Source organism: Lactuca virosa, chromosome 8 (assembly GCF_052849685.1).
Source record: "Lactuca virosa cultivar CGN04683 chromosome 8, Lactuca_virosa_CGN04683_v6, whole genome shotgun sequence".
Taxonomy (NCBI): Eukaryota; Viridiplantae; Streptophyta; class Magnoliopsida; order Asterales; family Asteraceae; genus Lactuca; species Lactuca virosa.
The window spans coordinates 196,049,126-196,121,214 of NC_136433.1; the positions used below are offsets into that span (position 1 = coordinate 196,049,126).

Genomic DNA, 72,089 nt, shown 5'->3' on the forward strand with positions numbered 1-72,089 from the left:
ATTATCGCGAGCTGAATAAGGTAACGGTGAAGAACCGTTACCCACTCCCGAGGATTGATGACCTCTTTGACCAGCTACAGGGAGCGTCTTGGTTCTCCAAGATTGATCTGCGTTCAGGGTATCACCAGATGAGGGTCAGAGAGGAGGATGTGCAGAAGACTGCGTTTCGGACGCGCTATGGCTACTATGAGTTTGTGGTGATGCCTTTCGGGCTCACCAATGCTCCTGCCGCGTTCATGGACCTCATGAACCGTGTGTGTAGACCGATGTTAGACCGGTCTGTGATAGTGTTTATTGATGATATCTTGGTTTACTCCAAGACGCGAGAGCAGCATGAGGAGCATCTGCGAGAGGTTCTGGAGACTTTGAGAAGGGAGAACTTATATGCTAAGTTCTCCAAGTGTGAGTTTTGGTTGCACGAGGTGCAGTTTCTTGGGCACCTTGTCAACCAGAACGGGATTTCGGTAGATCCGGCCAAAGTGGAGGCCGTGATGATATGGGAGGTTCCGAGGTCTCCATCTGAGATTCGGAGCTTTCTGGGATTGGCAGACTATTATCGTAGATTCATTCAGGACTTCTCCAAGATAGTCGTGCCCCTGACCAGGTTGACGAGGAAGGTCGTGGTCTTTCGTTGGGGGCCTGAGCAGCAGGCTGCATTCAAGACATTGAGGCAGAGATTATGCGAGGCGCCAATCTTAGCCCTGCCAGAGGGCATGGAGGATCTCGTCGTGTACTGTGATGTGCCCATCTCGGGTTTGGGCGCAGTATTGATGCAGAGAGGGGATGTCATTGCTTACGCTTCGAGGCAGCTGAAGCCTCACGAGGCGAACTACCCGACGCATGATTTGGAGCTGGGGGCTGTTGTGTTCGCCCTCAAGATTTGGCGTCATTACCTCTATGGGGTTCGTTGTACGATTTACACGGACCACAAAAGCCTGAGGTATCTCATGGACCAGCCAAATCTGAATATGAGGCAGCGTCGGTGGCTTGATGTGGTAAAGGATTATGACTGTGAGATCCTCTACCACCCGAGGAAGGCCAATGTGGTGGCCGACGCGCTTAGCCGCAAGGCAGTGCCGATCAGGGATATCTGTCTGAGGATGACAGTGGTGACTCCGCCTTTGGAGCAGATTCGGGAGGCCCAGCAGGAGGCCATGAAGGAGGAACATCGGAAGAGCGAGCGGATTGTGGGACAGGTTTCCTCCTTCGACTATGATAGCCGAGGGTTATTGACCTTTCACCATAGGGTGTGGGTCCCTTATCATGGAGGCGTGCGCCAGATCCTGATGGAGGAGGCACACAAATCCAGATTTTCTATCCATCCCGGAGCGACGAAGATGTATAGAGATCTTCGTCCTGACTATTGGTGGCCCTGCATGAAGCGGGATGTAGCATGGTATGTGGAGCGGTGCTTGACCTGCAGGAAGGTCAAGGCCGAGCACCAGAGGCCACACGGCAAGATGCAGCCATTGGATATTCCGCTGTGGAAATGGGAGGACATTACGATGGATTTTATCACAAAGCTTCCCAGGACCGCGCGGGGAGTGGATTCGATTTGGGTCATCGTTGATCGATTGACCAAGAGCGCCCATTTTATCCCGATTCAGGAAAGTATTTCGGCCGAAAGGTTGGCCGATATCTATATCAGGGAGGTAGTGGCGCGACACGGGGTGCCAGTATCGGTGATTTCAGACAGGGATGTGCGGTTCACTTCCAGGTTTTGGAAGAAGTTTCATGACGAGCTGGGTACTCGTCTGCATTTTAGCACCGCCTTTCACCCGCAGACGGATGGCCAGAGCGAGCGGACCATCCAGACATTAGAGGATATGCTGCAGGCATGTGTTTTAGACTTCGGAGGTAGCTGGGATACCTACCTTCCGTTGGCGGAGTTCTTGTATAATAATAGCTATCATGCGAGTATTGACCGTCCTCCCTTCGAGATGTTATACGGGAGGAAGTGCAGAACCCCAATATGTTGGGGTGAGGTTGGCCAGAGGGTCATGGGAAGCACCGAAGTGGTGCTCAAGAAGACAGAGAGGATTCAACAGGTTCGAAGCAGACTTCAGACTGCTCAGAGTCGGCAGTAAAGTTATGCCGACAAGCGCCGATCGGACCTGGAGTTTCAGGTCCGGGATATGGTTCTCCTGAAGGTGTCGCCACGGAAGGGCGTCATCCGATTCAGGAAATGGGGCAAGTTGGGTCCCAGGTATATTGGACCTTTCAGGGTTATAGCCCGGGTGGGCAAGGTGGCATATAGGTTGGATCTGCCAACCGAACTCAGTAAGATTCATAGCACTTTTCATGTCTCCCAGTTACGGAAATGTCTGGTGGACGACTCGGCAGTGGTACCATTAGAGGATATTCAGGTGATGACAGCCTGAATTACATCGAGCGGCCTGTAGTGATTCTCGACCGGAAGTCGAAGGATCTGAGGAACAAGAGGGTTGAGCTGGTAAAGGTGCAATGGCAGCACCGGAAGGGCTCGGAATGGACTTGGGAGTCGGTGGATGAGATGATGGAGCATTACCCAGAGCTGTTCCAGGATCGAGCAGCAGACTTCGAGGACGAAGTCTAAAATAAGTGGGGGAGATTTGTAGCACCTGGTTCTTGGTATGTATTTTTATTTAAATATTTTGCATTTTTGGCCTTGGACTCGGCGAGTTGAAGGACCGACTCGCCGAGTAGAAGCGGGATGAGGCGTGGGATTTAAGTGATGGACTCGTCGAGTCGGGTCCCGGACTCGACGAGTAGGCTCTGACTGGACAAAACCCTAATCTGAGGGTTTGTACCCTATTTAAACAACCTTATGCAGCCTCCATCGCCCCTTTATGCTCCCAGAAACCCTCCATAGCAAACCCTAAGTGTTTTGGTGCAAGATCTAAGGCTTTTGAGTGATTTTTGTGGGTTTTGACCTCAAGGAAGAAGGAAGAGCATAGAAGGATTAAGAGGAGACTGAAGGATTCGAGTTTGGTTCATCATTTGCAGTCTTAGAGAGGTATAAAGTCTGTACCTTGCTCTTTCATTTGATAGATCCCTTTTTGGGGAGATTTAGGGCTTTTATAAGCCATTTTTGGTAACCAACCATGATTGCAAACATGGTTGGGGTTGAGGCTTTGGAATCAGGTCTTTATAGGGGTCACAAGGCAGATTTGGGTTGCTTTTGCACCCAAGGAAGGCCCCATGCAACACTAGAGCTTATTTTATGTCCTTTTGAGCTCAAAGTCCCATGCATGCACGTAAAGTTTGTAACTTTACGTGCTAGAACGATTGAAGGAGCTTAGATCTAAATTTTGGTCAAGTGTTGTACATCAGAAATCGAGGATTTAGGGTGTGGATGTTATCGACTCGGCGAGTCCGTTCTTGGGACTCGACGAGTCCAAGGCTTTGAGTCCCATATCTGTTGAGGCTAAGAAGGACTCAGTTGGGTGTTAGAAGGGTTGTACCAGGACAGAAAGAGTGACCCAACACATTGGACTTAATTTTAGACCTGGAGTTCATGGGACTCGACGAGTGCTAGAACAGACTCGGCGAGTCCAAGGCAATCTCCTTATGTTTGAAGATGAACTCGACGAGTTGTTCATACAACTCGGCGAGTCAAGGTCAGGACTTGTTCATCAGTTGAAGGTGAACTCGGCGAGTGTTCATCCGACTCGGCGAGTCGGATGAAGGTTCATTGATGTTCGTAAGGAAGGGGAACTTGTCGAGTCGTTGCCAAACTCGACGAGTCGAGTCGTGGATAAGGACGAGTAAAGGGAATGGACTCGACGAGTTTACGGCCCAACTCGGCGAGTCGGGTCAACTGAAGGTTGACTTTGGCTTGGACTTGGTTAGGGGTAAAATGATCATTTTACCCTAAGAGTAGATATCAGTTTCTAACTAAGTGGTTGGTGGGGATTATAGCCGGAGGATTTCCAGAGCGGCAGCGGACGGAAGTTTCCCGCACAGCTTATCAGCAGTTTCTCGTACGAGGTGAGTTACCTTCCAGTAGGGGTGGGTCTAAGGTCACAATGCCGACCCACCAAAGAGGAGTATTTAGAAGATGATTGTCTTTGTGATAATTATCTTGGTCTGGTTACATGCTTTGGTCATGAGTTTTATTTGTATGATATGTTACGTGTATGATAGGGATTGGTTTCCCTGATAGCGGTCCTTAGGACCAAAGGGTAGGTCAGTACCCGGATATGTCTGACTGTATGTTTATATCTTGTTGTTGTATGCTAGTGGTAGGGGGTGGAATAGTCCCCAGTTACCGGTTGAAAGATACCGATGACAGTTACCGGTTGAAAGATACCAATGATGATTACCGGTTGAAAGATACCGACGATGATTACCGGTTGAAAGATACCGAGGATATTGTATAGTATGTGGTATGATGGGGGAACTCACTAAGCTTTGTGCTTACGGTTTTGGTTTTGGTTTCAGGTACCTCTTCGTCTAAGGGGAAGGAGCCGGCGGCGTAGCATCGCATCACACACACATACATGATTTTCGCATGGAGCTTTCTGGGATTGTACTCTGATATGTTATTATTTTATGACTTGGGTTTTCAGACATGATACATTGTTTATGAGATGATGTGTTTTCACAGTGATTTCTTATGAATGTTTTTATGAGTCAGTTAATTAAAAAGAAATTTTTCGACCTGAAAATTGGGACGTTACAGCATCACATAGGGAATAGCAAACGGTGAGATGCATCAATGGAATGCATAATAAAAATATAGAAATTAAGAGATGAATTAGGATTCCTGATTTATTGGGATAACAACTAAGTTTTAAATTAAGATCCCTGATTTTTTGGGGATGACATTCGTTAACAAAGGAAGGAAGATGAGCGGGAAAACAAATTTTGGGTAAACATAAACATGACACGTGGCAAAATGAAGTTTAAAAAAATGACAAGTGGCACATAAAAGAGGTTTTTATTAAGTATGGAGATGGAGATTGAGATGGGGATGGAGATATGGTTATTTCAAAAATCGAAGTTCTTTTAGGAATCCTTTTTTGGTATGTCTACAGGTCGGTCTGCCACAAAGTTTTCTACACATATACACATTTCTATAAACATGGGGACTTTTATGGTATTTTTCTTAAAGGTATATTCACATTACAACAAAGTAGTGTAAACAAAGAGAGTGGGCTATATATACATTGGTTAATCTTATTTTCATTGTTGTAGGAACTTAAGAGTATATAATTGTTTATTTTTTAACTTAAGAGTATATAATTGTTCATTTTTCTTTTAATCTTGACATTTATTTATTTTGATGTGTTATGATGTATTTGTAATTGAGAGTTAACTTGGCATTCCTAAAAACTGAATATGTATACGAATATTTAAACACTAAAGCTATCAGTTGCTTCTATTCTTGAGGTGGCTGTTCAAAGGCCAAATGAGAAGTATATAATAATTATTAATAATGATTATAGCATCAAAGTAAAAGGAAATGACTAAACTGCACAAATGGTCCCTGCGGTATGTCGAAAATTGCCACTTTGGTCCAAAAAGGTTTGGACTAGCACCATAGGTCAAAAGTTTTCATTTTGTTGCGAGTTTGGTCTAAAAATTTTAAAACTTTCTATAATGACGGATTTGCCCTTTATTATTTTATTTTTCAATTTTCTTTTATTACAACATTGTATAAAACAATTAAAAATAAAACAAAAAATAAAATCTCTCTCTCTCTCTCTCTCTCTCTTAAGGAAACTTGCAGGTCAAATTATCCCTTCATAAACACCCAACAAACACACAAGCACTTCCCATTAAAATGTTCGTCAAGCTTACATATATTCCTGTAAACCCCAATGTCCCTCTCTGCAACTTGAAATAATATGAATTCTTTTCCTTAGCCCCTAGGTCTATGGATTGAGGGTTGATGGTTTGGTATCTTCAGAAAACAACAACAAAAACTATATGATTTCTTGTTGCGGTTTGGATCTCAAACGCAAATGGTTCAGATCTGGAGGCGGGTTTGGTAAACAAGAAAGCCTTATTTATGCTCTTGCTACTGGAATTCGTGGTCGCCGGCTATCTCACCTCAATTGCCTCCGCAAGGCTCTCCGTCATCACCCCCATCTGGAGCTCCGGATCCGCGTTTACTGGTTTGTTTTTGTTTTTGGGAACATCAACTATGGGGGAAGAATGATCCATGGACGAAGACGATGTTGTTCCAGATCTGAAACGAGGGTTTGCAAGCTCAAAACAAGAAGGATGGCCGGAGAAAGAGGATGACGAATTCGGTGGTTGTTGGACGACAGATCGAGTGCTAAATCGACTTCGCCCTTTCCTCTCACCTGCATATCGACTTCGAACAGCAACAGGTATCTGTGATTTAATCAATGGCGCACAAAAACCCTCATGTGTGTGGGTTTGTTCGAACGGAAAGCAGTGACACACACACACACATCAATGTGTCGATCGCAAACAGAGGGGATGAGCACGAGAGATCCTGAGAGAAATTAGTTGCATTAAGTTTGTAGAGAGAATAAAAAGGAGCGGGCAAGAAAGGGTGTGACCTCAAGATCTAAGATTGAAGAAGATGATGGTGGTATGTGTTCTTGGGATGTGGAGAGAGAGAGAGAGTATTTTTTTATATTATAAAAAATTATAAAAATTTATTTTTTTAATTAGAAAAGTATTTAATGAAATAGAAAAAAGGAAAAATGAAAAAATAAGGGCAAAATCGTCATTATGAAAAAGTTCAAAATAGATTGGACCAAACTCGCAACAAAATGAAAACTTTGGACCTCTGGTGCTAGTCCAAACCTTTTTGGACCAAAGTGGCAATTTTCGACATACCACAGGGACCATTTGTGCAGTTTAGTCAAAGGAAATAAAACCATTTGTTTGTTGATCCAAATCATTACCTCCTAAAAATAAGAAATTAAAAAAATCAAAGGCCAAATAAAAAGTAGGGAAAATAACGGCAATAGTAAAAAAATGGGGGGTATTTTCAAAATTTAGACATGAAAATGAACATTTCCGGGTATAGACATGCATTCCGCGGAGGTAGCTCCGCGGAATCTACTGTAGCTCCGCGGAATGGCAAAATCGTAGATAAATTAGTGTATTAAAAAAAAACCTCAAGATCCATTCCGCGGAGATAAAGTGGATTCCGCGGAGCTCCGCGGAGGTAGCTCCGATGTATGGATATTCAGTTTTTTTTTTTTTTTTTTTTTTTCAAATTGATTCTTCGGGGTTTATATTCATTCCCCCAACTAATTATTTTCATGATAGTATGAATTTTTCTTGACAATATTTGGAATGAATGTGAGGTGGAAAAAAATTGGTCTTTTAATTAGAGATCATTACATTAAAGAATCATTGGAGGAGTTTTTTTTTCGTCATTTATTTACGATTTTGCCATTCCGCGTAGCTACAGTGGATTTCGCGGAGCTCCGCTGAGCTACCTCCGCGGAATCCATGTCTATATCCGGAAATTCAAATTTTTGTGTCTATATTTTGGAATTAAACCCCAAATAATGTCTATACCCGGTATTTTCCCTAAAAAAGTATATAGTAATTAATAATTATTATTTTAGCATCAAAGTTAAAGGAAATAAAACTATTTATTGGTTGATCCAAATTACAAGATACATATTTTCTTTTTATATCAATAGAAATTCAAACCGATGGATAAATTAGCCTCTAGATTAACCATCAAGGACTCATCTTACCGGTATATTAATATTCATGAAGTGTTCGTTTTTCTATTCTCTAAAATTAACAATCACATTTTGTTGATGCGAAAATATAGTAATTATAAGACATTATTCTTAATGGGAAATATAACACAAATAGTCTAAAAAAATCACAAAATTAGTAAAATGAGCAAAACTTTTAACAAAACAATCATTTTTTTTTAACTTTTACACAAACAATCATATTTTTGCAATAGAATAATTTAAAAATAAGTTTTTATTTTGAAATTTCTTTTTCTTTTATAAGCACCAAAAACATTTTTTTTTCTAAATTGAAAAAAAAATATTTAATATGAAATTGTTCTTTATTTGATATAAAAATGTTAATGTTAGTACGACATTCATAATTTTTTCTCAAACATTTTTTGAAGTATTATTGTTGTTGTATATTCAATTTCTAGATGAAGAAGCTTTTAGAATTTTATATACAATTTGTAGATTTTAATTTTTAATATTATTTTTTATATAATTTCAGTAACTCACACTTCATTCATAATTTTAATTTGTAATTTATTATGTTGTGTTTATGTATGTTTATTATATTACCATCATTTTATAATTCCAAGATTGATTGTGTTTTTACTCCATTTAAATTTATATTGCATTGTACAAAAACATTATTTTATCAAATATCTACACATACTAAACATAGACCGGATATTCATAACGATGTATATATTAATTTTAGCTAGTTATTATAAATTTATAGACAAAACTTATATCTTTTTAAATTATTAACTTTTTACAAATATTTGATTATTCATTACGATTTAAAATATCAATAATATTTTTCTTTCTTATCCGTGGTTTCCACGGGTATTAACCTTATATATATATATATATATATATATATATATATATATATATATATATATATATATATATATATATATATATATATATATATATATATATATATATATATATATATATATAGGGAAATCTACAGGAAAAGTCCTAAAATTTTAGTCCAATTTATGAAAAAGTCTCAAACTAAATTTTGTTTACAGAAAAGCACATAATACCGGTTAAAACTTCGAAAAAACCATTTTCGGCCGGTTTCACAGATTTTGCCGGTATTCTGTCATTTTTCGTTAGTTTGCTCACAATTTTGGGACTTTTCCAAAAATAACATAATAACCAAAATATTGGGACTTTTTGAAAATTACCATGAAATTAAAGGATATTATTATTAACAAATCATTTATAAACATAAAAAATATTTTTATTATAAAAAAAAGAAATACATTTGTTGCTAATTTCTAATAATAAATTGGTGGTCTAAGTACTTCTCTATTGCTTCCTGACCACTTAAACTCTCTACGTTCTTCCTATGCATTGTTGTGGGTATGATGGTGAGATGTACTTAGTTAGCATTCCTCTAATGTTGGTGTTCCTCTTATGTTGTTTAACCTAACTACAAACCAACATTCATACCTCACATGTTAACAACCATCGGCTAACACACGTCTATAAAATATGAAAAGTGAACCGTGAATGATAATTTATATGGAAACAAGTGAAGGGTGATTATCTATTTAAATTGTCGTTCAAAGTTTACTTTTCACTATCGATAGATGTTTGTAATTTTATGGTTGTTACCGGGTAATGTTTGGAGGTTAGGTGGTAGTTAGGTTAAATAACATAATGAAAGATCTATATGTTCGTGTAATGATATTTTCTAATAACATGTGATCATATAGCATCATGCCTAATAGCAAATAGACACTTATTGATTGTGAAATATTATCAACTCTTGTATTGGTCACGCCTAACAGAATATTTTTCACTATCACACCCACAACGATACATAGGAAGAACAAATAGACTTTGAAGTGGTCAACAAACAATAGAGAATACATAGTCGACCATTATATTCCTAAAAATTAGCAACAAATGTACTTCCTTTATTTATAATAAAAAAATGTTTTTTATGTTTATATATGATTTGTTAATAATAATATCCATTAATTTCATAATAATTTTCAAAAAAGTCCCAATATTTTGGTTATCGGGTAATTTTCAGAAAAGCCTTAATATTTTGAGCAAACTAACGAAAAAGGACAGAATACCGGCTAAATCTACGAAACCGGCCAAAAAGGGTTTTTTCGAAGTTTTAGCCGGTATTCTGTGCTTTTCTGTAAACAAAAATTAGTTCGGGACTTTTTCATAAATTAGACTAAAATTTTAGGACTTTTCTGGAGATTTTCATATATATATATATATATATATATATATATATATATATATATATATATATATATATATATATATATACTAAAATTTTAGGACTTTTCTGGAGATTTTCATATATATATATATATATATATATATATATATATATATATATATATATATATATATATATATATTATGTGAAACATAATGCATAATCATATAGAAACAATCAAAATATAGACTTATGAAAATTCACAATCAACAATATATAACTAATTATCATCATTAATTTATTACTAATAAAACGCTTAAACTGAAACAATCTAAGTAACAATAAAAGAACATTAATCACAACACTTTAGTTATCAATCACAACATAAAATATTTAATTTTCGTAAGTATTTGAAGAAGTAATTGAATTTCACAATGAGAATAATTTGTAATTAGGTATTTGAATTTCACAATGAGAATGATTTGTAATAAAAAATCAAGGTTTTAAACATAAGTAAGAAAATAACATCAGTCAAATACAAACTTTATGACCATAATATACATGATTAAAATGTAACCACCATATCCATTGTTGGGAATCGAAATTCATAACTAGTAACTGAAAATCATAAACAGTAACATAGATTAAGAGAGTTATATATTGGAAAGTTTTCATGAACCACATACCACAATCCACCATTCCCCTCGCATCGTATCCATGATTGAAATAGACAACCATATTAATTTTCAGACTCACACTAACTAGTAATTAAAAATCATTAATTGACAAATTGATTAATAAAATTATATGCACGTACATCAATATTACTTATTGATCCCTTTGAATATCTTTGGAGCCTTCACATAATAATGAAACTTACTTGAATTAGTGATTGTAAAATTTCAATTAGACTTCAAATTTTCTCTTGCCTCTAGTTTGCAAGTATTGCAGCAATTCGAGGATACATCATTCATGTGCAGATTTGTGAGAATTGAACCAAAAAATAATAAAAAAATGAAGATGATGAAAGATTTTGAGGCATTTCTCGGTTCTTAATTCATCGTCTCATCAGTTTTTTGAAGAATCATATGCATGGGGGCATTGAGGGAAGGGCAAAGTTGGCAGCTACATAGGACCCAATTTTTTTAGGGTCAAATTTTTATTTATTAAGTTATATATGTATATATATTTATTTAAAAATAAAAAATTTATAATAACGATAATGATCATTTTTTCTAACTCGTCCAGAACATTTGAGGATATTTAAACCACTGCTAAAGTGGATGTCGGCATGTCGCTTAGTTTCCTCCAACATTTTTTTTTGGCTCCAGGTATTTTTCTTTTGTTTTGCCGCTTTATTACGATAATACATCAAACAAAAAAAAAAACAAAATCTCTACAATAATTAATTAGGGTATGAAAAAAATAGGGTTCTAAAAATTTGGAGACCATGGGCAGTTTGTGAGAATCTAAACCAAAAAATAGTCACAAGGATGAAGATAATGAAAGATTTTGAGGCGTTCCTCGGTTCAAAAAGATGATGTCGCTAAAGTTTAGAAAACAAGAATGCAAAACAAAATAACCAAAATAACTCTTTGATTAATTGGAAAATCACTCAAAACCAATGTTTTACAATCTGTTCTCATAATCATAAACCCGATTATGGACATGTATATATAGCATAACAAACCAACTTGTATTAGACTAGGAAACTTATGACCAACTTGCCATAAACTAAACTTTCCATAAATTAGATTGTTTGGTCTCAAAGTCCTCATCGACTTAGGATTCCAATAATCACCCCTGAATCTCTAATTCCTTCTAGAGATTTCTTCAACCCCGATCCGTATTTAAAATACATGCTCGTCGTTGTTGTCACATTCTGAAAAATCACATTCTTTTCGAACCATCTCGATTCTCGACTTTTCCGGACACCCAACCTCCACCTCGGTCACGTCTAAAGTCATCCGTACCATTTTGATTGTTCACAACACACGTAACATGTAACATGTCATCCCGTTGGATACGTTCATTACCATCTTAACTTTTCCTGGATTCACAACCTCTCCCCGGCCAGATCTAAAGTCATCTGATTTGAACTTCCACCGTCATAATGTTCATACCGTGTTGTTTGTACATTCCTTTCTTGTCTTGACAGTCATAACTTTGTTGATCCATCAAATTCTGAGAGATTCTTCCACCGAACGCCCTCGATTCATCCTTCTCGCATATGTTGTGTGCATCCATAATCAACTTGACTTTGATTCCCCACACCAGATAATTCGTTGGAGTCAAAACCGGAACTTGAAACGTCATCGAACCTCCTTCTTTAACCAACAACATTTTATTCTCCTTTTGACAACCCCGACCTAATCAAACTTGTTCTGAAACCACTTTTCCACCGAACAACAAGATAAGGTCACGACTACCTTTACCGTCTTCCGTCTCCCGTAAAACGAACTGAATCAAAGCCACCCGCTTTGACATCTTCCCGTCTGTTTATTCCATGTTTCCGGTTAGTCTCTCTCTACCTTAGAACAAGTCCGATCAAGAAAAATCGGGGCTGCTATTGAGATGCTTCAACTCGCGCTAAAAAACAATCCACACCCCCTTAAACTGAACCCGGTTCCTGCTGCGTCTGCCCCGCAACGAAGGGCTACACTTTTCTTGAAACCGACTCTCAAACCGGCCGCCCTACGTTTTCACAAGCCCTAAGCTCTGATACCAATTAAAGTTTAGAAAACAAGAATGCAAAACAAAATAACCAAAATAACTCTTTGATTAATTGGAAAATCACTCAAAACCAATGTTTTACAATCTGTTCTCATAATCATAAACTCGATTATGGACATGTATATATAGCCTAACATACCAACTTGTATTAGACTAGGAAACCTACGACCAACTTGCCATAAACTAAATTTTCCATAAATTAGATTGTTTGGTCTCCAAGTCCTCATCGACTTAGGATTTCAACAGTCGAACGACCCTGTCAGTGAGACACCAAGGTGTTTATCACAAAAAAGTTAATATTATTAAAAAAATTACATTTTTGGATTTCTTCTTTCTTAAACAAACCATTTTTCTATTTTTTTTAAACCTCACTTTTTTTTTCAATTTTTTTAGCTATTGCAGTTTACCATAATTGGCAATGTTGATTAAAATTTTTTTTTTTTAAATCTTTATATTTGACAAAAAATTTTATTTCAACTAACTTTCTAGTTTTAACTCATAATTCATTTGCTCATGTTGATGGTGTTCATGACGATGAAGGAAAAATTAGATTGTCTATGGCACAAGGAAAAAGGCTATTGTGTCCAATTCTTGTTGGAAAAATGCTCCTGTGTCCAACATACGAGGAGGCCACAATACAATGTTTACATGCCACTCAGACCATGATCATGAATGATTTTGCACAAATTAGGAAAGAAATCTATTGGCGATTTGTGTAGATGAAATAGCAACTGACAAGAGGTACGAGCAAGATCGAGGACGACATCACTGCTAATAGATGATTCCTGTAATCATTTCACAGAAACATCGATATGTTGGTCAAAACTTATCCCCCTCAAAGTCAAATGCTTCGTATGGAGGGCTAATCTCGACCGAATACCTGTTTCAGAACTGCTTATACACAGGGGTATTCCTGTAACCCCAAACTGTCAGCTATGTGGGGAAGTCACCGAATCATCTTCTTTTTTAGTGTAGTTTCGCAAAACAGGTTTGGTATTGGATCCTCAATTGGTGTGGTTTATATGATATACAATTTGAAGGCATTAAGGAATGCATCAAGTTTGGAGCTTCTTGGAGGAAATGTGCAAATACAAGACAGGTGCTTAACGTAATCCTATATTCGTCGGTTTGGAACATATGGTTAGCCCGTAACGATAAAATCTTCCACAAAAAACACCCCTCCCCCACTAAAACAGCAAATTTAATTATTCTATAGACGTTTCAATGGTGCAAGTACATGGGTAAATCTGGAAAAACATGGACTGATTGGAGTTGTTTCCCATTTTGAATTTCCTTTTCTTTGTCTGTAAATAAATCTACTTCTTCTTTAATGGCTCTCCTTGTACTGTTTCCATAGCTCCTTGCTATTGGTTTTTTTCTTTTTTAATATATTCGCCGTTTCAAAAAAAAGATCAACTCAGGGGAGATGACAATAAGCAAGGGTAAAAGGAAGCAAAGTTTTCTCATATTGTATGTTTAGTGAATAACTCTTATTACATTTAATAAGTTGTATTATATTATTAGTATGTGGTCAAAAATGTTGAGTCGAATAAGGAAGATGATAAGAAAATGATCACATGAGTCCTCGACTTTTGGACACATCTTTCATGTGATAATGATCATGAGTATTAACGTGGCTCACTAGAAACACCACTAAGTAATCTTATGCATTTTAAATTGAAAAATATCAATAAGATCGATGACTAATCGAGCTTCACCCATTTAGCAACAACATATCACCATTGAAGTCTTATACTATTAGATGCGAGCTCTCCAAGGAAAAATGGACGTTTATGCTCATCTATTATATGACATATTTTAACGAGAAAAATCGGTCCCGTTTGCAAGTGGGTCCAAGCCTCCTTACATAGGTTGGGCTTAATATTAATTTATACTTTATAATTTAATGTTCAAATCATTGTATATTTATTGGTTCCTATTAACTATAGTTGTTGGATAAGTGGCGTTATGAACATGAAGACTTTGGACTTTAACTATCTATGACAATTTGAGTTTAGAAGGTTGTGGTGACATGTTCTTGGAAAAATTAGTTCCTTCCAAGGCTATTTTAATTGACTTCTTAAAGTTGATTGATTATTGGCTAAAGATTGGATGGATTTGAATATTGAATGTTAAATGTTAATAAGCTATCAATTTATTGATGGAACTCGTGGAGAAGTTTGAATTTTCCCATATTGGGATTGAACATCTATTTTCCACAATGTTTTATTTATTTTTTATTTGTTATTTTTAACATCATAAAATATTTTTTTTAATCTCTATTATCAGTGTCTAACTGTCTATACATGCAATTATTTCTATATCTTTTTGAGTACATTTCTTGGATTTCTTCACAATAATGCATAATTTCAAAAATGCAATCATGGATCTTAGGTGGAAATAGTCAACCACAATACAAGGTTTTTTTTTTTTTTTTTTTTTTTTTTTTTTTTTTTTTAACGGCAAACTAACATACTTCTAATTATTACATATGTCTACTAGTGAGACTTGAACTCATGATCTCTTATTTGAAAGGGTCACTTCTTACCGCTAGGCTAAAAACCATTTGGTACCACAATACAAGTTTGGATGATTATGGAGATAAAGAATGGAACACTGACATTATTTGTCTTCCAATGATAATCACCGTTGATGGTATTAAGGGAACTTACAAATACTTTCCCTTTTTCGGACATTCAATATGGTATAGTAGACAATTTTCTAAACAATAACACTCGAAATACATTCTTAAATAGAAAGAGATATAAGAGTGACCAACTGTTTGTGAAACATATACATGAACTTATCAACTTATATAAAACATCCCCAAAATATTGACATAAAATTTCATTTTAATTATAGAAGCAGTATCATCAATTATAGACGTGTCCAAGCGGCATTCAACAGCTCAACCATTAAGCACTTAATCCATAAAGGCATGACCCTAAAACATAGATTTGACCTCCTTGAGCTGGATTATCACGTAAAGTTGCCAATTTATTTCCCTACATGACTAAATGAAGCTCCTAAGCTAACAAGGGACTTAATAGAGGGCTTAAAGCATGCATGACACCATTCTTCACATAAAGCTTGCACCTTTATGCTCAAGGATACCAAAACAAACTCATATCTGAAAGAACAATCCCTTAAACAACCCAACTCATCCATAGACCCGAAAAGGAGACCAAAAGCATAATAACTAGCCATAAAGAGATCTAATCAAACACAAGACAAGATTCAAACTTGATACCTCAAAGAGACTGCAAGAAGTGGAGAGATTTTGGGTCTATGATCTTCCTTCCAAGCTAAGGAACTTCAATCTTCAAAGCTTCCTTTAGAAATGAGCAAAATAACCACAAGAATCCACTCAAGACTCAAGAACACCACCAAGAAAGCTTAAGGAATGAATTAGGGTTTGAGTGGCAATGGAGGCTGGTAAGGAGGCCATCCATGAGGACTTAAGGCCTTTAAATAGGGTGCAACACCCTAAAATTAGGGTTTCCTTATCAGCTGCCAACACGCCGTGTTAGGATACCACAACACGTCGTATTGGTCCATTAATCTTCGCGTTTCTTAGACATGTCGTGTTGGTTCCTCCAACACGTCGTGTCCAACCCTAAAAGGGGCTTTACTCCAAACAATTATTCTCAAGATTCCGGGTGTTACAACTCCCCCCCCACTTAAATTAGGTTTCGTCCTCGAAATCATTCCTTACCATCCCCAGGCACGCCAGACAGCCTGAAGAACGCAACCACAACCCCAAACATACAACAACCTTTCCAAGGCTACCGAACCCATCCTTAGCAGAACTCTCCAAATCCGATGATGAATGAATCTTTAATCCCTTGTTGAAAACCATATTTACCTTACCTGAAACCCGAATTCTAAAGTCTCAATTTGGTCCGACTCCCCGACAGACCGCCCATACCGAATAGCTACCATGCCAAAACCTCATTGAATTCCATACCAACAAAACGCTTCCAACCCTTGATTATCTTGATGCTTCCGTGGGAACAAAATCACTGATCATGAACTGCTGAAGAACACTTATACTTGACAGAAGGCTCAGATAATCCTTCGAGTAGTAGATTCATCCCTACAACGGTTAGATTCAAACGAGAGTTGTGCAACAGGGTCAATTCATCTAATCTGAGATACTGCAAGCGACCTACACATCCTCTGAATGACAATCAACTCCACACATGAGTCTCAAATCACTAACACTACCTTGACTTCTATCGATGCCCCTTAGCTGCTTTCCAAAAGCAGCCGGGACATCCCTGGTCCCAACTTGTTTGCCGTTAACTAAAACACCAGATTCTCACCCGGTTGCTGAGACAAAAGACACACACAGTCGCCCCATGCGACTTCCAAATGAAAGCCACTTTTGGCAATAATCGCCCAAGCTATCACGCCACTTATGGCTCCAACCGATCATAACAGCCCGACAAATATGACGCCACCAAATCAGATGCTAAAAGTGAATGCTACAAGACCAACTGTAGTCTTATATCACAACCGGCCTTCAACGACCTACCACTTCCTGGTTCCATGCATGTTGTGGTCTTCTCACAACCTTACGAACTGATCCACCCTGGTCTAATCCCTCTGAAGAAATCCATGACCAAACATATAATGAAATCCATCTGAAATTCTGAAACCCCATACTTGCCTGAACCCCCATACAAATGGAACTATACCGAGACACAAGAACCCAAACTGCCAACGAAATTGAAACCATTCATTAACCCTGAACCCTTACATTGATGCCCTCAGAATACTGATACCTTATTTCATATCCTTCTGAACAGAAGAACTTACAAATAAACACTTGTGATTCCCAACACGAGTTCCCACTAAGAACCAACTCGGTACCCAACTCATAATCCGAGACCCAAAAATCTACACTGACATTTCACCCAAAACCCTATGATTCACAACAACTCCTCCCTAGACAGGAAGGTAAAGGTTCCCAACCCAACACTGAGCTACCAGTCTCGCACCTGGTCCAACCACCAGTTTCCCAAGAATCCAAATAACAAGGCTACCCAGCCTATAAATCCCTTTGCGTCACATACTGACTATACACTCAATCGCGAAACCTAAGATCCAACCCCTGGACCCAACGGTCTCTACCAGGTCCCACATGTATTACCATAATCATGCGGGCCTCGCCCATGGGTCCCACCCAATTATACCACAGAACGACCTCTCCCACGGGTCCCACCCATCAGGAGCTACACAGGCCCGACTCCGCCTCGGACCCCAATGGTCCTCAACCTAAGACAGAGCAATGTACTTCAACAATCTTGTTCGTCGTGCCCAAGGCATGAACTGATCCTTCTCTAAACTCGCGACCACCTCATCGATAGGCTACCTCAACTGGTGAATGCTACGATCCCATCGCAGTCTTACATCACTTCTAACCAACCAATATTACCACCCTTGGTTTCACCACAACCAAACCATCTCACCCCCAGTTATCCTGAATCGAACCCGCGTTCAACTGAAACCAATCAAGTGTTCGGGTCATGCTTCGAACCCCAAAGCCTTCATCAGATAAGAACAGGCAACAAGGCTCTAACACAACCCTAGACCTGGATCCATCCTCAAACCTGTTATGCATAACAAGGAGACGCCGACCAGCTGTTGGAAGTTTCCTGAACTCCCAACTTACACATCTTAAATCCAGACAACCATTTGTGTCGCTTCTCTCTTGACTGGGATGTGGAACTTACCCTAGCTCCACACTTGATTCTGCTCCCAAAGATTCTGATCGATTCTCCCCCACTTGGATTTGACGGAGCTCTCTTATCCTATAAATCTGAAGGATTTCCCAACCCATCAAACCTCATATAACAAGAACTGCTTATGACCTACGCTTACCAACACTAGCGTTCCATTACTAGCCAATCTCAATGATCGCCTAACTCCTGAAATCCAGAAGAATACTCCCCTGACACAACCAATGAACAAAAAACTCATGCAACTGATACCACTGTCTTCCTGTTACCGCTCATCTCCTAGCAACGGTAATGATTGAACCCCAAAAGTTCTTCCATAGACGACCGCCGATCATATCAAAACAAATGATAAAACCACTAAACCCTGACTCCACTGGAGAACTAACCCACTAACCCAAAGATCCTCCAATTAATACCCCTGAAATGATCCCGACAAAACTCGGAACAACAACTGAACACGCTGAAACCCACTCAACAAGATACGACCCCCTACTGATTTATTAAAGAATTTTGGCATGTGGAATGCCATCTCACAATCCTCGATAACCCAGAAAAAAGCAGAGAACCAACCCGAGATATAACTTACCCAAACCCAAGCAAAATTCCAACGCAATACAAATTCCTGATGACAACCCAGAAGAAAACAGAAGATACATACCCGCAAAAGCATCTGAGGAAATCCTGACCTCCTCCTCTTAAGTTACCACGACCATCCTGAGAACATGATACAGAACTCCCCTCCAATCCCAAATGAAAAGAACTAACAATAGGATCCTCCTTCCTGAAGGATTCTAGGGATCCACAAGCCTTGGGCTTCAGATGTGCCCCCAACTGCCTTACCACAATCCCGACCCAAAAGGCCCCCGGATGACAATCAAAGAGCTCCAAAACCCCTTCCTTGGCTGAACCTAAGACCACCGAGGTCCATTCCAAAACACGACGAGTAATCTCCAATGAGATGAACTCCTGCGACCGCACATCGATCGGCTCAGTACCTGTTCCTGAGCCGGAGCCAGAATTTGAATCCCCATTCCTGAGTACTCAACACCATACCGAAACAACATGTAAAAGATCTGAATACACCCAATAACCCTCATCCCACAGGCTTCCTAGATTCTCCAAGACTCTCCTCGATTCGAGTATGGATCATGTGCTTTCAGTAGTATGGGCCCAATACTACCTTCCACACCTATCCATACTTTCCTCAAGAATCCTCCTAAATCCTCTAAGTCACCTTCTCAAATTCATACATCAAACACTCGCTAACCAGCGCAATCAGCACCCACTGAAATAATCCCTAGTCCTTCCTAGGTTCCCGACCTCACCCTGCCATCAGCTGCTGAAGAACTCCTCATAATGTCAGTTAGCTACCTTATGAACACAATCACATGCAACAAAGCTTAGATAATCCTTCGAGTAACATACTCATCCTTACAACGGTTAGACTCAAACGAGAGCTGCGTAATAGGGTCAAATCCGTCACTCTGAGAGTATCCAACCTTTGCCACATGTGACTAGACATATCCACTCAATAGCTAAATCACATCACTTATGAGTTCCACAAAGCACAAAGCAAGCAGCATTTGTGTAGTAACACTCCAATCCATAGAATAATCTCAAGCATCTAATCCCACATACTACAACTCATACTAGGAGCTCCCACTCCCGCTACTGATTGCCTTACGCATACAAATCATAGCAAACCAGCATCCCATGCTTCCTAGACTACCAGGTATCACATATCAGGCCAACCTATCACTGGTTAATCAGAACTAGCATGTAAGTCTACAAGCTCATACAATAGGCATGCAAGGCATCTCTCCTTGCATTCTATCATGCAAAACTGAGCAGATCCTTAGCCCTAACTAGCATGGGATTCACAGATTCATAAATCAAATCATAACAGATAACATGTATGGGTAATTTGGGAGAAACTTACTTGAGCTTGGCTGATTGCACGCACTACACCCTTTCTTATCTTAGAAAACTCTTTTCTTAAAAATACTATTCTTTTTGAAAACTTTACTAAATCCTTAGTTTGAGTTCAGACACACCCGATAGTATGTCTGAATCCCTCAAACCAAGGCTCTGATACCAACTTGAAACACCCCCAAAATATTGACATAAAATTTTGTTTTAATTATAGAAGAAGTATAATTAATTACTCGTTTCAAAATCGATACATTACAATCAGAGTATAAATCCCAGAGCAAAAGTCAAATACGGAACATAAAGTGTGTGTGCCATGCATTCAACCCGAACTCTTCCTTTTTGAAACCAAAAGTACCTAAAACATAAACTGAAAACCGTAAGCACAAAGCTTAGTGAGTTGCCCAAGATACCACATATCATACATAACATAACACATAACGGGCCCCGCCCACACTCGCATAACAGGCCCCGCCCGCTGAGATACGGGCCCCGCCCACACTCATATAACCATATAATCATATGACATTCAAACACATGCGAAGATCACAAAGATAGTAGCATAATGCACAATCATCGGGCCCCGCCCACATACAGATCATATATGCATAACCTGATACTAGCATACAGAATAACCATTGGGCTTCGCCCAGTAAGCATACAAACACATACACAAGCAAGAGTCACACAAACATCTAGCACTCTACATAGCAATCCATGTGTCAACATTGGTGCCTTTAACCCGTTAAACTTAGTGAAAAGACTCACCTCACACTTCCGAATCACATAGACGATCCCTGGCTGCTGGCGACAGATCCCTGAACTGTCAACATCAAAACATCACCTAATTAACAATTGGGTTCCAGTCCATAATCCAAAAATCCATACTTGGGTAAAAAGACCATTTTACCCCTATCCTAGCTTGGTCTGAGACGGAGGCCCAAACTCAAAATCTAAAAGGCCCAAAACCAATTAATCACTCAAGGCTCATACTTGGCCCAATTTTCCAAATTGGGCCCAAACCCCTTACATGGGCCTTACCCTAATTCCTAAACATAGCCCAACATAACTCCTGGTCAAACCTGATCAAACTCCTGGTCAAAGTCAAGTCAACAACCCATGTTTACCAAACACATCGTGTTGCCCCTTGGACACGCCGTGCTCTTCCACCATCCAGATAATCGGGAAATCCCTAGCCAACATGCCCTGTTGGCTTGCAAACATGTCGTGTTTGCCCGGGATTCAACAGCTCAACCATTAAGCACTTAATCCATAAAGGCATGACCCTAAAACATAGATTTGACCTCCTTGAGCTGGATTATCACGTAAAGTTGCCAATTTATTTCCCTACATGACTAAATGAAGCTCCTAAGCTAACAAGGGACTTAATAGAGGGCTTAAAGCATGCATGACACCATTCTTCACATAAAGCTTGCACCTTTATGCTCAAGGATACCAAAACAAACTCATATCTGAAAGAACAATCCCTTAAACAACCCAACTCATCCATAGACCCGAAAAGGAGACCAAAATCATAATAACTAGCCATGAAGAGATCTAATCAAACACAAGACAAGATGCAAACTTGATACCTCTAAGAGACTGCAAGAAGTGGAGAGATTCTGGATCTATGATCTTCCTTCCAAGCTAAGCACCTTCAATCTTCACAGTTTCCTTTAGAAATGAGCAAGAAAACCACAAGAATCCACTCAAGGCTCAATAACACCACCAAGAAAGCTTAAGGAATGAATTAGGGTTTGAGTGGCAATGAAGGCTGGTAAGGAGGCCATCCATGAGGACTTAAGGCCTTTTAAATAGGGTGCAACCCCCTAATAGGGTTTCCTTCCCAACCACCAACACGCCGTGTTAGGATACCACAACACTCCGTGTTGGTCCATTAATCTCCGTGTTTCTTCAAATATAGACACACCATGTTGGTTCCTCCAACATGCCGTGTCCAACCCTAAAAGGGGCTTACTCCAAACAATTATTCTCAAGATTCTGGGTGTTACATTATAATTCACGAGTATAAATTGATTAAATTCATTTCACAAGCATCCTTCGCAAGAACACAATTAGGGTAGTTGGTAAAAAATAGGTATGCAAACCATGAATTACTTGTGTGTATATTTGTCCAAAAAGCATTAATATCACTAATTCATGATGGAAATTCAAAGGTTTAGTGGTCATTTGCATTTTTTTTCTTTCTAAAAAAGGTGGGTCATTGGATGGTAATGTTTAGTGAATAATGTTTTCCGCTTCTTGAAATAATTTGTGGATTATAAGGTTTTTGGTATAAAATCAAAGGTTTAAACTCATCCTTATAAACAATTTTTTCTTTAATTCGAGCTTGTTTAAAAGCTAAAAGTCAGTTACTAATGTGAATAATGTTTTCCTTACATGGTCATTTTAGTGAATAATGTTTTCCTTAAATGCTCCTTGAAATAATTTGTGGATTATAAGGTTTTTGGTATAAAATAAAAGGTTTAAACTCGTTTTTCCAGACAAAATTTTCTCTTTAATTCGAGTTTGTTTAAAAGTTAAAAGCCAGTTACTAAACATGTCAGTTACTAATGTGGATAATATTTTCCTTACAAGGTCATTTTAGTGAATAATGTTTTCCTTAAACGCTCCTTCAAATAATTTGTGGATTATAAGGTTTTTGGTATAAAATAAAAGGTTTAAACTCTCTTCCAGACAAAAAAAATTCTTTAATCCGAGCTTGTTTAAAAGCTAAAAGCCAGTTACTAAACATGCCCTAAAAGAAAAGTTCGTACCTATAATAACAAAATTAGTATGTTACCCAAATAAACCACTTATCTATTATTCAAATATCATTTTATCTAATTTTATATATTTAAAAATTTAAAACTACTTTTGTCAAATATTTTTATACAAATAAAAGTAACAACTTCCAAATTGTTTTTGCTAAACATATTAGCATGTTGAAGTTGGATGCTTGCACATTACGTCTTAGATGACTTTAAGTAGTTTTTTTTTTTTTTTTTTTTTTTTTTTTTTTTTTTTTTTTTTTTTTCGTATTTGTATTTGTAAATTACATGTCAACCTGAGGTTTCAATGTCTTTTATTATTTTTACTAAAAACTAAAAATAAGTATTGATTAGTGAAAGCATGTTTTGACGACTACACATGATAAATGTTGATTTTATGTAATTTGAATGTCATGCGTAATCATCCACTTGTTTTACATGATTTAGATATTAGACTTTTCGTTTTTTTAGTGTTTCCCATGATCAACTTTATGAGTTTATCATGAATTAGTAGAGGAAAAGAGAAGGTGATCATCTAGCTCATTGTTAATAACATCGGAACAAGATTGTTTTTGGTGATCATCATTTGGAAGATAGCTTTACTAAGGACTTTTATGTACAAGCATCTAGTGTTTAAATTTTGTAGTATATATTAAGAAGTTTTGAGCATCCATTAAAGACAATAAATGTAACATTTTACATAAATTTGATGATGGTTTATGAACATAATCATGAGAGACATAACTCGACTATTAGCAACTTCAAGCAAGATATAGAACAAAAATGACAATTAATTTGTTTTGAGTGAGAACTTGATCATGTTCGATATGAACATGGTCGAAATCTTCAATCTTGATCTCACTTTCAGTGTCAAGGGCATAATAGTAATTTACAAAGTCGATTATTGGAGATACGTTAAGGGCACAACAGTAATTTACAAAATCAATTATTGGAGATTTGGAGCTACAAAATATCAATAACGAATATAATTATTAAACGCTTGAATGGAACCTTAACAAATCAACAAGTTCTTTCCAAAAACCGAATCTTATCAAAGTATCAAATTTATTGAATTTTAATCATTTTTTATTTGATATACAAGTTTGGGGAGCAACCGTTTTCAAAATTTTAGTGGTCCAAATAAAGCTTGTAGCCATTTTCACATATTCCATAGACAAAGAGTATTTTTTTTGGACCAAAAGTAAGTCATAATTGATACAACAAGTACACTTCAAGCATCTACATCTCACTAATGATTTGGATACATATAAACATTACAACAAAAGTTAAACCATCTCCTCCTACCAATCAAATACTACTTTTTAAATAATCTTAAATTGTTGATCAAAATTCTATTACACATATATTTATTTACACATGACAAGAATGCCCTCCTAAATTTCTTCATTGAAAATAACCCTAAAATACTTGACCGCGTCTCCTTTAACAAAAACAACCTTAATGTCCAAAATGTATGATTTATAGTTTTTAACTTATAAATAATTAGAAAAACATTCAAATGGTCTATAAAAAGTTAGATGGACCTACTAACCTACCATTATATTGACAATGTATTTCTTTAAATTTATTACTTAATTCACCAACATAAGTAGGTGACTAAATATACTAACTACCCACCTCCCTTCTCTACTCCTACATTATCTACAAGCAACCTACAATCCACAATAATGTATTAAATTTGTAAAATAAATGTAAATCGATATTTAAATTATATATAACATTTGGCTTTGGGTTTAAGGGAATTGCAATAAGAAAGAGTGAAAGATTGACATGGTGACAACACGAATGCAATTTTATTCCTTTATTTCTTCTATCAAAGAAACTTATGACTACAAAAAGAGAACTGATTTGCCAACAAATGTTTTATGTTCATATTCCTAATGAATTTAAGTGAAATAAACACGTGTCATCACCTGGTTTGTAACCTTTGATCCTTGCTCCACTTGTATAAGAACTTGCATTCCTTGTGTAAATCCGATAGGACTGAATCTCAATGAATCATGGAAGCAAGGTCATTTTGTCACTTGCTTATATGGTGTGTTTATGTATATATCGTGTTTTCTTCAAGTTCAATCCATTGTGAAAATGTTGCATAGACAGAAGCTGACATTCGAGACTAGTTTGCAGAATCTACACTATACAAAGAAAACCGGAAAAGGAAGCACACAAGATTTTTTTTTTTGTTTTTTTTTTTGACTTCCTGAAGAACAAGTGTAGATGCAAGAAATGGAAATACCCATAACTTGATTGAGAAATTGTGCCACTTCCAATCATCTTTAAGCTTCAAATTTCATAAAAGTGTCATCAAATGTTCTTGATGCTTGCTTTTCTGGATTCCCAGCTTTCTTGATAGAGTCTGCATAGCATATCAAGAACAAAAAAAGATTAATTTTTTCATCACCATTGCTGATCCCCAAAATTCTTATGAACACCAATTACATTGATATCAGAATGAAACAGTTAGTCTATTGAGCTGACTAGCAGAAACCCAATAACAGAAGGTGAGATTAAGAAGAAATTGACACAATAAAAAGTTAAAGATGATTGGATTGGATTGGAATATTAAATTACCTTGGATACAGTTTGAACGATGAGCTCGTTTGAAGAAGCCAAACATTCCCTTGGTGTTTCAAACGAAGATAGAGAAAATTGCTTAGAAACAACACCGACATCGAAGTAAATCAATCCGGAACTGGGTATATCGACCCGGATTTCCTTAACAGGAAACCACAAAAACAAATCCTGGGCGGAAATACCCGACAATCCATCGATCTGACCATACGTCAAGGTACCGGAAACATTCTGATCGTAGTGCAATTCGTCCTCAAACTTAGCATTACAAGCTTGATCCAAATGCACTTCGAATCGACCGGAATCATCAATGGTGAAATTGGTGACACCTTTGGGTAACAAACCCATGGGCAATCCGTTTGATTTAAGAACTTCGTATATGGTTTTAGTTTCTTCGGAGGTTGAAATGCAGAAAACGGTGGCAATTGTGAGCAGAAAAACAATTGGGGATAGAAGTGGTTGAAGATTAAACATGTTTTGTGATTGGATTTTTAGGGCATATGAAGTTTGATGATGATGATGATGATATAATATAACACCTGGAATTGCAAGGTGTTTGGATGTTTTTGTGTAGGGTTTAAGGGAATCGGAGATATAGAGATAGAAATAGATGGAGAAGAGAGTGTTGTTGCCAGCAAGAATACAGAGGGGATTAGGAGAATGATGAATTATTGATGCTTGTATTCTAGAGCTTTGTTTTGGGTCATCCATAACCAATCGGGTAGATCCATGTGGACGTTTGTACCCACACTTAATATATATTTATATTTATATGTATATATAACTACGAAATCTCAATAACATCATTTTTAGCAATAACTACTGTTGCCCATTTATGATTTTGATTTATCTATTGAAAAAAGTGTTTTAATTTTTATATTTTATTTTAATTGAAAAAAAATCATGTTAAAAGATATCCTATTTTTTAGGTAAACAAATTAAAAACAAAAAAATAAAATAATGGCTAACGATTCAACGGTATCAGATATATTTGAAATGGATAAATCCTGCAAATTGTCGAGGATTCAAATCTCGTGATAGATAAAAGATATATATTTGTGAGTTTCAATAAGTGGGGGTGTGATTTAGCCATTTAAAAAATATTAAAAACGTTTATTTTAATATTATAATAATTTTTCATATTAGTCGATACTATGAAATTAGTCTTTGTATTTTTGCTAAATGTTTAATTTTATTTATCAAAATCTTTTTATGAAGATTTTTGTTGTTGTAATGATATTCATAAATCATTTCAGAACAAACAAGAATTCTTTTTGGGTGAACAATGGTGTTATTTTGAGACATTGAGAAATCCTTAGGGAGATATTTTCCAAAAAAGAATTATATAAAAATAAGAAAAAGTTTTAAAAAATAAATAAAAAGAACCAAATTTGTAGTGACTATGCCAACACTTTATTTTATTTTTTTTAATAAAACTTAGTTATCATTTGGAGTGGTATATGTAAAATTTATGACTATTTTAAGACTTTAAAATATTCTTTAGTTATTTTATGGCAAATTATAAGCATAAGCGATTAGATTTTGTCTTCTTTTCTAAATATAATAGTTCATATTTTACGCTTAAAAGGTGACATTTTTAATACGCATTAGATCACAATATAAATAAAAAAAATATTTTACATATTTTTTTATTCTATTGTATATTGTAGACAAAATATATATTTTGAGTATTCACTATTATCTATTTTCTCTAAAAACAAATAAAAGGGTTGACCAAGAGGTCAAAGTATCATTAGCTTAAGTAATACTCCATTAAACAAAAAAGGATGCAATTAGCTTTTCGTTTACACTTCGGACTCTTTCACTCAACATCATGTTGAGAGAAATTGTTAGACATCATTAAAAGACCAAACATTAGTGGTCACATGTTAGAAACTAGGAAATTATAGTGTCAAAAATAGGTATTATTTTGTTTCAATCATCATAATTTAATACAATGATTGTTTATGTGCTTAATAATATTCTCTTTCTCTCATGTCATATAAAATTACTTGTTGATCTAAAAGACAACTAACATAATGGAATAGATTGCATTTTCCATTTGTCATTATTAAATAACTATTCAATTTACAATAAAAACTATAACTTTTTATTTAATAATAATAAAAGTATGGTTTTAGATATCAGAAATATGACGATATGAAAGCGTTGGATTTTCGTTAAAAAATAATTGTTTTATTTTTTAATATATATATATATATATATATATATATATATATATATATAACAATTACTTTTAATGTTGTAGTAACATACACCATATTATTATACAAAGATACGCTAAATAATCTAATTTAGAGAAATGATCATCTCAACTTTTACACTTAGGTATTTACTAAAATTCAGTTTTCCATCAATAATCATCGTATATTGTTAGTTACTTTTTTTAATCAACATATTTTATTTATTCTTATTACAATCTCTTTTAATATTAATTATTATTCAAAATATTCATATTTATCCAATGTTCTAAATTTATAGCAGGAGCAATTGTGGGGTATGTATCCGGTTTTCATGGCAATCCATGTGGATTTGATCGTATGTTTTTTCACGCGCCAGGGAAGCAGCGTGTGTTTTAGGAAAGTGATCAAAACAACTATTGACTTGACACATGGCCCAATCATCTTGTTTTATGCCTTTTTAAAATATATAATTAAATAATTGTGTGGGAATAAGTCAAAAACTGGGGGAAAAATCATGTGCATCCGAGAGGGTAGGGCTGGCATTATGATAATTATTAAATAATTTTGTCTTTGCATGCTGGACCACACGTCACTCCATGATGCCAGTTTTGTTATGGTGATGTGGAGCCTCTTGTACAGCTCTCTTGCCACGTCGTACTTGTACTCTTACATGATATGTACGGGTAAGAGATTTGGATCAGTACACTAAACGAATAATGCTACCAGGAGTGGAGGGCAAAAAGACGCGTGGGAGCTGACGTGTCAGCCCTCTTCACGTGTGAACAGCGCCCCATCTTCTGGTGGGTTTCTTGTTCCGTGGAGCTGGAGACGGACGAAGACGGGTGATTTGATTGGGGGTTGCTTTTTTGACCGTTGCTGCGCTCTTGACCGTTTGTAAACAAAAAAAAAATTTAATTAATTAATTAATTACTAACAATCATTTCTCTATATATATCAACATATTTTTACATTTCAAACACACAACAAACTTTGAACACAAACACATATATTCTCATTCAAAAAATACACTTTCCTCCATGGATCCAAACCAAAATAACTCATCCACCCCGAACACCCCAAACACTCCAAATGATCCGTTAGCGAACATTGGCTATATGCAATTGTTATCATCCCCCGTTCAACAACAACCTCTATTCACCAATCTTTCATACCACTCACACTACTACCAACAACAACCACCACCACAATTTGTTCAATCTCAATTTCAACCCTTTCAACAACAACCTGCTCCACGATTTCAGCCCCAAACTTCCCAACATCCACAACCATCTCAAGTTCCATTATCGCAATCTCAACCCGTAAACCTCGACATTGAAGACGACGACGAACGGGTTCAAGAAACACAACCAAGTCGTAGAAGGCAAAAAAAAAATCAAAAGATTCAACAAAAAAGAAAAATACCCAATGGACCGAGGAGGAGGAGGCAGCTTTAGCTAAAGCTTGGATTGCCATATCACAAGACGGGGATGTCGGCAACGCGCAATCAGGACAAAGCTTTTGGAATCGTGTTGTAGACCACTTCCATGCGTTATTAAGAAGGCAAACGAGCCGGACATATGATTCAGTCAATACTAAATGGTGTGATCTTAGAGCGACTTGTACCAAATTTAATGGCGTATTTGACAATTTAAAAAATATGCATCGAAGTGGTAGCAACGATTTCAACATTTTGTCAACGGCGTTGCACCAATACAAAATTACCAACAATGGTAAACCTTTTGGCAACCAAAAAGCGTGGGAAGTTTGTCGCAATGGCCCAAAATGGGTCCTTTATCCGGAAACGACACATTCGGGATCTACCACCGGTTCCAACAAAAGGCCGAGAACGTCCGAGTCGGACATCGGTGCTAACCTCGACCTCAATGATGAGTTCGACGCCACCGAGGGGGAGGGTCCATCGGACGTCCATCTTCGTCGACCACCGGGAAGGGATAAAGCGAGAAAGGGGGCTTCGTCTAGCGGGAAATCAACCAACGAGGACGTATTATCGGAGAAAATCGAAAAAACTCAAAATTTTTTAGAAAAAAAATTTGATTCAACGGAGGAGCAACGCCGGCAACAATTGACACTCACCAATCTTCAAATCGTAAACACAGTGCCGCAACCAAATCTCGACCCAGAAAATTTAAGGGTGTTTTTGAAAATTCAACAAGAAGTTCTCGACCAATATCGCAACTAGATTTGATGTTTTTTAGTAATTTAGGTTTAATTTTCTAAGTATGGATTATGTTTTTTTAGTATTTTAGTTTTAATTTTCTATGTTTTAAATTATGTTTTAAATTATGTAATGTGGTTTTAATTAATATAAAATATGTTATTTATTTAATATGTTATTTATTTAATATAATGTTAAAAAAATAAAAAAGTAAATGTTGTTAGTGGTGACTATTTCCATAGTGGAGTGGGTTGGTGGTGAAGGTGACATGACACAGAGGTGGCACCACTTTTCCGGTGAGTTGGTGGTGACCACTCCACATAGCCTAAGAGTATCTAAAGATAGTTTTTGAGCTTAAACTATTGTGGAGTTTTTTTTAAGTCTACACATAAGACCTATAAACATTTTAGGGTTTATCTTTTTAGTTATTTAATTTTTTAAGTGATTTTATGAGGGAGCGAACTTTATTTTGTCGGGTCGATTACGTCATTATTTCATTTATGAAGGGGTCAGCCGGTCATATTTATGCCACTTGTGTTACTTAAACCCCTTAGTCTGCTGACTGTGTATACTGTCGATTGTCATGTCATTTAATAATGCCACATATTAATTTGTTCACTCACTGTTCATTATATAGCTTTACTTAAACGGGATTTTTCCTGTCGATTGTTCACCACTTCCATATCTTTCGATAAACCCTTACTTGCTTTCGTCTCCTCAAACCTCAAACATGGATCCTGTATTCATCCAAGTCGATGTGCACTTTCAAGGAATCTTCACAAAAAACCCCATACACTACACCGGGGGATTACTCAGAGGTTGTCGGGCATCGATTTCGTAGGCATGGACAAGAGCGGGTGTTATGAGTTTATTGAAAGGTTCACTGGAGAAAAGTGTAAGAAGCTCTATTACTGCCAACCAGATATTGATTTTCCCAAAGGTTCAACCTTAATTTCCAATGAGATGGATTATGTCGATTTTATAGCAATAGCTTATGAATGTGGTGTTATACTCCCTATGTATGTTGACCATTTTGGTAATAGTAACATGCAGGAATGGTTGGATGAACACAAAGAAGAGGTTGTTGATAACATAGTGGAAGAAGTGATTGATGGTGCATGACTAATTAAGGAAATTGAGACATGCCATTTGGATGAGGATGAGGATGAAGATGAAGACGAGGATGCAGATGAGGGTGACCATGGGGCTGAGGATGTGGATGATGATGGAGATGAGGATAACCATATCATCCCTCATTTTTTCAAAAAGGATAATGGGCCTGATGTCGACATGGGTGAGAATGCAGGTTTGGGTGAGCCTGTGGAAGAAGCCATGGATGACAATGAAGATGTTTATCCTGAGTTGCCAAATATTTTCAATGAAAAGTTGCACTGGAAGGAGCAGGAACCTGTGTTAGGTATGAGGTTTGAGAGTCCTAAACAATTGAAACACATGTTCTGTAACTATGTTGTTGCAAATGGTTATCAATTATGTTTTGTGAAAAATGATAGTAGACGGTTGCTAGCCAAATGTTGTGATGGATAATGTACATTTAGGGTTTGGGGTTCATGGATGAGTGATGATAAGTCTTTCCAAATCAAGTCTCTTATTAGTGACCATAATTGTGCAAAGAATTTCAAATTCGGATCAATTGTCACGTATAAATGGATAGGTACCCACTTTAGCCAACAATTTTTTAACAATCAAAAGATGAGTGTGAAATTACTTAGAGAGAAGGTGAAAACTACTTTTGGCATTGTTGTAAGTATGAGTCAGTGTAGTAGAGCCAAGAAGTATGCATTGAGTCTAGCTGAAGGCACGATTGCAGAAAATTATGCTAGAATATGGTCATACGGTGAGGAGATTAAAAGATCAAATCCTGGATCCACTGTTAAAATTTTTGTGGATGCAATGCCTGATGGTAAGAATTACTTCAGCAAGATTTACATATGCTTTGCTGCAGTCAAAGAGGGGTGGAGGGGAGGGTGTAGAAGGATCATTAACTTGGATGGTTGTTTCCTGAAAAGTTTTTGCCAAGGTGAGTTGCTTTGTGTTGTTGGTAGGGATGCTAACAATGGAATATTCCCAATTGCTTGGGCGGTTGTATGTGTGGAAAACAAGGAGAATTGGAAATGGTTCATTGAAAATCTTTCAGAAGAGTTGCAGTGTCGGAATGAAGGAAGTGGTTTGGTTTTAATTTCTGATCAACACAAGGTATGTTTCTAAAATATTAAACATAGTATAATAAATATTTACATTTCTAACTTCACATATTTCTGATACATATGCAGGGTTTGGTTGAGGCAGTCAAAGAAGTATTCCCATCAACAGAACATAGGCAGTGTGATATGCATATATATGCCAATTTTAGAAAGAAGTTTAGTGGAGTCAAGTTTGAAAAATTGTTTTGGAGGAAAAGCTAGGCAACAACCGAAGCACATTTTAACATAGTCATGAAAGAGATTGAAAAGTTGAATCCTGAAGCCGTTAAACATCTTATGGATAGAGATCCAAAGTGTAACATCCCAAAATTCAAGACCAAAAATTTCATTTTTAATTAAGTTATTATAAAACCAACAGTATAAAACATCCATAATAACATCACATGTCAAGACCAAAGTGTCAATAATCAAAACATGTTATCATAAAATAATATCAGAGGGTAATCCCAAAGATCACATGTGCGGAAAATCATAGTGTGATGCGCTGCGATCGAGCCGACTCCTTTCCTTTGAAAACGAAGTACCTGAAACCAAAACTGTAAATTGTAAGCACGAAGCTTAGTGAGTTCCCCCATCATACCATATACCATACATAACACATATTGTATAACATATCCGAGTACTAGCTACCCCTTCAGTCTCTTTCCACCGGTAACTTGCCTAGCATATCAGGGTGGTGGCCTACCCCTTCGGTCCTGTCGACCGGTAACTTGCCTCGCATATCAGGGTGCTGGCCTACCCCTTCGGTCCTTTCGACCGATACTGGGGACTATTTCACCCCTACTCTACCCCATAGCATCCTAGTGCATAAACATATAAACCATATACTGCCTAGCTTGTCTGGGTGCTGGCATACCCCTTCGGCCCTATTGACCGGTACTGGGGTCTATCCTACCCCTCCTATCACATATCACATAACATCATAGCATACTATCACATAAAACATAACATACCAAATAATTATCACAAAGACAATTATCTAACAACCATCTCCTACTAGTGGGTCGGCATTGTGGCCGTAGACCCACTTCTACTGGAAGGTAACTCACCTCGCACTGCTGAAGTCCCGCAGACAAAACTCTAGCTGTTGGATGACAGCATCCCGAACTGTCAATCATCAAAATAACACCCAATTAATAATTGGGTTCCAATGCATATCCATAAGTCCATGCTTGGGTAAAAGACTACTCTACCCCCAACTTAGCTTGACTCAAACCCAAGGCCCAATCCAAAGGCGCAAAAGTCAACTATAAGTCAAGGCCCAACATATGGCCCAATTTTCCAAATTGGGCCCAAACCTTCACATGGTCTTATTCTAAGGCCCAACTATTTAGTCCAGTCCAAACATTTGGCATTCCTAATGGCCCAATATCTCATAATCATAAAGGCCCAATTATGGCCCATCTATGGCCCAATTTTCCATTTTGGGCCCAAACCTTCACATAGGCCTTACCCTAAAGCCCATCCATAATTCTTAGTCTATATGATTATTCTTGGATGACCCATCAATAGCCCAATCACCAAAGCTCAATAGAAAGGCCCAACTTAAGGCCCAAGTGAAATTAGGGTTTTTTCACATAAAATGACGATTAGGGTTAAGTGTTTCTCACTTAACCCATTAAGGACTTAATCCATTAAGTCCATCACTCTACTAGACAAATCATATGGTGTGATCGGGCTTAATACATAGTCCAATTCCAATGGCCCAAAATGCGGGTCCCGATAAGTCCAAGCCAATGATTCTAAAATTAGGGTTTTCTAAACCCTAATTAGGGTTTCCAACCCAATACCAACCCAATAGGCCCAAAATCTAAGTCCTTAGATCCATTAGGGTTTCATTAGGCCAATTAGGGTTTCACTAGGCCCATTAGGGTTTCGCTAGTTGGGCACCACCCACTACCACCTCGGGTAGTGGTGGTCAACGACGGCTCACGGCGACGGCCACCACCTCACGATGGTGGTTATGGTTCTAGTCCATTTTGTCCAAGCATCCCAAACGAATCAAAACACAAACAAGGCACACTGCCAACCAACACGGCGGCTGGTGGCGGCAGCTACCACCTCATGGTGGTGGTTATGAGTTTCTTTTCATTATTCTAGCACCGAATACAAATATTACAAAGCAAGACCCCAAATAACACATACATACATACTAATACAAACACACACACAACCACCCTTATGGTGGTCGGTGGTGGTAGATGGTGGCAGCCACCACCTCACGGTGGTGGTGGTGGCCTTTTCTCGATTTTTCCGGCCAACAAACCACACACAACACATACGAACACCAAACAATTGACTGAAACTAACACACACGCACACACATACACGCATTGCATACACCATCACTTAACAGCGGTGGTGAGCGACGACGACAGTGACACAATAGCCGACAACAACGACGCTTGGATCGGCGTCTGCGACGGCGGATGGAGCTGGAAGGTGGCACCGACGAAGCAACGACAGGATGCAACGGAGGGAAGAAAGCCATTTGCAGCGCTACAAACAGTGGAACGGTGGGCGTCTTCAACCAATGGCGGCGGCTCCTCACGGTTCGCTTACGTCTCCGACAACCACGTCACGATGGCGCTCATCGACGAGGCAGCAGGCGGCAGCCTTGTCGTCGTCGACAAGGGAAGATACAGCAGCAGTGCTTGTGACCTTGACAGTGGAGAGGGGTGGCGGCGCCGGAGGTGGTTGAAGGGAGAGTGGCGGCCGGTGGTGGGAGGCATAAGGATGGAGGTGGAGGCTGGGAATAGTTCCTTAGGGTTAGGGTTTGGACGGAAGTTAAATACCCGATGCCCTACAAAACTTATTGCCATAATGGCAGAAATGGTCCCTCCCCAGAAACCTCTTTTCAAACTAAGTCCTTAATTTACCCTTTCTACCCTGGCTTCGGAAATTCCTTTCAAATCCAATCTGTAATTTACCAAACAGCCCCCTAGGCTCCAAAATCTCTTCAAATGAAGTCCCAGAAGTTACCAAGTAGTCCCTGCCTTCATAAATATTTACGAAACCAATCCGAAACTTACACTTTTAACCCCCGACTTCTAAAATTGTGATAGTTAGCTCCTCGAGACCAACACCTTGCTATATAATTATTGATTTTAGGGCTACTATTCATTCATTAACTTGTTTATTTTGTATTAAATAAACGGGGTGTTACACAAAGACTTGGTCTCTAGCTTTTTTTAGAGTTCACAATTCATCTTGTGAATATGTGGAGAATGGCTTTTCAGAGAGCTTTAATAGTGTGATTTTGGATGCTAGGAAGAAACCTATTATCAGCATGTTAGAGGACATTCGTATATATGTGATGCAAAGGATGGTGACTATGAAACTAACAGGTCAAGGATGGAATCGTTATTTTGTTTGTCCAAACATCATAACAAGATTGAATATTCTCCAAAATGAGCAAAGGTTTACACAATTATTTATTCATACATACCTTACCTCTCTCAACTCTAAACATTTGCATTACATTATGTAGGCATCGACTGGTTGTGTCTTGTGAGGGTATGAAGTTTGAAACAACGAAAAATGGATGAGTCGTACATTGTTGATGTCATAAAAAAGGAATGCAGTTGCAGGTTATGGAAACTAAATGGGTATGGTTGTGTTCATTCAGTAGCTACATTAGCGTATTTAAACATCACACCTGATGGGCCATATGTAGAACCATTGTACCTGAGAGCCTTCTTCCATAATACCTAAAACAGTCCATTAGTGGCATGAATGGGATGAACATGTGGCATTCTACAGACTTTATACCTCCATTGCCTCCAAAAAAGAAGAATGTCAGGCAGGCCAACCATGAAAAGAATAAGGGATGCTTCTGAAAGGTATGGAAAACACATGGTTTCAAAGGCAAGGAAAAAGGTTTCTTGTGGCATATACAAACGGAAAGGGCACAACAAGACCAATTGCACTCAAGTGCCAAGGCCACATAAAACTAATGTCACAAAGAAACAAAAGATCATGCAAACACAAGAATCAGTGAATATGCAAGGGGGTGGAGAAGATGTTGTTATGGGTGATGCACTTGAGCCACAAGATGAGGAAGTTATGAGGGTAAACGAATCTGAGCAAGTGGTGAGGATTAATGAAGCTGAGGAACTGGGCAGGGTTAATCAAGTTGTTGGGCATGTGTATACTACAGGTCAACCAAGTAAGAGGAAAAAGTCTAAGAGAATTCTTAAACTAAATCTTGCTAAAAGAGTTGAAGGTGAAGGTAGTAATGTTGGATCACCAATGGAGTTAAATTAATTACAGTTTTAATTGTGTGTATGTTATGTGGATTGAACAAGGGAATTTATGTTTGTTATGTTCATGTATGTTATACTAATCTTAACGTTTGATATTTGGATTTGTGTATGTATTTACAAAATATGTATGATCTTATTTATATTAGTGTGTACGGGGTACTTTAGTCATTACAAATATTTCAGCAGGGCATGTTAATGTTAGTTTAAGGGTACTTTTGTTGTATAATAGATGTAGATATATAACAATAACATTTTAACTTAACCAACATTTCATTCATGTGTTTCTGTTACATATTTACATCTATTATACAAGTTAAAACATGATTTGTACATGCATCTTACTACATACGACTACCATCACCTGTGATTACCATCAAAAAACTGATCATCACAACAACGTGATCACAAAAACACCAACCACGACCACCAAATACTACCACCAGAAACTAAAACACAAGGAACAAAATGCCTTACTAATAAGGAGAATAAACCACATGCATATCAAAACAAAATAGAAACCCAAGATAGAAATGTTGTAACCTAAAGATCTTCAGTCATTTTAAGAACTTGTAGGTTAACACCCCCACAACAGCAACAACAAAAACCCCAATAACCCATTTGATTTTGTTGCACTTGTTTTTACCCAAGACGATGTTGACATATGACGCTTGTAGTGAGCACAAATGTTTCTTCAAATCAGCAACCATGTTTAACAGATCGAGTTGACCTGCCCTAACATCATCGACTTCATGGTTTAGGGCATCCAAGTCTCTACTGATGTTGTGTCGTAGTACATGAAGGTCGTTTGCAATCTTTTCCCTCACAAGCGACACCTCCAACTGTGTCTACATCAGATTGATCGCCATGTATTCATTGGTGACTCCATTGGAGACATTTTTAGCCATGTGTCGACTGTAGTTGGGTGACCAACTGTGATTTGGATATGACCGTGAAGGCATGGTTTTTGCGATTGGTATTGAAGTTGAGGGTGCAGTTAGGGTAACCAGGTTTCGAATTGTGCCATTTTAGGGCACAATCTTCAACTTTTATACGAAGGCAGGGGGAACAGTACGAACGTGGCCTCTACCTTTCACATTCCAAAACGACGTCGTTTGGGTCATTGGACGTAAGTACAATTTGGCCATGTCATCGATGATGTGTCAAATTAGGATGATGTGGCATTGTTACCGGGTATAATAAGTAATAGGGACTAAATTGCTAGGTTGCAACACACTTCGTTCCCTCATAAAGCCACTTAAAAAGTTAAGTGACTAAAAGGGTAAACCCTAGAAACTTCATAGGGGTATGTGTCATTTTCCCTATAGATAAATATAAAGTTGTTTATTTATAACTTGGTGAAACTATTTATCATGTTGTTGATGACATCATTTTGTTAATTTAAGTGTTTTTTATAGTTTCTTATTAAATTAATTATTTTTAATTAGTTATTTATGTTTTTATATATATGTTATGTTTAACGTATTAGTTGAAAAATTAGCATTTAACTGAAAAACTATCTGTTACATGAAAAGCTTGTCGATAGCTGATAAAAATAATCTTTGATGAAACTAACCGATAATCTAACTGAAAGATATATAAAATGACATTTAAAAAGAGTGTGTGTTTTATAATTAATTAAGAATATATTTAAAAAAAATTAAAAAGCTCATGAAAAATTTAGTAGTTTGATGACTAACCAGGTGAGTAACACTATTATAACATCCGTTGTGGTGATATTTGTGTTATTCATTATGTGTAATATATTTGATTTATATGATTGATTATTGATTGAGAGATTGATGAGTGTTGAGAAATAAATTATTATTGAGAGATTGATTATCTTGAGAGATTAATACTTGATTGATAGATCGATTATGATTGAGAGATATAATACATTTGATAGATTGATTATGATAGAGAGATTGATCTTGATTGAGAGAGATATCACTGATTTAGAGATTGATCACGGTCAAGTGATTGATTATTAATAAGATTGATCCTTAATGAGATAGATCATTCCTTAGATAGATTCTTGATAAGACAGATGATTGAGAGATAGATCATCGATGAGAATTAGATTATCGATTGAGAGATATATTACGATTGAGTGGAAGATCATTACTGAGAAGTTGGTTATGAGAATACCATGAATTTATATAAATTAATTGTTATATTTCCGAGATAATGAGTTGCTTTGTACATATATGAATTATGTGATTTATATGATCTATGTGATTATGTTATTGTAGTTATTATTCACTAAGCCACAAGGCTTACATTTTTGTGATGATCTATTTTGCAGGTAGTTTATTATGACGCCTGACTCGATCCTGTAGTTGATGCCAGTATGATCCTTGTGATAACTTCTTGTATTCCAGAGTACCATCGTACACAAAGATTATTTTTTGTAAAGTTTAAACGGGACAGAGAAATTTTTGTGGTGTATGTAACACCCCAAAATTTTCAAACTTTTTCCAAAGCTATGGTTATAAAATCTTTTCGGGTATTAACCCACATTTAATAAAAACTCGATCCTACAAAAAAAAACATTTACAAATAAAACATTATGTGTTACCATTAAGCATCATTACAACATAGCAAGAAATTAAGGATTACATCAATATAATAAATAAGGAACTTAACAAGTTCCACTCCATCATCTATCTCATAACTTCTACTTCCATTTATCATCTTTCTCCTTGAATATAACTTGGAATACATGGCATTAAAAAGAGATATGTAAGACAAAAATGTCTCCTGAGCTACGTGGGTTTGTGACTCGAAACATTTATCACATTTGCATGACAAACATATCATCTTTGCAAAACATAGTTTTAGACCATAAAACATTTTCAAGCCTTTTCAAGAAAAACTCTTTTCATACATGTCATAAATATCATTTCATATCTTATCATTTCATTTCTTTTCATTTCGTTTCGAACGACATCTTTCTACATTTCTTTCTCTTTTATCAAGGCTAATTCTAGTATTAAATTGTTGCCATGTTTTATACTTAGGGTAACCCCAAGTCTAGACTGAGGTGGAAAGAACAAATCAATCCACCAAGGCATCGTGCTAACTAGGACATCTACTTCGCGAAGGGGAGGCGCCACCCCGGTAGATTCCTCTAGACCTCTTATAAGGCATCATGACCCGAGCATCTTTCATTCATTCTTTACTATCTTTCCTTTTTAATTTCTTCTTAGCTTTCACTTTTCACATTAAAAGTAATCATATCATCATTTACAATATCATAGGTTATTAGGAAGATATACTTTGAAAAGACACCTTTCACATATCAAACGTTCGTTCTTCCAAAATATTCTTTGCTTTCAAAACATTCTTACTTTCAAAGCATTCTTTTTAAAAACATTTAAAACCTTCATTTCAAAACATTTCATATATCAAAACATTGCATTTCATTATCATAAAATCATTTTTCCATGTACCCCAAAGTGGGAAAAGTTCCAACACGTACTCACCTAGTTCTCAAATGTAGATTGCCACACTCTTCTAGCTCAACTTCACAAGTAATTGATGGATTTTGAGCACTGCATCAATCCTATGGTGTACATGCAAACCCTAAAGCTTTGGATCTAGTTTGTCTAATGAACATGCAATAATCATCCAAAGCCCATAAACCCTAGATCTAGCATATAATAATCGATATTATCATAATAAAAAAGGTTTGGATCTTACCTTGATTGTTATGTAGCAATAACAATCTCAATTCCTCTTGATCTTGACTTTTGAAAGCCTAGTGCCTCAAATGTTGCACCTCTAATGGAGTCACAAACACCATGAGCAACAAGATGACTTAGGAGAGGGAGGAGGAGAACCAAAAACGTCCAAGAACCCTTAGAGATCACTTAGCCACGTTTTTGGGAGCCTTAGGGGTCTTTATATACTTGTGTGGGCTGCTAGGGTTTCAGGCGAAACCCTAATTCTCTGCTTAGGCCTTAAGCAACCCATGGAGTTCCCCTAGAAAGCCCTTGGACGAAAATCATATGGGCTTCCCATAGATTTCGTCCAATGCCCTTTCCATTAGGAATCCATAGCCCAATTTGCAACTATCATATAATTGCAATATCAGTCCCCTTTATTTAATTAATCTTTTTTAGCCACAAAATTAATTCTTAATTAATTCTTGACTAATATTAATTAAACAATATGATTTCTCTTTTAATATATTATTCATATAATATATTAATAAGTCATAATTAATCCTCTTTCTCCTTAGTTCATCCTATCAGTTGCTATGGTGAAGGCAACCCAAAAGGACCATGCTCACAATCGGGTCAAGTACATACCAAAATAGTTATGGGCTTAGACACCTAATCCAACAGTCTCCCACTTGGATAAATCTAATAACTATTTTGCATATGACTTCAGAACCTGATCAGCAATCGTAGCTTTCAAAAGCCGCTGTCAACTCTGATCTTATCAGAAGCGCGTCCTTTAGATAATGGATCATATATTCCTCCATTCTAGATATCGTATGAACTGAGACATGGATTTTAATCATACTCTCTGTTCATGTGTTGTTTCCCGATTTCCGATTTATGATGACTGTCAACAGAATACAATTGAACACATCAACTTAGTCCCGGCTTGGCCAAGCGCTTAGGGTGTCATCACTAAATCATCGAGGGGCCCACATATATCGCTTTTATCCCACTTTGGGTAAAAAGGAACGGATAAACTTCGACTCAAATGCTCGCTTGTACTTACTCATCAAATCACACACAACAATATGTTTTATAACACCAAGTTACTGGTGCGTTTACATATCATCAATGTGCAACCGACTTGTAAATTACAACTCACATGTCTCGGTTTCAAGAATATAAGATATTATTGTCTCACTAATCACTCGTGATAAAATCCATGAAGTGATTCAAGTGAGCGTGGGTTTAATCCAATGCTCAAATCTTAATTCATAAGCACTCATGAACGTTGTAGCAAACTTTTGCTATGTCTAATACACTTTAGACAATCTACAAACCAATTTACGACAGTCTAGCTTCAATACCTACTTCCAAAGTATTTATCGAATGTGGATGGTTTGAATAATCTTATTATTCGGGAAGTCAAAACATGCAAAGTGAAACACAAGAATAATCGAATCCAACATGGCCTCAAACTTGTGAGTATAAATAAAAACACCTTTTATTTACTCACCATATTGATTACACATTATTCATTGTATAATGTTTCGAATAATCAACTTGTCACTTGAAATATAACAACAATTGTCCCATGCTCCGAGCATGCACACTCTGTTTTCCTATGGTCCATACTTTGTGAAATAGATTAATTGAAAACATTTCCAATGATACTCATTTCACAACTCATAATACTTATCGTTAGTGTAAGAACACAAAATTCTCGCCACTACTAGAATATGTTAGATTCTAACATTTTATGCAACGATCCTTTCGTAATGTCACAGCACCAAAGTCACCAAGACTTTGCCAATGATATTACAAAGTACTCTATTGAGGATTGTTACAAGACAATTCCATAAATGTGAAGTCTCACATTCAAAGTACATTCCTTTGAACATCCTTCTTGCATAAAAGTTTCTAATCTAGACATAATGTAACATTCCAAAAACACAACCCAAAAATTTCTTTCTCAAAACATTATTAGAGTCATCAACCATCCAACATCATAAGTAAAATCATAATCGTGTATCATAAACATCATAGTATCTATCTCAAATCAAATCTCATATCCAAATATCAGAGTCTAGCTCCCAGGCTGAAGACTGTGGTGTGTGCCATGCGATCATCCCGAGCCCTTCCCAGTGCTAGTGGAAGTACCTGAAACCAAAACTGAAAACAGTAAGCACAAAGCTTAGTGAGTCTCCCCAATCTACCACATACCATCTACACATAGCATGCAACTAGGAGATACGGGCCTCACCCACACTCGTGGAGATACGGGCCTCGCCCACACTCCGCTATCTAGGAGATACGGGCCTCGCCCACACTCCACTGTCTAGGAGATACGAGCCTCGCCCACACTCCACTGTCTAGGAGATACGGGCCTCGCCCACACTCCACTATCTCTGAGGTACGGGCCTCGCCCATGCTCAGCTACTTCGAGATACGGGCCTCGCCCACACTTGACTATGATGAGGTACAGGCCTCGCCCACACTCAACTACTAAACCCAACATACAAGTATCACACAGACAAACATGTAAGGCTAATCTACTGCTCATACATCATATTTAACTACTACTATGAGATACGGGCCTCGCCCATGCTCTGCTAGGATAGGATACGGGCCCCGCCCACACTCAGCTACTATCATATCACACTACGGGCCGGCCTTGGTGCCGTAGACCCGTTCCTACTGAAGGAGAACTCACCTCGTATAACTGGCTGCTGATATCTCGAGTGAGAAATCCCTGTCCGCTGCTCCGGCGACTCCCCGGCTACAATCACATAACATTCTGAATCAACTGATGATTCCTCATGGAGTAAATGACCAATTTACCCCCTGGTCAAAGTCAAAGTCCTGGTCAGAGTCAACTTCCAGGTTGACTCTACTCGCCGAGTCCTACTATGGACTCGCCGAGTTCCCTAACTCACAATTCTCTAACTCGCGACTCGACTCGCCGAGTCGGGGCGTAGACTCGTCGAGTCCTTCTACTGTCAGATCCTTGTTCTAACTCAATGAGTCCTCTTCCAATCACTGATTCAACTCGCAACTCTTAAATCGGAGAAATCGGGAGTTTGCACTCCTACTCGCCGAGTCCAATGAACGACTCGTCGAGTCCTATGCATGTCTTCACTATACAGTTGATTCTAATCGATTCCAGTGCATCAAATTCATAGATCTGAGCTTCTAGGGCTGATATAACACGTAAAGTTGCCAACTTTACGTACATGCATAGAGGTATGAAGCTAAAACACCAAAATAAGCTAGAAATGGGAACCTAGGGTTTGGAACAAGGCCTTGCTTTGCATAAAGGTAGCTACTTTGAGCTCCTGGAGCTCAATGATGTCCAAATCTATAGTTCACTACCCTAAGGGAGCTCCAATCTCGAGTTTGGACCTTGAAATGTCCCAAAAGTGGCAAAACAAGCATATATGAAGATCTACTAGGAAAATAAACAAGGTAGAGGCTTTATTACCAGATGAAGTAGCAAATGGAAGCTAGTTTATGGATCTCCTTCTTCTCCTTTGCACCTTCTCTCCTTCCTTCTCTTCTACACTTCCAAGAATACACCAAAACACTCAAAATCAAGAAGGAATCACTCAACTCACCAATGGAGGGCTAGGGTTTTGAGGGGGAACGCTCTAGAAGTGTTGGAGGTTGGGATGGGGGCTATAAGGACGTTTAAATAAGGTACAAACCCTAAGAATTAGGGTTTCATCCAGACTGGCAGACTCGCCGAGTCGGGAACTATGGACTCGTCGAGTCGCCACGCCTACTCCACGTGCTAATTCGCTGCTACTCGACGAGTTAGGGCCACTGACTCGTCGAGTAGCTTCTAAAATAAAAGAAAAAATAATGTTTTAAATGCATACCAGGAACGGGGCGTTACATATAAATTCTTAGTTTGCCATATGACAACTTATTGTGAATAGAGTCTTATCTATTCATAATGATGTCGATATGGTCCATTCATTACTATACTTCCAACTGCTCATAAGCGACCAATCCTTAGCGAACCTTAGATTGTCGTTGACAGTAGTTCAATTATTTTAGTCAAACTGGTTCTAGTCCCTTTTTCCCTTTTAATGCCCTAGGCATTTGGAAAATTTTATAACGGTCGAATATTACATCATATGCAATCGATCCTAGACCCGAAGCGTATGGGACACGATTCATAATGAAAAACGTGATACTTTACCAGTTCCTTGCTATAATGTTGCCATATATAGAATCCTTTTAAGTTGAATCTTTTCAACATAACATCCATATATGTCCTTTGACTAAATTTGATTAAAATTTCTCGACCCAAGCTTTTAGATTTCGAAACGAAGTATAATATTCTCTCCCTTAATTATAACAAAACAACTATTCAACCTCTGCAACTTTGCGAATTGAAACTTTGTTTTCTATAACTAATATTGCTAACTTGCAACACTTAAAATAATAATCATGCTCCCACTAACATGATAATTATATCCATACCAGCATAACATTTATGCTCCCACTAGCTTTGACACGTATTCAGAAAACATTTGGACTTCTAGAAAGCAACACTTATTGACTTCCAAAGTTCATATTTCTAATATGATATGCTTCAATAAGCCTTTATCTAAGCTTCTAAAGCTCATACACCTTTCCTTAGATAGCTTATATGTGTGTCTAAACAATTTCAACACTTATAGAAATAAGTCTTAAATGTTTAAACTAATTTCCAAATCTCACAATTCTAACTATGAAGAGGGATGCCGTAATCATAATCGAATTTGAGAATGCAATTTACACAACAGCTAACTCCTTAAAATCTTTCTAGTGAAAGCGTTTCCTCACAATCATTTTCATGAAGGAGAGAAACCTTATGACACTTAGATTGTATGGTGTATGGCTCTTATCCATGTGAATTTGTCATAACCATAATCATAAGATAATGTTTGTGACAAATCCAAACTATTATTGACAAAACTTGTTCATTCTTAATTTCTTGCCATCAAGGGTCCCACCATTGCTTCCAAGTTATTTAGCAGCTCACCTATACTAGTCAATGTACTTTCATTGAACAAGGTGCTTGCATTTATACAGTTTATTGAGAACTCGTAGAACTCATGTGCATAAGTAACTTTACTGGAACAACACAGAAACAAGAATGTGTCAGCACGATAGGTTACAAACCTCAAGTCGTGTGCTAGTGTCTAATAGTTTTACTCTTGATTAGCTCTTGAACCTTTTCAAGATCATTTAGACTCCCACTGACCTCTTGACATATAAGACTCTCTTGTCAAGAAACATTTCTTGACAAACAAATATTCAAGAGTTAGTGCGGATTCTTATCAAGACAAACCACTACACACAATTGGTCTTAGTTGGTCTCTGTCTTATCCAAGACATCACAACTTACCAATTTCAAACGTGGAAGAGTAAGAAAAACAATTTTCTACTCCACATTTGATGAGTGTGTTAAAAATTCTTAAGATGTGTCACTCAAGTCACAATCTTGGAGTATGACTCTAAGACTTGATTTTGGAACGAAGTATGATTCACCTTTTGACTTAACCATTTCAACAATTTCCGATTCCTCTTCCTAGCCATACTAGTGCACTAAGGTTTACCTATAGGATCAATTATGATACGGTTTCATAATCACTAAGTTAATCATGAAATAGATACTTAAGTACTCTCTCATCTTTTCAGATTGGAGAAACTTTTATCTTTCTGCCTAATTAATTCTTCTTATTCGTTCTGTTATTCATTGAAACTTTTCCAATGATTCATAATCAAACTTAATCTCGTAAGTATAACCATATTTGCCTAACTTTTAGCAAATCATGACGAATATTATTATCGTTCTTTGTGGCGGACCTGGCTCAGTGCACAACAATGCACACTAGATCTCCTAGTCCTTCTCTTGACTCACATACTTATGTGAATAAGTAATTAGTCTTAATTTCCCAAATACGAACATTCTCATTCATCATACAATACTAGTTGCATGAGAATCTTTCCTTATTTGGTAAATTTCTGACATTACCACTAAGAATCATATCCATTTCAATATTGCTAACAATAGAAATAAACAAACATCAATTTTCACAAATAACATTGCAAGGATAAATAAATAAGATAAAACTCAAAATTTCATTTATTTATAAAACGCGGAAAAAACTTGTCCTTACAACGCAATTCAAATGAAAATTATGCTTATTAAATATTCCTAAGCAATCTATCCTAACTCTTTAAACAACAGCTCAAAAAATCCGATCTTCGAATTATGCGATCAAAATCCATTTCTTCGTGATCAGACTCAGCTCACTTTTCCTTTAAGCTTCTTTTCTTTTATTCGATCCTACAAAACATCAAAATGTAACCATATCACATCATGTATTAAGAATCTACAAATAGGAACTTAATAGAGTTAGATAGTGGATTTTACCTAAAGTAGAGTCATACATTTTGACTCTCCCATCTCTTAGATCTCTCAGGTAGTTAGGACAGCTTCGTAACCAATGCCCCTTCTTTTGGCAGTAGAAACACACAGACTCTTTGGGAATGGCACAAGGGACTATCTCAGACTCAGCCTTTCTCTTGCGTAGAGAGAACTTTTCTGGACTTCCAATGTTGCCATTGTCCATAGAAGGTTGAGATATTGATTTACCAGACAAATTTGCTTGATCAGTCCGCCAAATCATTTCTGATTCAGTAGCAATAAGAAAATAAGTCAAATCAATGAGGGCCACGTCGTTGTCCATCATATAGTACTCTCTGATGAACTCACTATATGAGTCAGGAAGTGATTGATGAACCAAGTCAACAGTCAGCTTCCTAGAGACTTCGACTCCCAACATTCCCATTCTGTCAATATGCAACTTCATATCCAAGACATGAGCACATACAGACTTTCCATCTTCGTGTTTGTTTGCCAATAGGGCTTGAGTGACCTTGAACTTTTCAAGTCTTCGAACACGTGGGTCAGGGAGAATTATTGGAGGAAGTGGAGGAAGTGTAGCATGATTTCCATTTCCACAATCCAATCGTGGAACATCATCTTCATGTGGAAAGCTTTTTCCAAAGGATTCGGGAAGATCATAGTTAGAATCAGACATCTACAAAACAGGAGAAAATTCAAGTCAGTTGATTGAGTCCTTAATAAAACACCCAAATGAGATATTAAGGCTAGGACCCAACATAATGTTCTACAACTTGGAAGAGGGATGCCGTAATCCAGTTGCAGAACATTTGAAGGTAGGTAAATGACTACTTACCAATTTCCACCATGAAAAACGAAAAGGAATGACTACTTACCAATTTCCACCATGAAAAACGAAAAGGAAGTTTAGGTTTTAAATGAATTGAAACTCCTATATCTTTTAAGATTCATTGAACTTTTCAATGGCATGTCTAATCTCGATTATGCCCTTCAAGTTTGTGACTGGGATGCCGAGGATCACAAACGAGGTGTGGATAACCATGCAAATATACTTGGTGCCCCCAATGTTACAGTCACCTAATCAATGTGCCGGTTAGCCACACACGCTCCATTGATCTATGACAAGCATCGGGTCACCCTTTTCCCCCTTCGCTAGACTCAAATTAGTGTGTCGGTTAACCACACACGCTCCACTAATGTATGGGAAAGGGTACAAAGTGTAATTTCATGGAATAGCATCAATTCCACCTTTTTCCTAAAGTAACTAAGATTTGTGAATTTATAAAAACACTTAGTTACTTTGTAATTTATTATACTTATAATGGAAGGTGGCATCCTACCCTACCCGTTCGGCTAACGACCCTCCACTAGTCAAGAGTGCGATGGGTAAGAGTGGATACCCAATGGCGGTCATTTTATAGGCCACTTCCTTAAACACCCCTTATAGACCAGCTTCGTGAATGAGGCCTACTAACGGTATGACTGAGTTTTTACTCATACATATATAATATTAGACATTTAATTTTATATATAGTATAAGGGTGTATTTTACACTTTTAAAATACTAGGTGGTTTTATTAAATTTCTCTTTTAATTAAACTTTTTAATCAACTCAATAAAACCACAATGGTGCAATTTGAACTTATTCAAAACATCAAGGTTCTAAATTTAAGATTTCAAAATTAAAGCTATTTAATTAAATTTTAAATTACAAAACCAAGAGGTACATTTTTGAAACATTTCAAATTACTAAGGTTTTAGAATTTAAATATTTCAAAATTAAACTTTTAATCAAAAAATTTAAATTCCAAAACTCGAGGGCAAGTTTTGAAACTTTTCAATACTTTCTAGATCAAATTACAAAATAATTTAATTAATCAAATAATTGATAATTATCTAAATTTGATCTAATTCAATTTTATGGCAAGATAATCCAGTCAAATAATTCAAATAAATCAAGTTAATCATATAAGGCAATGATTATATATATAATTGACAATTATCTTTTATTTTGGTAAGGATAATCACTCCAAATCAATAAAAATCGGATTTATCAATTAAAAACGTTTTTGGTAATTATCCCACAACAAAATAGGTCAAAAACCCGAAAAATCTGGCATCTGATACTCCGACTCGTCGAGCCAACATTGGACTCGTCGAGTTGCCAGTGAACTCAGCGAATTCGTATATGGACTCGGCGAGTCCAACCTCCAGATCCAAAATTTTTCGATTTCCAGCTTTGAATAATCATGTAAAGCATCAAATGCATCAAACAAACAGCCCAGACTCTGATACCACTGATGGATTTTGAGCACTACATCAATCCTATGGTGTACATGCAAACCCTAAAGCTTTGGATCTAGTTTGTCTAATGAACATGCAATAATCATCCAAAGCCCATAAACCTTAGATCTAGCATATAATAATCGATATTATCATAATAAAAAGGGTTTGGATCTTACCTTGATTGTTATATAGCAATAACAATCTCAATTCCTCTTGATCTTGACTTTGGAAAGCCTAGTGCCTCAAATGTTGCTCCTCTAATGGAGTCACAAACACCATGAGCAACAAGATAACTTAGGAGAGGGAGGAGGAGCACCAAAAACGTCCAAGAACCCTTAGAGATCACTTAGCCACGTTTTTGGGAGCCTTAGGGGTCTTTATATACTTGTGTGGGCTGCTAGGGTTTCAGACGAAACCCTAATTCTCTGCTTAGGCCTTAAGCAACCCATGGAGTTCCCCTAGAAAGCCCTTGGACGAAAATCATATGGGCTTCCCATAGATTTCGTCCAATGCCCTTTCCATTAGGAATCCATAGCCCAATTTGCAACTATCATATATGTGACAACCCGAATTTTTTTTGGTTTTAGACCCATTTTGCTACCTTTTGGCATTGTTTGGAGTCTATTTGGGGTGTTCTAAGCATTGTACATTCAAGGATCGAGTGTTAGGAAGTGTTTGCTTGAGTTATAAGTATAAAAATCAAGCTATAAACCCTTCATGTGGAGTTTTCGGCCACCACATATGAGTTTTCGGTCAAAGCTCATGTGGACCGAAAACTCATCCCATAAGCATGAGTATTCCTCATTTTATTCATTATTCTAAGTTCCAAGTCAAGAAAACTTCCATTCTCTCTCAAGTATCATAAGATCTTCTTGCAAATTCTCGAAAATGTAAGTGTTTCTTTCCCCTTGATTTGTTATTAGATCTTCCTAACTAGTAACACCATTCGATTTCATCCATTAACTTCATCTTTTGGGTTTGATCTTCAAGAACACCAAGAACATCAAGAACACATACTAGTGTTTTGGTCCAAAAATCAACTCTACTAGCCTATAAATCGTAAGTATTGCTCCCTATACTTGTTATCTAGTTGAAATTCTTGATTTAGGGCCTTGAAATCATCATTTATCCAAGAACAAAAGGTGTTTTTGGTCTAGTACATCTCCTTAGACCGAAAACCCTTATGAAGGGTGCAATATGACTTTAAACCTTTCTTAAAGCTTAGTCATGAATCTAGAACACTTCATTAATTGTTGAAAGCCCTTGGAAATCACCTTATGCATTAAAGACTATGGGTTTTCGGTCAAAACCATTTGGACCGAAAACCATATGGACCGAAAACCATATGGACCGAAAACCACAAGAACCGAAAGCTCCAAGAAACATACCACTTGGACCGAAAACTCCCTTAAGTGGCTTTACAACCCTCTTATGCAATCCTAAATGATTATAACACTACCATTTAAGGATTTCTTAGTCCTTAAGGTGTTATTTTTTACCTGATTAGTTGAATAAACATTAATTGGATACATATATGTGTCATTATATGTTAAATAGGAACCGAGTGTGTGTTCAAGTCTTCACTTGACACTTATCATCCTATACCATCCGTTCATCCAAACCACTCACTATAGGTGAGTTCATACCCCGTAATGAATCTTTTAACTGTTTTAAATGTTTTAAGGGGGGGGGGGATACAAGTTGAACACAATGATAATTGTGTAAATGTTTGTTATAAACATCTTTCAAGATGTTACTTATGTCATTTATAAGTTGTCAAAACATTTCAAAAACTCTTTTAAAGTTATGTTACTTTATAGTTATACAAAACTCTGTTTTTAAAGTACAAGCATAACTTAGTAGATAAATAAGTCTTTTCAATAACAGTCCAAGTAGAACATTAGTAAACTATAATAGGTATAGTTTAGGAGAATGCTATTCATTACTTCTAGTACAATGAAGCACACAAAGAGTCAGTTCATACATGAGTCAAATACAAAGTGAAGAGAAACAAACAATACCATATAGAGAGAACACACAATTATGAGAAACAAACAGACCATACAATATACAGTACAAAACAAACAAGTTAGGTTGCTATAGCATGAGAACACACACAAGATCTAATTATACCAATTGATCACTAACTCATTGTTTTAAACAAAAGGTGATAGTTATATTAGGTATACATGATCATATAGCAAATTTGAATTACACGGCTTGCAAGAATTTGCAGAGGTCGCGTTTGGTTCCCTTAATCTCTAGACAGGGAGAACGTATAGTAGGGGTTCTAGCCTTCACATTATGACCATAATAAAACAAACATGTTTCTAGGTCATTAGTACATCCGCATGTCATTATAAACGAAAACTGTGTACTTACATTTCCCATTTCTTTCATAAAGTGACAGTACCACTTGGAAGTCAAACTCAAACTATTTTCGAGTTAAGATAGTTATAAACTAGGGAAAACATACATTTTTACAAACGACAAACAGAACAGCCGAGTCTAACACATATCGGTAGATGCCTTGGTAGAAGGCTACGTTTAACAGAAGATGCCTTGGTAGAAGGCTACGTTTAAAAGAAAGGACCATAATGCTAGTCTTATGATTCCTTAATGTATACATCACATGATATATATATATACCAATAGGGTCCGACAGGTAATAGGATGTGTGCTCTCCGCTTCATTTCCTGTTCCTTGTTTGGTTGTGGGCTTGGAACGAATTCGCCCAATCTATTTTCTATCCGATTCTATATATATGTATGCTTAGTATACATTAAGTCATCATAAGGGTACCAGGTATGGGTCAGGTTATAGGACACAGAGTTAAAGCACAATTTTTCTAGTACAAAACATACTTTCCAAAATCAGTACTTTTGGTTTTCAAAACTAGAAACTTCCCAGTAAAGGCTTTAATCCATTTTATTAAACCAGTACAATTTAAAGGACCTTAGGTGTGTAACTCTATAATACCTTAGTTTATACACCATGTTTATATATAAAACTAATACCCAATAGGTAGTTGGATGTGTGCTTTTCGCCTTACTCCCTGTTCCTCGTTTGGTTGTGGGCTTAGGGCAGATTCACTCAATTAACTTTCTATCCAATATTAGATTATATATAGCAGTATAAACTAAGCTATTATAAAAGTAGTCACTGTGGTCACCATTTTATTATAAGAAATATGGGTTTTTCTTAAAGAACTTTTCATTAGATATAAAGGAACCATTACAATTAACTCCATGAGTAACAAGTGAATACACCAGGGTTATATATGACGATGATCTAACAACCAATGAGATGTGTGCTATCCGCCTTAATTTCTGTTCCTCGTTTGGTTGTGAGCTTGGGGCAGATGCGCACAATCGATTGTTTGTTTACTCTGAGTCTTATATAACTTGTACCCACTTAGTACCCATAGAAAGGGTTGTAGTGACATTTTACTTAAACTTCCATCAAAGTAGGAAATATAGGATTTTCTAGAGGAACATGCGAACTTTTCAAAACAAAACTTACAACTTACAACATTTTACAACTACATTTTCAACACCATTTTACATCTACATTTTCAACAACACTTTACAATTTACTCACATCACTAAAATCTTATGAACTCACCAGCTTAATTGCTGATCAACTCTTTCAAATAACTTGTATTCTCAGGAGACTATTAGACAGGTGCTCGTGCTGGGGATTCAGAAGATGAAGCATTATAGCTTCAAGTCTTGTTTTGTTATTTGTGTATGAATTCTATGTTTTGTGAACACACACATTGTAAACACTTTCTTTCGAAATGAAATGGTTGTTCATTACTTGCTTACCATATACATATCTCGTGATACTAAACATGACGTCCTCCACCCCTGAACGATTCCGCCGTTCCGGTTTTGGGGTGTGACAATATAATTGCAATATCAGTCCCCTTTATTTAATTAATATCTTTTAGCCACAAAATTAATTCTTGACTAAAATTAATTAAACAATATGATTTCTCTTTTAATATATTATTCACATAATATATTAATAAATCATAATTAATCCTCTTTCTCCTTAGTTCATCCTATCAGTTGCTATGGTGAAGGCAACCCAAAAGGACCATGCTCACAATCGGGTCAAGTACATACCAAAATAGTTATGGGGTTAAACACCTAATCCAACAGTAATGACCTCTTAGACACAACTTATACAATATAGAATAAGGTCAACAAAATGACCAGAATACCCGTGGGGGTCATAAATATAATAAACTCTTCAAAACATCATTTTTCATCCATCCCTAACTACTGCAATTAGAATCAGGTCAAACGGATAAGCCAAACTCAAGTTAGGAAAATGTTTGGATCCTTATCATAGTGTTACACGGCCCATGTAAACTAAGGCATGGAATTTCCGTGACCCGTGTTTTCATGTCTACACACACACATCTCGTCTTTTTTTTTCTCAAAATGACACTCTACTTTGCATAGTTTTTGAAGACTCTCTTCCAAATCACTTTGTACCATTTATTTAGGTTCTCACACATTACTAGGAGGTGTTTATCACCTTAAAACACTCTAATTAACCCATTAAGTTCTCATTGAAACCATTTAAGAAGATATAAATCCTCAAGTTCCATAAGAAGGGTTTACTAATCTATTGTTCACTTGAACATTCCAAAGCTCAAAAAGTTTGTTCCCAACTTATTGAACACTCATATAAAAGTTGTCAAGCATATAATACCACCATTAATCTCATTGTAATTACATAAACTAACCATGGAATCATCAATTATGTTTCTCAAATTACCATTTAAGTCAAAACAATCACTAGAGTTAAAACTTCACTAGAATCCCTTCATGTTTATGTTCCAATATCATTTATAGAGTGTTAATTCATGTTTATTAATGTCATTCACTTCTAATATGTAAATCATAATGTAGTTATCCATATATTTCCCAAAATGCCCCTATGGCCAAATGTTTCATTAATTCAACTAAACATCATTCAAGTCCTCATGTTTTTTCATTCGAATCATGTTATTAGTATCATCTCATGCTTATGAGAATCATATACTTATAAAATGCTCACGTACCAAGAATTCCATTGTTTTCATTCTAATTTCACCAAAAATCAATACAAATCTATGCTTATTGTTATCATCATGGATGTGTTTGAGCATTCCAATTGGATTTATCATCATGGATGTGTTTGAGCATTCCAATTGGATTTATTTTTATCAAACATAATATAGGTCATTGAATCCATAATAATTTCACCATCTATTGAAATATCCCCAATTTGGGTTTTCTAGGGTTCATGTGGGTTTTCACCCAAATCATCCAAAACCATCAATAGAATGATTGGTTTGAGCTTAGAACCATGGAAATCACTCAAGGGAGGTTAAAAAACCAAACCCTAGTCATTCAATCACATAAGAATCGACATTAGGTTTAACCCACTTCATAAATTCGAATTTCTAGGTTGAAGGAGAAGAGATTTTACCTTACAAGCCATTGTTCTTCCCTTTCTTGCTCTGATGCTCAATTCCCCACTTGAATCAAACTCTAGATGATGAAGAAGAGTTAAATCAACATTTCCTCCTTGTTCTTCCTCTCCAATCGATCCAAGTTCTGAAATGAGAAGAGATTGTGTTCATATTTTCCGATTTTATACCTCCTACCCTCTAATTTCACATATTTGGAAAAATGGTCCACACTTCCAATATGTGAGGATTTTCATTGAGAATGGACATCTAGAGTCCCTCTCTACACATTATTTAACTTTTATTGTCCCTTCCATTAATTGAGTCAACCCTTTGGTCAACTCACTTTGCCAATTTTGACACTTTTGACCTTTTAACTTTTAAAAATGTTATTATTTTCACTTTTAACTTTCTACACTTCGCATAAACTAATGATATGATTATTCCTTAATGATTTAATTAAATAAATCATTTTTCCTTTATTACTTTATTAATTTAAGAACATAGTTTTAAATTTTAGGATGTTATAATTATCTAACCCTTAAAAGGATTTCGTCCTCAGAATCAAATCGTGAGCCATCTCATTAGATTTTCGACCCGTCACTTTCTAATTTCTTCGATGGCCATATCACTTTGGTAGATTTTGTCACAATTGCAATCTGTTCTAGTAATTATTAATACATCATTAGAGGTTATTAATCCTCTTCGACACTTTTACCCCTTTGTCCATTTTTGGACTTTTAACAACATCATGCAATAAGGTTATCCAACATTCAGTCAACATTCTTCTATATCCTTACTTAGGTCCCAATTTGCCTAAGTATGTCCCTTCGTACTCAAGCACATCACTAATATTCCATTCTCTACTAATTCCATTAGTAAATCATTACCCAGACTTAGCTTCCGAAATATCTTTTCATCTTGTCCTTTTTAACCTCCTCGGGTATCACAGCCTCAACATAACGTAGTATATTTAACTTTACCTAAACACCTATCAAAAACATTATTTGCATCGTCTACATACTGACATCTCGTATGGCATGAATACTGATAGATGCCATTTTATGCATCTTTTAGGGTAGTTTTATTAGCATTTAACATCATATTTTGTACATTTGCATGTCATTTGTTTAAATAATGTTCAACTCATGTCTTTTGTCAAAATTCCCGTACTGCTTGCATTTTTGTGTCGTTTTCAGATAGTTCGAGTGGGGCACTACTTTGGGAGCAACTTTGGATGCGTTTGATGGAGCATTGGAGTTAAAATGGAGCTTGGAAATTATTAAGGATTATGAGGAATTCTTGGAAGATGTTTTGGTCAAGAAAAGTTTGATAGAATTGATCATACGAAGACAGATTGCAACAATCTGAAGCCTAAAGGATGTTGTTGGCAGCTTTGAACACTATCAGTATTTTGACCATATCTCATGACTCGTAACTCCGATTGACAAGATTAAAAATGTTACGAAAACTAGACAAAATTTTGAACGAATTTCATGTTTGTGGAAAAGGCCAAATCTGCGATCTCATAAGCCAAAAATGCGATCGTCGAAGTGATCGTATTTTTTTTTTGCGATCGCATAAACATGTCGAAGTCCCAAAAAGTTCAGAAATGGCTTCGTACTTCATTCAAACGCAATCCTGGAAGAAATTGTCAAATTTGTGATTTCATAAAGCCCTTCCGCGATTTCATTTTTGTCCTAAAGCTCTATAAACGTTGAAAATAACATCGTACATCATTTAAGGGCATTTTCTGGAATTTATCTTAAAATCTACGATTGCAAATTTGAAAACTACGATCACATTTTTCGGTTTCTTTCTCCAAAATCTTACGTATTACGTATAAATACGACCCTCATTATCAAATTAGAGGGTTAGACGGTTTCAGACTACAGAAGACACTTCTGAAGGCAATTTTTGATACCTTTCAGCGATTTCTGAATATCTGAAGGATGTGATTCATATCGCACATTTAGTTTATCTAGATTTATTAGTAAATGTTTCTTTTTACTAATTTAGTTTCGTTTTTAGCAATTTCTGGCTGAAACTCTAGTTTTCAGTTCTCCATAGACCAACACTTTTCACGTGATTAGTTTTCAGATCTGATTTTCTTTCTGTGCTTTTATCTAGATTTTTCCATTTTGAACTTAACGAATGTTTGATTTTAAATTCTTGTTAGTCTGATCATCTAGCTAGGGTTTTATCATTCCAGTTAATCAATTAATAGAATCCGTTATTGTTCTTGTCAACTGGTAATTAGTAACATGTATCAGATTGATTCCATGCTTAGGATTTAACTCTGGTATAAACTGAAAAATCATATATTTACGCTTCCGAGCATGTGAGAAGTATTGGGTATTGCTGGGAATTTTACACAGATCATAAAGCAGCTTTTTCTGATTTAATTAAGAGTTTGTTTAATTGAACAGTAAAAAGTTAGGGTTAATTCAAAGAGTTTGTTTTGGTTAAATAATTTAGGTAAAAAGAGATTATACTAGATCTTGTTAGTTTTTCTCAGTACCAGCTTAGATAGAATACATTCTGAATAACCTGATATGAACTGAATGCATGATTAGGAAAGTTGCAGCAGAACTAAAATCGTTTTTATTATTGATTTTCGTTTAATTTATTTTCACTGCAATTTTAGTTTTTAATTTAAATCTAAACCCCCTTTTTAATAATTTATGTTTTGAATAGAATGTGTCTGATGCAAAAAGGCATTGACCGTTAGGCTGTGTCCCTGAGGATTCGACCCTGCTTCCATGTGCTATATTTTTAGTGCAACCAGCAGTGAAATTTTATTTGTTTAATACGTCCGCGACAACATGTTAACAAATTGGCGCCGTTGTCGGGGACATGGTGCTTCTAATAGTTTTATGCGAAGAAATTTTCATACAGGTACACCTCTAGCTTTTGATCCGGAAGTCGAAAGAACTGCAAGGAAACTGAAGAAAGAAGCAGCAAAGAGAAAACAATCAGCTAATTTCTTTGGTTCATCCGCTTCAGTAACTCCAGAAATCACCACACCACAAGGCACTCCCTTGTGGAACGAACTAGATCCGTTTTTTCCAAAAGTACCCCCAACTTCACCTTCAAACAATCCTTTTAAAACATACTCCCACCACTATTAGTGAAATATGAAACCACAGACTCTTCAGAAACCAAATATGGAAAATCAGTCATATATGGAGAAGAAGCAGAAAATCCTCTCAGAGAGTGGGCCACTCAAGAAGTTAATCAGCATCCCCTCTACATTACATTTCCAAAAGCCCATAACTTCGAACTTAAATCTGGGCTGATACATCTTCTTCCTACATTCTGAGGTCTAGAAAACGAAGTCCCACATAAATTTCTTAATGAATTTCATGTGGTTTGTTTAGGAATGAAGCTGCATGCTGTTACTGAAGATCAGATAAAGTTAAGGGCATTCCCCTTTTCAGTTCAAGATTCAACAAGAAAATGGCTGTATGAGATTCCATCCGGATCGATTACCACTTGGACAGATAAAGTTATATGAACTCATCATAGAAGATTCCATTACCATTAGTTTTGTCGCTCTTTTTCCGGTTGTTGGATCCAGATTAGCAGCAATACTCAAACCCAATACTCAGTTATACTTGAGTGTGATTGGTTTGTTCATATCACTCATAATCCCAAGCACTACATGTTGTTCTTACTCAGCCTCGAGAATGTTGTGATCACTTGTAATATCGTATCATCATACTTTCGTATCCTTCTTACCACTTAGTAAATGACTGAAATGTTATTTGGAGAGAGAGACTGATTTATTAATTTATAATATGATTAATAAATTAATTAGAAATCAAAATAAATAATTTATTAATATTTTTTGAGAAAAATATATTAATTAGAAATTATATTGTTTAGTTATAAATTTATTTGAAATTCATTGGAATTAATTTTGGGATTAACTAGAACAATTAAAAGTGGAAGGACTAAATGTGACAATTTTCAAAAGTTGAGCATTAGACAAATTCTAGAACCTCCTATGGTTGGATGAAATATAGGAGGTGTTTTAGATAGTTTCTAGAGCCTTTCTTGGACTTTAAGGAAACTTGTGGGGAAAGAAAAGGGATAAGGTTTATCCAAGGAAACCTGCCTTATCCAAACCCATTCTAGTCACCTATATAAAGGGTCCTTAACGCTCTAATTTTCGGTCAGCACATTCCTCAAAGGAAAACCGAAAATTCCCTCTTCTCCCCTCTCTCTTCAATAGCCTCTAACTTCTAGTGTTTGGGTGTGAGCCATCAGAGGCACGAGATTTCTGGTGCTGGCTTTCTGAAGTTCTACAAAGAAGGAATTCAAGTTTATTTACAACAATAAACTTAAAGATATGTTTTTTCTAATAACCCTTCTCAATTTCGAAAACAGCAATGTACTCTAGGGTTTCTTGAATTCAAATTGTTGTTTGCAAATCATAGTGAGAACATAGATCCTTTAGGCATCTAAAAAATTATCATTGGTTAATGGAGCGCGTGTGGTTAACCGACACATTAAAATGAGATGATAAATAACATTGAGAGTGCTAAGCATATTTGTATGGTTATTCACATCTAGTTTGTGATCCCTGGTATCCCAGTCACAAATAGTAGAGCGTAATCTAAGATTAAGCATGTCATTGATAGATTCAATGCATCTCAAAAGATCTAGGAATTTCATAGTTCGAAATTTGTGAATTGCTTTTACATACCTTCATAAATTCGCAATAAGATTACGGTATCCCTCTTCTTAGTTGTGAATTGTTATTTTGGATCATAGCCTTAATCATTTATCATGGGTTAAAATTTTAAGGATAATTGTCATCTAACTAAAACTATTCTTTTTATCTATAGATGTCTAGTCCTGTTGATGCTTCTGCTCTATCATCTTCTACAGACCACTCCCGTTTCTCTCTTCTCTCCATCATGTCAAAAGTAACTTTTGATGGCTCCAATTACAATGATTAGATGCGCAACATCAGAATGGATTTTTAATTCGAGGGAAAAGAATATGACCTTGAAGAGAAACCCGTTGAAGTCGATGAAAACACTACTACTCCTGAACAACTAGCCTCCTACAGAAAACACTACGACGATGCAAAAAAGCTGATTGCATCATGGTCGCCACAATGACTCTTGAATTGCATAGATTCTATGAGGACCACTGACCTTTTGAGACGAACAATGACCTTGTGGAAAAGTACCACAAGGGAGCTCGTCTGTAGAAATTTGAAGTGGTCAAGTCCCTCATGGCTTGCAAGATGAAAGAGGGAGAGTCTGTCTGAAACCACGTGCAGAGAAAGCAAAGATATGTGGAGCGCATGGTCAAGCTCAATGTGCATTTTGATGAGGAGTTGTCCATTGACATGGTCTTAAACTCCTTGTGAAGTTGTTCTGATCAGTTTATATTAGCTTATCATTTGAACAACACGGGAAACCAGATTGGCCCAACTCCACAACTAGCTACAGACTGTTGAGTCGGGATTAAAGGGGAAGAATTCAACCCCTCCTACTAATGATCCCGTTCTCGCCATTAAAAAGGGCAAAGGGAAGAAAAGGAAGGTTGCTCCCAAAGCTAACTGGAAGAACAAGGCCCATGCAGGGTCATCAAGCAATGGGCAAAAGGCGAAGCCCAACTAAGACATTCCAGCTGCTAGTGACCCCAAAGAGGCCACTTGTTACTATTTCAATGACAAGGGCCATTAGAAGAGGAGTTGCCCCAAATACATGCAGGACATCAAGGATGGCAAGGTGAAGCCATTGTCAGCAGGTATATACACTATTCAAACTAATAACTCACCATCTACTCATTCTTGGGTCCTTGATACAGGATGTGGATTTCACATTTGTTCTGATTTGCAGGGGCTAAAAGAAGGCGAGGAGGTGGAGCATGGGAAGATGAATATGATCATGGGAAATTGGCGATCCTCTCCTGTTACCAAGATTGGGACTTATCAGCTTGTGCTTCGTAGTGATGTTAGGATTAGTTTAATTGATTGTTTCTACTCGTCAGAAATGACATGAAACATTATTTCTTTTCATGCATTTTTTAGACCAGGTTTTTGCTACTCTTTTGATGATTTGAATGGTTCAATTCTAGTTTATAAAAATGGTGTTTTTATATTTGAAGCTTTACCTTGTAATGGCGTGTATGAAACTGTGACTTGTGTTGATATCTTAGGTGTGTGTACCCTTCAGATCTACCACTAGAGATGCTAATCGGTTTTATATAACATTTACAGATGATTATAGTAGATATGGTTATATCTACTTGATCAAACATAAATCAGAAACCTTTAAAAATTTCAAAGAGTTTAAGCATGAAGTAGAAAATCAATTAGGTAGGAAGATAAAGATGCTCTGATCTGATAGAGGAGGGGAGTATCTTAGTATCAAGTTCCACGACTACCTCAAGAAATCTGGAATAGTTTCACAATTGACTCCTCCTAGGACACCACAACTTAATGGTGTGGCTGAGAGGCGCAATCGAACCTTGTTGGACATGGTTCGTTCCATGATGAGTCAAGCCAGTCTTTCCATTTCCTTATGGGGGTATGCCTTGGAGACAACCACCCATATACTCAATCTTGTCCCTACTAAAAAGGTTTCCAAAACACCTCACGAGATGTGGACAGGGAAAGTTCCCTCATTAGCACATATCAAAGTCTGGGGTTGTGAAGCTTTTGTTAGACGAGAGACTCATGAGAAGCTAGAAGCTATAAGTGAGAGATGTATTTTCATTGGCTACCCATAAAATTCTTTTGGATATTTGTTCTATAGGCCTAGTGAAAACATGGTCTTTATAGCACGAAGAGGAGTCTTTCGTGAGAGAGAGCTCATATGCAAAGAGGACAATGGGAGCACAATTTACCTTGAAGAGATTCAAGAGTCAACCAATGAAAGAACCTTAGAAGACACTAGCTCTCAACCAGAGGAAGAAATTCCAGTTGAGCCAGTTGACAACTCATTACCTCTTTGTCGTTCCAGTAGAGTTATCATGCTACCTGAGTTCTATGGTTTCCATATAACTTCAGATGGTGATACATTTATCAGTGATCAAACACTGATAAATTTGGATGAGCAGCTAACTACAAGGAAGTAATGGAAGGCCCTGAGGCTGCTAAATGGAAAGAGGCAATGGACAACGAGCTCAAGTCCATGTATGACAACCAAGTTTGGAATTTGGTAGATCAACAACATGGTCGAAAGACAGTTAGTTGCAAATGGATCTTCAAAAAGAAGACTGACATGGATGGAAATGTGCACAGATTCAAGGTACGACTAGTTGCGAAGGGCTTTGCTCAAACCCAAGGGATTGACCATGATGAGAACTTCTCACCAGTGGCTAAGATTAAATCTATTAGGATAATGCTCGCCATAGCTGCCTTTCATAATTATGAAATTTGGCAGATGGATGTATTAACCGCTTTCCTTAATGGGAAGTTGGCTGAAGATGTTTACATGAGCCATCCAGAGGTTTTTGTTGATACAAAGTTTCCCAATAGAGTGTGTAAGCTTGAGAAATCCATTTATGGATTGAAACAAGCGTCTCGCAGCCGAAATCTTTGCTTCCATGAAAAAGTAAAAAAATTTGGTTTTTCTAGGAGTGAGGATGAGTCTTACGTATATGTCAAAGATAGTGGGAGTATACTAACTTTTTTAGTGTTGTATGTTGATGACATACGACTCATGGGAAACGATATTCCAACCTTACAAGAAGTAAAATATTGGTTTGGAAAGTGTTTTGCTACGAAGGATCTAGGAAAGGCTACCTATATGCTCGGGATAAGAATTTTGAGAGATAGAAAGAACAGGCTAATTTGACTTAGTCAAAGTACATACTTGGACAAGGTACTAAAATGATTTAGTATGGAAAATTCCAAAAAAGGAGAGCTACCTATTCAGAGCAATGTCAAATTGAGTAAGACTCAAAGCCCAAGTACGGATGAAGAGTTCACTGACATCAGTCGAGTCCCTTATGCTTCAGTTGTAGGATCGATCATGTACGCTAGGACATGTACTCGCCCCGATGTGTCATTTGCTTTGAGAATGGTCAGTTGCTATAAGGGAAATCCTGACAAAGCTCATTGGACAGCAGTTAAGAACATTATCAAGTATTTGCGAAGGACAAAGGACATGGTTCTAGTCCTTGGTGGCCCTGATACATTGAGAGTGATTGGGTATTGTGACACCAACTTTCAAACAGATAGAGACAACTTTCATTCTCAATCTGGCTGGGTATTTACTTTAAATGGAGGGGCAGTTACTTGGAAAAGTTCCAAGAAATACACAGTGGCTGATTCTACCTGTGAATCAGAGTACATTGCGGCAAGTGAAGCATCAAAGGAGGCAGCATGGTTGAAGAACTTTATCGGATATCTTGGAGTTTTTCCGACCATTCAGGAACCAATGGAACTTTTCTTCGATAATGAATGAGTGGTTGCTTTGACCAAAGAGCCGAGAGATCATGGAAAATCAAGACATATCGAAAGAAAGTTCCATTATATCAGACATAGAGTTGAATAAGGCCATCTCATAGTGAAAAGAGTCTCGTCAGAAAATGATCCTACAGATCCTCTCACAAAGGTTACGAGTAGGATTAAGCATAAACAACATGTTTGGAGCATTGGAATGAGAGATGACATTAGTTTTAGTAGTTAGATGATTAGTTAGAAACTTGTAACAAAATAAATGTAATTGACTTTTGGTGATTGAATAATAGAGATTATTTATGAGTTTGGTTACTGCCTTTGTCAATTATTTATTCTTGTGTTTCTTTTTTCATGTTTTACTTCCCGAATAATTTAATTATTCAAATTACACAGTCGCTCATACTTTGGGAAGTAGGTAGTGAATTAATACTGTCATGAATTCGATTGTAGATTGTCTAAGGGAGTTAGACATAATAATTTTATTGCTACAACATTCATGAGTACTTAGAAATGGAGATTTAAGTATTGGATAAACCCACGATCAGAGAATTACTCCAAGGATTATATCACGAGTAATTCTGAGGCGATAATATTTTATATTCTTGAAACGGAGATATATGCGTTGTAGTTTACAAATCGGTTGTGCATTGGTGTTGGGTAAACACATCAGTAACATGATGTTATAAAACACAGTGCCATGTATGATTTGGTGAGTAAAGGATACAAGCATATAAGTCAAAGTTTATTCGATCCTTTTTCCCTAACGGGAAAAGCGATATCTTTTGGCCCCTTGGTGATTTGGTGTTGAATTTTAGTGCTGGGCCTAACCAAGACTCAATTGATGTGTTTAATTTGAAGTCTTATGTCGTCATCACAAATCAAGAAGTTGGGAAACAAAATTTGGACAATGAGATTGATTCTAATCCATGTCTAATGTATGTATGATATCTAGTAGAACAGAGGAATATTTGATCACTTATCTAAGGATCAATATCTGTTTAAATCAAAGTTCGACAGTTGCTTTGGAAAGCACACTTTGCTGTTTAATTTGGAAGTTGTAATTTAATTATAGACTTATCCAAGTGGGAGACTGTTGGATTAGGTTTCTAAGTCATTAACTAAATTATCCTAAACTTAAATTATTAGCAAAGTCCTTTTAGGTTGCCCTCAAACCTAGTAAGAAACTGGAATGCTATTTGGAGGGAGAGAGAGTGATTTATTAATTTATTATATGATTAATAGATTAATTAGAAATCAAAATAAATAATTTATTAATATGTTTTGAGAAAAATATATTAATTAGAAATTATATTGTTTAATTATAAATAATCAGAAACTAATTGGAATTAATTTTGGGATTAATTGGAATAATTAAAAGTGGAAGGACTAAAGGTGACAATATTCAAAAGTTGAGCATTGGACAAATTCTAGGATCTCCTAGGGTTGGACGAAATCTAGGAGGTGTTCTAGATAGTTTCTAGAGCCTTTCTTGGGCTCTAAGGAAACTTGTAGGGAAAGAAAATGGATAAGGCTTATCCAAGGAAACTTGCCTTATCCAAACTCCTTCTAGTCACCTATATAAAGGGTCCTTAAGGCTCTAATTTCCAGCCATCACATTCCTCAAAGGAAAAATGAAAATTCCCCCCCTCTCCCATCTCTCTTCAATAGCCTCTAACTTCTAGTGTTTGGGTGTGAGCCATCAGAGGCACGGGATTTCTGGTGCTGGCTTTCTGAAGTTCTACAAAGAAGGAATTGAAGTTTATTTACAACAATAAACTTAAAGGTATGTTTTTTCTAATAACCCTTCTCAATTTCGAAAATAGAAATGTACTTTAGGGTTTCTTGAATTCAAATTGTTGTTTGCAAATCATAGTGAGAACATAGATCCTTTAGGGTGTATGAAAACTTAGGGTTTTATTTTTCCGCCTAAAATATGATTTTGTTATGTATAAAACCCATCAAGTGACATGCAGGTCCAGTAGATACCTACATATCAATGAAATATAATAAAGTGTAAGGTGGTACGTTGGGCATCTAGATACCCATCACAAGAAAAGATCACCTTTTCTACGAATTACACAATGACACTTTGGTCAGTCGGATACCCATAATTTAATGAAAAATAATTAAGTGTAATATGACATGTCAGGCATTCGGATACCCATCATAAGAAAATATCACCTTTGTTATAAATTACAAAGTGGTACGCCTGTCAGTCGGATACCACACATTTCATTGCAAAATAAGTACGTGTAAGATGATACATCGGACATCGGAATACCCATTATAGGAAAAGATGACCTTTTTCTATGAATTACACAGTGACACGTTGGTCAGCTGGATACCCATAGTTCAATGCAAAATAAGTGAGTGTAAGATGGCACATCGGGAATCTAGATACCCATCACAAGAAAATATAACATTTGCTATGAATTACATTGTGGCATGACGCATCGTTCGGATACCTATTATTTGATGCAAAATAAGTAAGTGTAAGATGGCACATCGAGTATCCAAATACCTTTCATGAGAAATATCACATTTGCTATGATTTACACAATGGCATGTTGGTCAACTGGATACCTACATTTCAATGCAAAATAAGTAAGTGTAAGATGGGACTCCGGGAATCTAAATACCCATCACATGAAAATATCCTATTTGTTACGAATTACACATTGGCACACCGATAAGCCGAATACCCACACTTTACGCAAAATAAGTGAGTGTAAGATAGCACACCAGACATGTAGATACTTAAAACAAGAAAATATCACGTTTGATACAAGTTACAAAATGAAATGTTGTTTAGCTAGATACCACATATCAACACAAAATAATAATGTAAAATGGCATGCCAGACAAGTTATTACTAATCACAAGCACATTTCACCTTTGTGACGAGTAGCACATATCAATGTCAGACAATTAAAAACCCAAAAATTAGAGTCAAAAGACAAGCATTTGAGGGAACGCTATGCAATACAATCATATTTCTCTCTTGCCATCACTACTTCTTTCATTAACATGTTCTTGGTTTCCTAACACATCAACCTCCAACCCAATCAAATCTTCATTAGAAACCAATATACCCTTAGAGACACCCCCCCTAAAAAACAATCTTTGAGCTGAATATGGACACACTCACCACTTAGGAGTCTAGGACGACCACAAGTAAACAAAATACCAAAACAACATACCATAAAAGAAAGATCAAATACAAGAAGTGTGTAAAGCTATACCCCCGAGTATCAATGAATAAATTCAAAACCCATCCATAATGTCATTAATAAGGACTCATCCCTTCTAAACCTATGACCGAGTCCAGAAACTTCCAGCTATTAACAAGCACATGATAAATCTTGATAACAATCTTCTGAGCATCAACAGTATCACGAGAAGCATCGTCACGAATACAACCAAAGGCACAGAAGCGGTTGGTAAAATGAAAGTGATCTTCATTGACACAGATAAACTAGTTCTTACAATGTTTAATGGAATCAGGAAAACCATCCACAAGCCTAGAACCACGGACCAGGAAAATAAACCAACCACCGTTACTGTAAATACAATAATAGCACCAGAATAAGCCAACTATGGGAACAACATTGACAACAACACACAAAATTCAAAACAAATAAGTTTCGAAACAAAATTCGACTTCAATTGAGCCAAGTGAGTTATAATGTTCTATCACTCGAGCGAAGAATGAAGAAGGACAAATATGAAGTCCCACGTTAAAGAAGTACATATATAAACCCACCTTGATAGGAGGAGGGCTATTAGTACTCACCGACCATGTCGACGTAATTACACCATCTTCCTGAAGAAAATAGTATGTCTAAATCAAAGCCTTAATTCGATTAAGATATAGTAGAAAATAGAAGGAGCATATCCAGCCTCCCCGCCATTGTTACTAAAAGCACAGCAGAATAAGAATGTGTTAGGAAATAGAAAATAAAAGAGTAACCGTCGAAGAACAAGGTGGGATAGGGGAATGTTATAAATGACTCTATCAAAAGTAGAAAATACTAAAAATACGAGACGGTTCATAGGGGAAAGCATCCAAGGACGCCTGAATTAAAGTTTGGCAAAAGTATTGTAATGACATCGTATTCCATTAAGTCTAAATACTAAATACCGAGCATCCACATTGTGTATTCAAACTGGGGGCTTAATGGGATACCCTACCCGGAATATCTAGATAAACGCTTCCAGATACATTTAATCGGGTACTATACGTTGATTAGTATCTATACGGTAAATGTTACCATGACAACAAAGCAAATCACATAGTCTACCGATCGGTTAAACCAAATAGAATGAAGATCTTAACATGACCAACCAAATCCCTCTAATCCATCTCTATAAGGACCAAATTTACTATTATTTAATAAGTGCTCATAACATTAGTAATACAAAGCCTTTCTTAAACAAATATCATCGATGGTACTCGACTCGTCCCACACGTAATATTCTGGAGGTATATAAATCACAAAGAGTAAAGCAACATGTTAGGCAAGAAAGCGATCTTATACACTTATATGATAATACTATGACCCTTTTTCTGAACTTAGTCACCAAAAAGCATTACTAGTAACAATCTGATGGGTTTACTAGGCATCTATACATATAAATTAGGCAACATAAGCATTCATAATAAACCCTAAGTGTACACGCACCCTAAGATCTAGGTTTTACAATTATGACAACATACTTTCAAACTACCAATATAAACTAAAGAAAAGGATTGGTTTACTAACCTCTTGAAAAATTCAAATTTTCCGCTTAAACACTTGATGATTTTGATCTCCTTGTTTCTCTTGGAAAGTCTAGCACCCAAAGTAGAATGCCTCTAATGGCTCACACACAAAAGACTAAAAACCCTATAACTTTAAGAGAGATAGAGAGAGAGAGAGAGAGGGAGGAAAGAGGTCATAAATTCAGTTTTCTCAACATTATAAAGAGTATGGATGGTTTTCTAAGGGCTAAAAGGGTCTATATATAGTTGTTGTATTTTCCAGATAACCATGGTTTGAATCAATTAAATAATCACATTTAATCTTGATTTATTTTTTTTTCTTATTTGTTACCTGGATAGCTTCTGGAAGGTTTCTGGAACCTCCATAAACCGTCCACCCTATGGACCATCTAGAATATTCTTGTTGCTAAATTATTTAACAATTACCATTCAACCCATGTACCTTTAGATTAAATCTAATTAATTCCAAATTAATTCTAATTAATTTTAACTAGTTTCTAATTAATTTATTAACTTGTAATAAATCAATAAACTATTTATCTCAACCTGCCTAATTAATTCTAGTTATTTTAGCTCTTGTGGGAAACCTAAAAAAGACTTTGTTATTATTCCCACAGTTATACAAATTATTTATGACATTGGACACCTATTTCCAACAATCTTCCACTTGGACAAGTCATTAACTACTATTGGTCAAATAATCTTTGAATAACCTACAAAGCGTGTTTTCCATAGCAACTGTCGAACTCTGATCTAATCAAAATCCAACCCTTAGATAAGTGATCAATTATTCCTTTGTTCTACAAGATATCATTGTGAACTGAGTCATGGATAGTGAATCAAACTAACAGTTCAACTGTTAGTTTCTCAGTTTCTGATTTATGATGATCAAATTAGACTACTAATCAAACACATAAATTCAGTCCGAGCCAAGCCTAGGACTTTAATGTCTTCGTTAAATCACCGAGGGACCAAGGATATCGCTTTTACCACCAAGGAAAAAAGGAAAAAATAAACATCGACTACATAGATTTTGTATACTCATCAAATCATGCATTGACTTACCCGTTATGACCATCAGTTATGAATAGCGTTTAGGTAAACTAATACACAACCAAATCGTATCCAAAGAACTCAAATTTTTCTCCATTTTAAGAATAAAAGATATTATTGTCTTATAATCATTCGTAATCCATGAAGCAATCTCTCTGAGTGCGGGTTTATCCAATACTTAAGTCACTATTAAGCACTCATGAGATGTTAGCAACAATCCCCATGTAATTTTTAATTACTACAGACAATCTATTAACACTTCATGACAATCTTAATTTAATACTTACTCCCAAAAGTATGATCAATTGTAGAGTTTGAGTATATTAATACTCGGGGAGTGGGGATCTAAACATGCAAAAAATGAAACACAATAATAAATTAATTGTAGATGGTAACACACTTGAATATTAATAAATCTCTATTATTTAATCACCATAGCAATTACAAAATTTATTTCATTGTTCTAAATGTTTCAAATTAATCAACTAACTACTAAACTTTACATCATCTCTCATGCCTATTCTCTTAGCATTCATATTATGTCTTTCCTTGGTCATCCCTTTTGTGAATGGATCAGATGGATTCTCCTTTGATGATACTCTCTTCACAACTAGATCTCCGTCCTTGACTCTATCTCGAATGTTGTGGTATTTCCTCTTTATATGCCTCGACCTTCCGTGATCCCTAGGTTCTTTGTCAGAGCGATTACACCTTTGTTATCATAGAATATCTCCAATGGATCTTTATTGCTCGAAAAAACTCCAAGGTCACCTATGAAGTTAAAGGTTTGTATCGATCGGATACACTCAAGTATGAATAATGAAGAAAAACAAAGAACAAAGAACAAGATGATCACAAAGATACTTTCACTAAGAAAGGGGGTTCTGACAAATAGAACATGTCACAAAGATGACACCAAACACTATTAGGGTTTAACCTTAATAGTACATTATAACAATTACAAAAATGGAGATCCCACTATTTAGGGGATGTATACTAATCTATGTAAAGGTATGATCCTAATCACTAAGATTACGGATCAGACATCTATTCTATATATAGAACGTATAACTACCTAATATACATATGATCACTAAGATCAATGAGTTCACGTTGTCGCTAGTCATGCTGATGTTGGCGCTGGTGCTAGTGGACAGTGTGTAGTGTTTGACTCATCAGATCATAAGGTGTGACCTTACAATCTCCCCCTATTTAATGATGTCAAAACTCATCTTCAAAGGAATCATCAAAATCATCATTGGATAACTTTTCAGCTTCTGTCAAGATATCTGGTTTCATCCACTAAAAGTCATCAAGCTGAAGATCAGTTAAGTGTTTACTGAGTTCAAGAGAGATTAGCACATGATAGCCTCGTTCTAGTTATGTATGTCGTATGATCTCTAAATGAATATTGAACAAATGCTCAGTGGACACAACAGGAAGATATTCATGTTGGGTTTTGAGCATTCTAAAACTCCTATGGTGTACATGCAACCCTATAAACCTTGGATCTATGTTTTCTCTATTATACATGCAAATATTAAATATTCCAAGGTTTCATCCTAACTAGCATATTATGAAGCACCTATACTACAAAGTTCTAGTTAGATGACATACCTTTTGATGTAGCTTGATGTCTTCAAGCTTTAAGAGCTTAGCCCCAATAGTGTGGAAGCCTCAAATGGAATCACAAATCACCAAAACACCTTGGAAGAACTTGAGAGAATATGTATGCACACTAAAATCGGCCCACTCTTATTTTCACACACTTGTGCCAATTTTGTGAGCCAAGGACCCCTTTATATATTATGGAGGATTAGGGTTACATCCATGTAAACCCTAATACCCATGACCTTTCATTTACATAGGATCCATGGGTTAAAAGCTCCATGGACCATCCATGAAAGCTTAGCCCAACCTAAATGAACTTGGCCCATTCCATATATATAAGAGTCCATATTTAATTAGTTCTTTTTGATCACTTAATTAATTCTAAATTAATTCTTGATCAATACTAATTAAATAATATGATTCCATATTAATATATTACAACTTATAATATATTAATATAAATCATAAATATAATATTCTCAAAAGACTATCCATATAAATTGTGCCGGTGAAGTGCAACCCAAATGGACCATGCCGGGTCGGGTCAAGTACATACCAAATATAGTTATGGACTTAGACATTAATCCAACAGTCTCCCACTTGGATAAGTCTAAAACTATTATTGAGTATGACTTCAAAAACCAACTGGCAATCGTAGCTCTTAAAGCCGCTGTCGAACTCTGATCTTGTCAACGACTTGTCCATTAGATAATGGATCATATATTCCTCCATTCTAGATATCATATGGACTGAGACATGGATTATAATCATTCTCTCTGTCCATTTGTTGTTTCCCGATTTTCGATTTATGATGACTGACTGATTGAACAAATCAAATCAGTCCTGGCTTGGCCAAGCACTCACATGTGTCATCGCTAAATCAGCGAGGGGCCCACATATATCGCTTTTATCCCGAAGGTAAAAGGAATGGATAAACTTCGACTCATATGGCCTGTTCTACTACTTGATGAATCATACACAAAGGCACGTTTTATAACATCGAGTTACAAATGCGTTTTCGTGCAATCAATGTATAACCAACTCATAGTAACAACTCATATCTCAAGGTTTTAATAATATAAGATATTATCGTCTCATGATCACTCCTAAATAAACCAATTGAACATAATTTCAATGATTCTAATTTCACACTCCTAAATCCTTATCGAAAAATGTGAGAATTTCAAATTCCTATCATTTATCGAAATCTGTTTAGATTTTAAACTTATATGCACTGACCCTCCTGTAATGAATATGTACAAAGTCACAAAGACTTGTCAACAGTCATTATAAGGTATTCCAATGGAGATCAACTCCATGGAAACTAAGTCTCATATTCAAAGTACATTGCTTTGGACATGCTTCTTGCATTAAGTTTTCTAATCTTACACAGATAACTTCCACCTATGGAGACAACTCCATATTCTCATTTTGACTACCACTTCTGAATAAGAGATGCCTCTTTTCAGAATATGTTAATATGGTCCTTCCAAAATTAGCACTATACTTCCAACTGTCCCTGAGCAACCAATCTTTGGTAAACCTCAGATTGTCCTCTACAATTGCTTAATCATTTTAGTCATATCCAATTCTAGACCTTTTCCCTTCTTAATGCCTCTGGGCATTTGGAAAAATTTAGAAATGACAAATATTATAGCACATGCAATCGATCCTGTACCCAAAGCAAATGGTACACGATTCATGATGTCTCACATAAAGACATGATTCTAGACCAGTCTTTTGCTACAAGATTTTTATTTGCCATGTTTTCAAAATTTGACTATGAAGAGGGATGTCGTAATCATAATCGAATTTTGAGAACGCAATATATAGAATTTCCTTAAGTTGAACCAATCCAACATGAAATTCATATATATATTCTTG

General features: G+C 36.5%; 1 protein-coding gene across 1 annotated transcript; it reads right to left on the bottom strand.

Annotated features, from left to right (window-relative positions):
* Positions 1-25,125: 25,125 nt before the first annotated feature.
* LOC145133341 (uncharacterized) lies at positions 25,126-26,383 on the bottom strand. Its single transcript, XM_079068288.1, has 2 exons — positions 25,640-26,383; positions 25,126-25,424 (listed from the first exon to the last, which is right to left on the bottom strand). Exons 1-2 carry the CDS (start codon positions 26,348-26,350, stop codon positions 25,359-25,361), a joined length of 777 nt encoding a protein of 258 aa, XP_078924414.1. The 5' UTR covers positions 26,351-26,383; the 3' UTR covers positions 25,126-25,358.
* Between the last annotated feature and the right edge of the window lie 45,706 nt (positions 26,384-72,089).

Excerpts from the sequence above, each read along its gene's own strand:
- LOC145133341 (XM_079068288.1), bottom strand. The coding sequence starts at position 26,350 with ATGGATGACCCAAAACAAAGCTCTAGAATACAAGCATCAATAATTCAT. Across the intron at positions 25,425-25,639 it reads TCGTTCAAACTGTATCCAAG|ACTCTATCAAGAAAGCTGGG; the intron begins GTAATTTAATAT and ends TATGCTATGCAG.